This window comes from Aotus nancymaae, unplaced genomic scaffold (assembly GCF_030222135.1).
Source record: "Aotus nancymaae isolate 86718 unplaced genomic scaffold, 86718_ANA_hifiasm-v0.15.2.pri h1tg000488l, whole genome shotgun sequence".
Classification (NCBI taxonomy): domain Eukaryota; kingdom Metazoa; phylum Chordata; class Mammalia; order Primates; family Aotidae; genus Aotus; species Aotus nancymaae.
The window spans coordinates 1-68,958 of NW_026988903.1; the positions used below are offsets into that span (position 1 = coordinate 1).

The following is a 68,958-nucleotide window of genomic DNA, read 5'->3' on the forward strand; positions in this document are numbered from 1 at the left end:
ATCTGCTTGAAAGGAAAGTTAACCCCGATGGTTTCCTACCATTAATAGTGATTTATATGAGACATGACAGTTCTACAAACTTAAATTTCTGAGCTGTATCAGCTATGGTTTATTTACTTACTTAAAAAATGTTCAAGATGGCAAAAGAAAAATCTCCTCTATAAAACAAATCTCTTGACTCTTGAGTTAGGCTTCACTTTGACAGTAGTTTTCTTACAGTTACCTGACTTCCTCATGTAGTCTGATGAATTGTTTACTTTGAAAGTTGTATTCAGAAGTCTACATTGATCTAAAAATCTTTGTGGTAACTCATTCAACAAAGTTTGAGCATCTAGTTTGTGAACAGCCTTGTCCTAGACTATGCAGTTAGAATATAAAAAAGAAGTAAGACCTGCTGGCATCACCTCTTAGGCAAGACCTCACATCGGTACTCCAGTAAATACAGCCCCACAGATAGCGCAAGCTGGCCCACTAGACCATATTAGCGATGTTACACCATATACTTCAGTACCATTTTAGTTCTAAGTCTTTGCACAATGAGTACTCAAGATCTGAAGCTGATTTTCTTTTTTTCATGTTTTCCCCCTAACAATTTTCACTTTTAAAACTACCAAGAATCACCTGTCTTTTGTTTTTCCTTTGAATGTGTTTGCTTTGAGGGTACCCTCTTCTTGTCCCTTTCAGCTTTACCAGTAGTGAGCTGTTGACATATTTATGATTTTTCTACTGTCAGGAAGAAAAAAAGGCACCAAGGATGAGAAAAAGACAGTTTCTTGGGTTCCTACCAACTTTTTATCTATAATTCATTTTCATTGCTGAAGAAGACTTAGGCAATTTCTACAGTTATATCTGAAGTAACAACATCTTACAAAGTGAAACAACACTGTACTATATAAACATACTGCTGTGTGTGTGCTTAAGACTAAGGTACTATTTCAACCAGGTAAACTAAGAAATTAGTCCCTTCTAGTACTGAAAGTACTATTGAAAGTACTCAAAGTACTGAAAGTATATTGAAAGTATATTTCAGTACTCTAGTACTGAAAGTATATTGAAAGTATTCAATACTTTTAAAATATAACCATCTAGTAGGGATTCAGTACTTTAAAAATATAACCGGTTTTCACTAACTTATGACTCTGGTATCAAAGGATATCAATTTAACCCAGGGAAGTAGAGCCACAGGGTCTGGTCCAATAGCAGTGTGTGTGTATCTAAATTTATCAAAGATCCTGGGGGAAAGATTGCCCCATGGAGCTCCTGATGAGTATAAACATTCCTTCCATAAAAATCAATTATCTGGTCTTTGCTATCCACATGTGCAAAGGACAACATGAGACACTGAGGGGTACATAAAATTCTCCTTCTCTACCTGTCATCAAGACTTTAGACTATTACTGGGGGGAAAAAGTACATGTATTAAAATAGTGAATATCAATTGAGTGTCCCTCTACAATTTCTGGGTAGGAGAAATTACTGAGATGACTAAGTTGATTTAAGATTTTATGGAGAAGAACTGACTTGAAAAATTAAAAACATTCTAGAGGTGACCCAGAGTGAACAGTCTGAGCAAAAATCTGAGACAGGATTGTGGTTGATATGTTCACTGGATGAAACAGATGGCTAAAACAGAGAATTCACTTTAAGAAGGATGGAGGATAGACTGAGCCTCATTAGTGGGAGGCCCTGAATTATAATTAAGAATGTGGATGCTATGCTATAAACAATACTGTAAGCTGTTTTAATTGCAGAAAGGTAAGAGAAGGGGCTGCTTCTTTTCCCTGGTGGAGAATATTTTTACAAACTACTCCCCTCTAACATACAAAGTTGGAAATCACAGTAGAGTGAAATACTAACACAGATGATAATGTTTTATATGGATTACATTATTTATTACAGCTAAAAAAAAAAGGCTGATTGCTGCTACAAACACTGAGTAATAACTGTGGTATTTAGACAAGGAAAGAACATGGTGATGATCAGACTGGCAAGTAAGACCAATTAGGTAGTGCAATGGGCAGGATATGAAATATTAACTATAACAGCAGTGACAGCAGTAGAAAGAATGAAAAGATCAGATGCTATAAGGTAAAAAGCATCAAGGTGAAGGGAAAATTGGCCTGAAATGATTCCAGGGTTCATTATTTAATTCAACAAATATTTATCCAGTGCCTACCACGTGTCAGGTCCTACAGGCTGGGACTAAAGATAACAGGACAATCTGCCTTAAACACATTTTAGTCTAGAAGATGAGAAGGCCAGTGGCAGTGATGAAACTCAAGTGAGGTGGATTTCCAATGGACACATGGATTTTGTATGTAATCAACAAAGTTGGGAAGCACCCAACTAATGACTGGGGATTCTACTGATCAAAGACTACAACGTTTTATAGTACAATATGAAAGAATTGCCTTAATATAGGTTACTTGTTATTCACTCACTAGCATTTACCGAGGGCACATTATATAGAAAACACGTTGCTACAAGAGAAAACCTTGAGAGAATAAATTAAGTAATTACTGGTAACATGAGGTCTGATCTTCAGTGACCTAATTAGGCTACTGTCAACACCGCCAATGGTTCCGACGTAACAGGTAAAGCAAGTCTTATAATATCCCCCCTTTCTCACTGCACTTTTGAAAAGTAGTAAAGCTTGGACTGTGGCAATTATCTGATTAGGTTTCCCCAAAAGGTGCTGACCTGAAACCCACAGGTGCTGACCTGTGGTTTTTCCATTTCCCTGCGAGGGCAAGTTTGAATCTCCTGATCAGGAAAATTCTCTCGCAAATGCCCTGCCTTACAACTAACAAAAGTACAAGAACCTGGACTTGTACTCAGGGCGTATAAGACTTCCAACCCAGACCTCCCCAACGAAACCTACAGAGGCTCCTGGCCTGCAGGGCAGTTCTAACGCGTCCAGCCGCCGTCGCCGGGTTCGCACTGAGCCAGCGCCGCTGGGAGAAGCCCACGCGGGCCGCCCAGCCTACCCGGCGCTGCCGCTTACCTGATGCTCCCTTTTGGCGGAAGGCTCCTCTTTCACCTCCGTCGCAAACACACACGGCATTTTCCGCTGCACGGAGCCCAGGCGCTTCATGATGAGCCCAACAAGCAGTGCGAGTGGAGGGCGCGCTTTGGAACGGCGTCCTGTCCAGGCGGGGAGAAGCCCTGTAGGTGTCACCCGCGGCGCTCAGGCCACCCACACTCGGCGCCCGGCCACCGCCGCGGCGCCCCCACTATGCCAAGCCCCAGCTAGGGGCGGGAAGGCCCATCCAGAAGCGGCTTCCTGGCCGCGGCGCCTTCTGGGAGTTGTAGTGCAGAAGCTGATGCGTTCCTGGTGCGTTCCCACGTGCGTCCCCCACCTCGGTTTCAACCGATGATTTATTTGGAAGTTAAATGTAGGGACATGGATGAACCTGGAAACCATCATTCTCAGCAAACTGACACAAGAACAGAAAATCAAACACCACATGTTCTCACTCATAGGTGGGTGTTGAACAATGAGAACACATGGACACAGGGAGGGGAGCACTATACACTGGGGTCTGTTGGGGGGGAGAGGGGGGATAGAGGGGGGTGGGGAGTTGGGGAGGGATAGCATGGGGAGAAATGCCAGATATAGGTGAAGGGGAGGAAGGCAGCAAATCACACTGTCACATATGTACCTATGCAACAACCTTGCATGTTTTTCACATGTACCCCAAAACCTAAAATGCAATAAAAAAAAAAAGAAAAAAAGAAAAAAAAAAGATCAAATAATAAGCAGTGAACATTTCAGATGTCGATTTAATGCAGTTCCAATGAAACCTACTTACCTGTTATCTTTAGTTCATGCGGGAAGCACTCTAGAAGTTTAGAAATATTTAGACATCCCCAGATCCCCAAGCAGGATGAAAACTGCTTTTCCAGTAGACTGTCAGAAAACGCTATAATAAAAATACCTGGGATCAAAAAAAGTTACCGTTTGAACTACGCCTTATTGTGCAGCATAACATGGTCGAAATGGTTCTGATGTTCTTTCCAGAGTGAACGCAAAGTTTCAGTCTTAGACTAATGCAGAAGTACAGGAATAACTACAACCAGGATTTCATTCTCAAGTTTTTCATAGGAATCTTTTTTATTTTAATTAAAGGTGAGGTCCAACAGCTGAAATGGCTTGAGTACTGGTAGTCAATCAACTGCGAGCTAAAAACAGCTTTAACTTACTGCTCAAAAGAATATTTTGAGGGTAACTGATAAGATGGACAATGACTAAATCAAATAAATACTAAATATTTAGGAATAGTAGCCTTTCCATCTCACTGCATTTAGTGGTTCCTAGTCTGAAGTTGTAGGGGAATTCTGATTTTACTTCCATCCTTTTTGGGCTTGGACTAGGCCCAGGTCTCATTTCTTTGTCTTACCTGCATGTATTCAACTGTCCAGCATATTACTGACTTAGCCCTTGGAAAAATTAAGCAATGATATCTCACTTAGCAGTATCTAAACAGTAAGGGGGTTCCCAACAAATAAAACAGCTCCTTTAAAAAGTTCACAGTTATGCTGAATACTGACAATGAAAAAATTAAAATGTAAAAATTCACAATTTTTTGATTGCTGGATTCAGAGGGGAGGGAGGATGGAATAGATTTGCCATTTCAAAATGTTTACTTTCTTTTCTGCTTTCTTTTTTCTCATAGGAAAACACAAAAACCTCTCCCACATCACATCCCAGATTTACCAAAAAAGAAAACACCTGATGCTGGCTGTATAATGTTGGAACCAGAAACTTTTTAGCATTTTGCAGTCAAGTGCCAGTGACTTCTTTGTTCCTTCAGAGGCATTCAGAAAAGCGGCTCGTTTCATGAGTTTCGAAGAGACAACAACTTTCACAGCTATTAACTGTCACCTCCCAAACTGCCACAGAACCTTTTAGGTCCAACATTCTGTCATTTCTGGGAAATACTCATCTCCTAAAACCACACTACACTTACTATTTGTATAGTAGGAGCAAATCTAGTCATCTCTTAGCAAGCACTTTCTATTTCCAAAACTTTGGCTTCCTCAGTAGCTGGAGCAAAGCTTCTGGCAGAAACACAAGTCCACATCAGGGGAGAGTCACAAGATCAATTCACGGTCATAAACTGGACTCATGCTCTGATGGGTAGCAGCCATCAACTTTGCCCAATTCTCATAATTCTGAAGAGTTACCAAGGAGTTGCTACCAGCCACTGTACTAAAAGTGGTGTCACAGGATTACAAAATCGAAGAAAGTCTTTCTTCTCTGACTGATATGTTAGTGCTCTAGCATGCACCAAAGATGAAAGACACTCAGAGTGAGCCTGCTTTGGCCAACACAAAATACTTACAGAATTTTCAGGCCTACTCCCAGCCATGGAGACAAATTTCCCATCACTCTTCATTACAAGGAGGAAAGGAGGAATCATCCTCACAGGGTAGTAATAGCTTTTTTTTTTTTTTTTTTTTTTGAGACAGTCTTTCTCTGTCTCCAGGCTGGAGTGCAGTGGTGTGATCTCTGCTCACTGCAACCTCTGCCTCCCAGGTTCAAGCGATTTTCCTGCCTCAGCCTCCTGAGTAGCTGAGATTACAGGTGCATGCCACCAAGCCCAATTATTTTTTGTATTTTTTTTAGTAGAGACAGGGTTTCACTATGTTGGTCAGGCTATTCTTGAACTCCTGACCTTGTGAGCCACCTGCCTCGGCCTCCCAAAGTGCTGAGATTACAGGTATAAGCCACCAAGCCTGGCTGTAATAGTTTTTTTTTTTTTTTTTTTTTAAGACTAGAAAGACATTTACAACAGGAAAGAGTAGAATTGAAGTAGAAGAAAAAATTTGAGGAGAAGGAAAAAAAAAAGAAAAGTTTTTTGAGGAGAAATTTAAGCCAGCTACAGAAATTTGCATAAGTAGCCAGGAGCCTAATGTTAATCCCCAACACCATGGGGAAAATGTCTCCAGGGTATGTCAGAGACCTTCAAGGCAGACCATCCCATCACAGGCCCAGAGGCCCAGGAGGAAAGAGTGGTTTCGTGGGCTGGACCCAGGGTCCCCATGCTGTGTGTAGCCTAGGGACTTGGTGCCCTGTGACCCAGCAGCTCTAGCCATGGCTGAAAGGGACCAACGTAGAGCTCGCGCTGTGACTTCAGAGGGTGGAACCCCAAGCCTTGCCAGCTTCCAAGTGGTATTGAGCCTGTAGGACCACAGAAGGCAAGAATTGAGTCTGGGAACCTCCAGCTAGATTTCAGATGTATGGAAACACCTGGATGCCCAGGCAAAAGTTTGCTGCAGGGACGAGGCCCTCATGGAGAACCTCCACTAGGGCAGTGCAGAAGGGAAATGTGGAGTTAAAGCCCCCACACAGAGTCCCTCCTGGGGCACTGCCTAGTGGAGCTGTGAGAAGAGGGCCACCATCCTCCAATCTCCAGAATGGTAGATCCACTGACAGCTTGCAACATACACCTGGAAAAGCTGCAGACTTTCAATGCCAGCCTGTGAAAGCCAGGAGGAAGGCTGTACCCTGTAAAGCCACAGAGGCGGAGCTGCCCAAGACCATGGGAACCCATCTTTTCCATCCACATGGCCTGGATATGAAACCTGAAGTCAAAGGAGATCATTTCTGAGCTTTAAAATTTGACCGCCCTGCTGGATTTCGGACATGCATGGGGCCTGTAACCCCTATGTTTTGGCCAATTTCTCCCACTTGGAGTGGCTGCATTTACCCAATACCTGTACCCGTATTGTTTCTAGCTTGCTTTGGATTTTATAGGCTCAGGTGGAAGGGATTTGCCTTGTCTCAGATGAGACTTTGGACTGTGGACTTCTGGATTAATGCTGAAATGAGTTTAAGACTTTTGGAACTACTGGGAAGGCATGATTGGTTTTGAAATGTGAAGACATGAGATGTGGAGGGGCCAGTGGCAGAATGATATAGTTGGCTGTGCCACTACCCAAATCTCAACTTGAATTGTATCTCCTAAAATTCCCATGTGTTGTGGGACGGAGCCAGGGGGAGGTAATTGAATCATGGGGACAGGTCTTTCCCATGCCATTTTTGTGATCGTGAATAAGTCTCATGAGATCTGATGAGTTTATTGGGGGTTTCCACTTTTGCTTTTTCCTCGTCTTCTGTTGCCACCACTGTGTAAGAAGTGCCTTTCACCTCCTGCCATGATTCTGAGGCCTCTCCAGCCATGTGGAACTGTAAGTTCATTTAAACCTCTTTTTTCTCTCAGTCTTGGGTATGTTTTTATCAGCAGCATTAAAATGGACTAATACATTGATGATTTTTAAATTAATTTCTGCTAGGTTTTAATTTGTTGATGAAAGACACTAAGAGGAAGATATCAATAACTGCTGATTGAAATGTTTCCCTCTGGGAATCGTACTTCACTTATTTTCAACAGATTCTCAAAACCTTCAAGCACTCTGAAACCTTTCTGCTATAGGAAGAAGAGATTACTCTTTTTATGATGGATGAACAAATAAATGGAATATAGCTACAAGATGACTATGTAGCCTAATTTATTTTCAAGTACCTATTAATATATCATAATCTGAATATGATTTTTCCCAAATCAATGGATAGCAGAGATACATATTTAAATAATTGTTTTTATTGTCTTAGAATATGGATAGCTCATTTACCTATTTAGTGTTATTTTCAAACCTTCTATAAGTTGTTTACTTGTGAAATACTTACTACTTTCTATTATAAAAGTATCAACTAGTTTAGAGTCCATATTAAATCAGAACATTTAAAGATTAAAATATGCTATTTTATTTTTGCTAGTCCTCTTTAGTTAATGAGTAAGGGAAATACAGTGTTCTCTCAGGTAAACTAGCCTACAGTTACATGTGAGGTCATTTATGATGAGCAAACATTGGATGAGGTAACAGTGAGGAAAATTCTGAAAGTTTCAGTTTGTGTGCTTCCTAGCAACCACTTTCAACAAAAAGTGGTCTGCGAAGCTAGAGAGGGTATCCTCTAACTGAAATTTCTTTAAGAGTTATCTGTTGTGTAATATACTGTCAACAGGAGGTCAGTTTTAAAGGAATACTACTGATAGCCTGAAAGACTGTGAAAAAGATATTCTTTTTCTCTCTTACACACTGATAGTTCTTATATTTGCATTTCTGCAATTCTTATACATATATATTTTTCAAAATACATTGGATTAGCAGCAAGAGAGTTGAAAATGGCAGTATTTGGAAATGACTGCTATTTCTTTTATAATTCCACGTGCCTAAAGGTAAATATTGGACTATTTACAGTACTTCACATGCTTAATCTTTTTAGTAGAATGAAGGAAGATATGGCAGTAACTTGCATTGCTGAACCAAAATTTACTATTTTCTTGGAAGATATCTTATATACTTAAAATATGGAGTAAAAAAGCCTATCATGTATTTTTGACATCCTGAATTTATCTGAAGAAATCTGAAATAATTTAAAACTATTATTTGCTTGAAACTACTCTTATATATGTCAGTTACATGCCTATAGCTTTTGAATATTCATGTGGCACTTTTGCCTATATGATGGCACCTCGAGACATTAAATTCCTAATATTGAAATATTATATGATATAAGATTTTGTTTTAGTTAATATGATTCCAGTCATTATAAATTCAAATAGTTGAATTCAGGTAGCTGTCAAAGTTAGTGTAATAAATCTGTTTCCTTATTTGAATTTTTTTTAACCCAATTACTAAGTTTTCATTTGTCAAAAGTCTAAGTAACAACAAGTGTTTAAATATCATAAAAATAGAAAAGAAAATTAATGTAAGCCAATTGGCCACATACAAATTAAAGTTTATAAAGTTAAATGGGAAAAACTGGTAATTCCCCCAAAGAATGAGGATGAATGGATCTTAATAAAACCAGATAAAGGTAAAAACTCAGTATTTGAAGCTTTGTGCTCATGCCAGAAAGAATCCAGTGAAAAAAGATGACATGTCTGGTTTTAAGTGTTTCCTCTCTGTTAGGAAACCTGAATAGAGTCAGCCTCTCTGACTACAGGAATTAGATTCACTTCTATTACCTGTTAGATTAAATGCTAGGGTGATAAAGAGTAACAACAGAATCCATGTCCAGGTGGGCAGAGTGTCTTGTCTGTTTTATTGCTGTATCCCCAAGTATTTAGCACAGTGACTAATGAGTGATAAGTTATCAGTAAATAATTAAATGAATAAATAAAAATAATAATAGCTCACAACACCTTATCTCATGTCATTTTTATAGCTAACTTGTGAGGAAAGTATTTTTTATGTCCTGTTTACATATGAGGAAACTAAAGCACAGAGAGTATGAGTTAAGTATTAAGTTTGTGACAATGGGCAAGTAGTGGAGCCAGAGGTTCAAATACTAGTTTATTGACTTGATAGCCCCTGCCCACTAACCCATGCTATGAGAGTACATGGATCTACTTTAACAAGGGGAAGAGAATGAAGATAGAAGTAGGAGAGAGATAAAAGATAACTAACAACCATGGAACATGTGTCAAAAGAGGGAAGAATGTTATCCTCTCTGCCCACACAACAGGGGCTTATAGTTTTACCAAGTGTGTGTTTATGTGTAAAAGAACGCAGAAGTTTTAAGAATACCAGCCTATTGAAACAAACCACATCTACTTTTGTTGGCATATAAAGAAGTCAGTGAGTATAGGCAATTGTTTATCTTTCTAAGCCAAAGGCACAAAGCACATGTATTTAATATAGTATATCAAAACATCATAATTAAAATTCCACAATAACATACCTTTTAAGCTCCATAAAAACCTAACAGTATCTCCATAGACTGAGAAAACAGGTTATCTAATAAAAGGATTGATTCATAGAAATCGTTTTCACAATTAGAATATAGCTAGAAATTCTTAAAAATTTCATCTGGCTTTCTTCAGAAAGAGAAATTAAGTCGTTCTGTCATTGGATTGTGGTCAAAGTGCCACTGGAGTCTTGCACCTCTATTCCTAGTGGACCATATGGATTAACGGATAACAAAACGTAGCATTTTATCGGTCATTTGCGGCATGTTATACTGTTTAATCATTAGATTATCTTGCTGCTTTCTCACTAAAGTTAGACTAATTTGCTGAAATTTAGACTTACGGTCTAATATTGATAGAGTATATCTTCGTGATTCTAATTTAATCTACTCATATTTTCTTTTACTGATTAGAAGCCTATTGTTGTTGAACTCTAATGTCAACAAATTGAGTTTTCTACACTGTTTACTTTTTCTTTTAGGGTTCCCAGTGCCGATTTCGACACTGTGAAGAGGCCCTTGGCAGTGACACCGTGTGCTCATTATGGAGACAGAGGAAATGTTTTGTTCCACTCTGCAGGTTTAGACACATGGAAATGCAGGTATAATTACTTAGCATCATCGTTTTTGTTAAAGCATTTCCCTTCAATAACGCTGGATTATACTTTTACAAAACAATAGGGAAGAAATCTTTCTTCCTTCTACTATTTGATTTTAGGCATTTTGCGATTTTTTTCAACTTAATGGAGGAAAATGTTTTAGAAATACCCATTGCATCTTTTGAATAGCAGGGCTTAGAAACGCTGGAAAACACACATGATCCTAAATCAGTGAACTGTAATTGTTTTTGTCTCATTGTGCTGTATTGTAGCACATTGTATTTGTTGTGAATATGGCATCTAATCACTCCATTTCCCCCCATCTCCTTTTATTTAGCCAAACTGCATTCCATGCTTCTGGGAAACCCAACCTTTCGGTTGTCTGAGGATCAGTTGTATGTTTTATCACAGCAAACCTCGAAATATCAATGGATTATTTTTGTCACCAAGTAGCAGTGAGTACATTTTTTGAAAACATGGACATACCATAGTCTAATCTGGTTTTGGAGTGGCAGCGTAGAATGACACATTAAATACAGTATGACAAGATGAGCAATGCAATTTGATGGTCAATGGATAATTTGGAATGATTTTATCAGGACTCATGAGATGAGAGAAAGCTTAGAATGAACCATTAAGTAACTAACAAGATGATGTGAACAAAGAGGAAGTTAAACTTTCTCTATGTGTATCTAAAATAGATATTATTCATATGGAAAGTAAGACAGCTACTGACCTTACTAAACAGAAGGAGGCTGTGTCTCAGCAAAGTATCACACAACTGAAGCCAAGCTTAGAGATCATGCCTTCACTGGTGGTCTCGGTGAATGTGCAGAAAGCTGTCTCATAGGTGGAGAGAGCAAGGACATGACCTGGGTTACACACTTCTGCTTCTAGCAGAACAGGCATGTGTGATGGTTCTTTCTAACTCCTCAATTGTGGAGAAAATGCAATGCCATTGCTACGAAAGCCGTGGCTCAATTCAGTCTAACTAAATTGTACTGAGACTCTACTATGCGATGAACCTTAAAGTAGGTTCTGGAAAATGGATTCAGAAGACACCACAGTGTAAAGCAGTGAATGGTAAGAACCTTGCTGAAGAAGTGGGGACTATCATGTTTCCCTGATGCTTGTAACTACTCTACTTTCCTTCTATGGCCACCAAGTTTTTCTGATGGAATGGTTTTTGTTTGTTGTTTGTTTGAGACAGAGTCTCTCTCTGTCACCCCAGGCTGGAGTGCAGTGGCATGATCTTGGCTCATTGCAGCCTCTGTCTCCCAGGTTCAATATTTTCTCTCGTTCTGTAGGTTGTCTGTTTACTCTGTTGGTAGTTTCTTTGGCTGTGCAAAAGCTCTTTAGTTGAATTCAATCCTTTTTGTCAGTTTTTTTGTTGTTGTTGCAGTTGGCTTTTGGCATCTTCGTCATGTCCTATGTCCAGAATGGTATTTCCTAGGTTATCTTCCGGGGTTTTTATAGTTTTAGGTTTTACAATGAAGGCTTTAATTCATTTTGAGTTGATTTTTGTATGTGGTATAAGGTAGGGGTTCAGTTTCCATTTTCTACATATGGCAAGCCAGTTATCTCAGCATCATTTATTGAATGGAGAGTCCTTTCCCCGTTTCTTATTTTTGTCACCTTTGTCAAAGATCAGATGGTTTTAGGTGTGAGACATTATTTCTAGACTCTCTATTCTGTTCCATTGGCCTATGTGTCTTTTTTTGTGTGCCAGTACCACGCTTTTTTGGTTACTGTAGTCATATAGTATAGTTTGAAGTTGGGTAACATGATGCCTCCTTCTTTGTTCTTTTTGCTTAACATTGCCTTGGCAATTTGGGCTCCTTTTAGGTTCCACGTCAATTTTAAAATAGCTTTTTTCTAATTCTGTGAAGAATGTCATTGGTAGTTTGATAGAAATAGCATTGAATCTGTGAATTTCTTTGAGTAGCATTGCCATTTTAATGATGTTCATTCTTCCTATCTATGAGCAAGGAATGTTTTTCCATTTGTTTGCATCATTTCTGATTTCTTTAGGCAGTGTTTTGTAATTCTCATTGTAGACATCATTTGCCTCTCTGGTTAGCTGTATTCCTAGGTATATAATTCTTTTTGTGGTAATTATTAATGGGATTGCATTCTTGATTTGACTCTTGGCTTGGATATTGTTGGTGTATAGGAAAGCTACTGATATTTATATGTTAATTTTGTATCCCGAAACTTTGCTGAAGTTGTTTATCAGATCAAAGAACTTTTGAGCAGAGACTATGAGGTTTTCTAGATGAAGAATTATGTCATCTGCAAGCAAGGGTAATTTGACTTCCTGGATTCCTATTTAGATGCCTTTTATTTTTTTCTCTTGCCTGGTTCCTCTGGCCAGGACTTTCAATAGTATGTTGAGTAGGAGCAGTAAGAGAGGGTACACTTGTCTTCCATTTTTCAAGGGGATTGTTTCCAGCTTTTGCTTATTCAGTCTGATGTAGGCTGTGGGATTTTTATAGATGGCTCTTATTACTTTGAAGTATATTTCTTCAATTCCTAGTTTATTGAGTATTTTTAACATGAAGGGATGTTGAATTTTATTAAAAACCTTTTCTGCATCTATTGAGATAATAATGTGTTTTTTTTTTTTTATTTTTAGTTCTGTTTATGTAATCAGTCACATTTATTGATTTGTGTACCTTGAACCAAACTTGCATCCCAGGGATAAAACATACTTTATCATGATGGATTAGCTTTTTGTTGTGGTGCTGATCTGTGTTCATGGTGGATATTGGCCTGAAATTTTCTTTTTTGGTTGTGTTTCTGTCACATTTTGGTTTCAGGATGATGCTGGTCTCCTAGAATGAGTTAGGGATGAGTCTGTCCTCCTCAATTTTTTGAAATAGTCTCAGTAGGAATGGCACCAGCTCTTCTTTCTACATCTGGCATAACTCAGCTGTGAGTCTGTCTTGCCCTGGGCTTTTTTTGGTTGGTAGGTTTTTTTCTTACTTATACAGTTACAGAACACAGTATTGGTCTCTTCAGGGATTCAGTTTCTTCCTTGTTTAGTCTTGGGAGGTTGTATGTGTTTAGGAATATATTCATTTCTTCTAAATTTTCTAGTTTGTATGCATAGAGGTGTTTATAGTAATGTCTGATAGTTTTTGTGTTTCTGTAGGGTCAGTGGTAATGTCTCCTTTGTCATTTTTTAAAAAATTTATTTTGAGACAGATCTGTCCCCCAGGCTGGAGTGCAGTGGCACAATCTTGGCTCACTGCAAGCTCCACCTCTAGGGTTCAAGTGATTCTCCTGCTTCAGCATCCTAAGTAGTTGGGATTACAGGCATGTACCACCATGCACAGTGAAATTTTGCATTTTTAGTAGAGATAGGGTTTTGCCATGTTGGCCAGGCTTGTCTCAAACTCCTGACCTCAAGTGATCCACCTGCCTGGGCCTCCCAAAGTGCTGGGATTACAGGTGTGAGCCATTGCATCCGGCCTCCCTTTGTCATTTCTAATTGTGTTTACTTGGATCTTCTCTTTTCTTTTGTCTTTGTTAGTCTAGGTAGCAGTCTCTTTTTCTTATTAATTTGTTTCAAAAAATCAACTCCTGGATTTGCCAGTCTTCTGTATGGCTTTTTGTGTCTCAATTTCCTTCAGTTCAGCTCTGATTTGGGTAATTTCTTGTCTTCTGCTAGCTTTAGAGTTGGTTTTCTCTTGCTTCTCTAGTTCTTGTAGTTGTGATGTTAAGTTGTTAATTTGAGATTTTTGTTTTGATGCAGGCATTTAGTGCTATAAACGTTCCTCTTAACATTGAATTAGCTGTGTCTCAGAGAGTCTGGTATGTTGTATCTTTTCTCATAAGTTTCAAAGGATTTCTTGATTTCTGCCTTAATTTCAGTGTTTACCCAAAAGCCATTCAGGAGCAGGTTGTTTAATTTCCATGTAATTGTATGGTAGTGTGTGATTTTCTTAGTATTAATTTCTATTTTCATTGTGCTGTGGTCTGAGGACATGGTTGTTTATGATTTCATTTTTTTGAAATTTGCCGAGTATTGTTTTATGTCCAATTGTATGGTCAGTTTGAAGTATGTGTCATATGATAATGAGAAGAATGGATATTATGTTGTTTTGGGGTGGAGAGTTCTATAGACGTTTATTAAGTCCATTTGGTCAAGTTTTGAGTTTAGGTCCTGAATATCTTGCTTTTCTGCATTGACAAACTGTCTAATACTGTCAGTGGGGTGTTGAAGTCTCCCACTATTATAGTATGGGAATGTAAGTCTCTTTGTAGGTCTCTAAGAACTTATTTTATGTATCTGAGTGCACCTGTGTTGGATGTGTATACATTTAGGATAGTTAGGTCCTCTTGTTGAATTGAACCATTTACCATTGTATAATGTGTTTATTTTTTTAAATCTTGTTGGTTTGAAAGCTGCTTGGTATGAAATTAGGATTGCAACCCCTGATATTTTCTGTTTTCCATGTGCTTGGTAAACTTTTTTCAATTTTTTTATTTTGAGCCTATGGGTATCATTGTATAACATGTGCAATGGGTGTCTTGAAGACAGCATACTAGTGGATCTTGCTTCTTTATCCAGCTTGCTACTCTGTGGCTTTTAATTGGGGCATTTAGCAACTTTACATTCAAGATTAGATTGATATGTATGGATTTGATCCTGTCATCCTGTTCTTAGCTGGTTATTATGCAGACTTCTTTGTGTGGTTGCTTTATAGTTTCACTGGTCTGCATTTGTAAGTGTGTTTTTGTAGTGACTGGTAACTGTCTTTCCTTTCCATATTTAGTGTATCTTTCAGGACCTCTTGTAAGGCATGTCTGGTGGTAAAAGAAAAAAAAAAAATCCCTCAGCATTTGCTTATCTGTAAAGGATCTTATTTATCCTTCACTTATGCAACTTAGTTTACCTGGATGTGAAATTTTTGGTTGGAAATATTATTTCTTTCTTTTTTTTTTTTTAAATTGCATTTTAGGTTTTGGGGTACATGTGAAGAACATGTAAGATTGTTGCATAGGTACACACATAGCAGTGTGGTTTGCTACCTTCCTCCCCATCACCTATATCTGGCATTTCTCCCCATGTTATCCCTCCCCAACTCCCCAGGAAATATTTTTTCTTTAAGAAAGCTGAAGGTAGGCTTCCAATCTCTTCTGGCTTGTGGAATTTCTTCTGAAAGGTTCACTGTTAGCCTGATGGACTGCCCTTTGTAGATGACCTACCCTTCTCTCTAGCTGCCTTTAACATTTTTTTTCGTTTCAACCTTGTTCTCTTTTTCTTCTACCTTCCTAATGCTGTGTTATCAATCTCCCTGAATTGTTTGTCTTCTTTTCCCCAACCTCTTACATGTGCAATGTTTTAGGAGTTAGTTCTTGTTTTTTTTTTTCCTCTGTTTACTTTCTTGGTGGTCTCATCTAGCCTTATGATTTTGAATATGTTCCACATGTCAGTGATTCCCAAATATAATGAGAGACTCTATTTGATCTGGTGCCCTGTAAGCTCTCTGCATTTTTCTACCACACTGTACTGGTCCACTTTTACACTGCTGATAAAGACATGCCCGAGACTGGGCAATTTACAAAAGAAAGAAGATTAATAGACTTATAGTTCCACATGGAACTATATTAATAGATTTATAGTTCCATGTGGAACTATACCCATGATCAAATTACCTCCCATTGAGTTCCTCCCACAACATGTGGGCATTGTGGGAGTTGCAATTCAAGATGAGATGTGGGTGGAGACACAGCCAAACCATATCATTGAACCCCTGGCCCCTCCTGAATCTCATGTCCTCACATTTAAAACCAATAATGCCTTCCCAACAGTCCCCTAAAGGGGACTCATTTTATCATTAACTCAAAAGTCCACAGTCCAAAGTCTCATCTGAGACAAGGCAAGTTCCTTCCATCTATGATCTTGTAAAATCAAAAGCATGTTAGTTACTTCCTAGATACAATGGGGTACAGGCATTGGGTAAATGCAGCCATTCCAAGTGGGATGGCTTTGGGGTCTTTTGGGAAGGCGTCATTGGTTTTAAATGTGAGGACATGAGATTCAGGAGGGGCTGGGGTGGAATGATATGGTTTGGCTGTGTCTCCACCCATATCTCATCTTGAATTATGGGAGAAGTTGGCCAAAACAAAGGGGCTACGGGCCCCATGCAAATCCAAAATCCAGCAGGGTGGACAAATCTTAAAGCTCCAAAACGGTCACCTCTGACTCCATGTCTCACATCCAGATCACGTGGATGCGAAAGATGGGTTCCCATGGTCTTGGGCTGCTCCCCTCATGTGGCTGTGCAAGGTACAGAGCCCAGTCCTGGCTGCTTTCTTGGGCTGGTGCTCAGTGTCTGTGGCTTTTCCAGGCACATGGTGCAAGCTGACAGTGAATCTACCATTCTGGGGTCTAGAGGACAGTGGCCCTGTTCTCACAGCTCCACTAAGTGGTGCTCCTGAAGGGACTTTGTGTGGTGGCTCTACCCTCATATTTCCCTTTCACTTTGCCCTAGCAGAGATTTTTCATGAAATGCCCCTTCAACAAACTTTTGCCTGGGCATCCAGGCATTTTCATACATCCTTCCAAAGTGCTAGGATTACAGGCATGAATTCTAAGTCTGCAATCTAGGTGGAGGTTCCCAAATCCCAACTCTTGACTTCTGTGCTTTTGCAATCTCAATACCATGTGGAATCTGCCAAGGCTTGGGGCTTGCACCCTCTGAAGCCACAGCCTGAGCTGTACCTTGGCCCCTTTCAGCCATGGCTGGAGTGGCTGGGACACAGGACACCAAGTCCAAAGGCTGCACACAGTATGGGGACCCTGGGCCCAGCCCATGAAACCATTTTTTCCTGCTTGGTCTCTGGGTCTGTGTTAGGAGATGCTGCTGTGAATGTATCTGACATAAACTGGAGACATTTTCCCCATTATCTTGGGGATTAATATTTGGCTCCTTGTTAATTATGCAAATTTCTGTAGCCAGCTTTAATTTTTCCTCAGAAAATAGGATTTTCTATTGTATTGCATTGTCAGGCTGCACATTTTCCAAACTTTTATGCTCTGTTTCCCTTTTAGAACTGAATGCCTTTAACAGCACCCAAGTTACATGTTGAATGTTTTGCTGCTTAGAAATTTCTTCTGCCAGATACCTTAAATCATCTCTCTCAAAGTTCCACAAATCTGTAGGGAAGGGGCAAAGTGCTGCCAGTCTCTTTGCTAAAACGTAGTAAGAGTCACCTTTGCTCCAGTTCCCAAGAAGTTATTCATCTCCATCTGAGACCACCTCAGCCTGGATTTCCTTGTCCGTATCATTATCAGCATTTTGGTCAAAGCCATTCAACAAGTATCTAGGAGGTTCCAGCTTTCCCACTTTTTTTGTCTTCTAAGCCCTGCAAACTGTCCCAACCTCTGCCTATTACCCAGTTCCAAAGTTGCTTCCAAATTTTCAGGTATCTTTCCAGCAGTGCTCCACTCTACTGGTACCAATTTACTGTATTAGTCCATTTTTATGCCGCTGATAAAGACATATTTGAGACGGGGCAATTTACAAAAGAAAGAGGTTTAGTGGACTTACAGTTCCATATGGCTGGGGAAGCCTCACAATCATGGTGGAAGGCAAGGAGGAGCAAGTCACATCTTACATGTATAGCAGCAGGCAGAGAGAGAGAGAGAGCTTGTGCAGGGAAAGTCCCATTTTTAAAACCATGAGATCTCATGAGATTCATTCACTATCATGAGAACAGCATGGGAAAGACTCGCCCCCATGATTCAATTACCTCCCACCTGGTTCCTCCTATGATATGTGGGAATTTGGGGAGTTACAATTCAAGATGAGATTTGGGTGGGGAAACAGTCAAACTATATCACACACCCATATACTTGCTTGCTCTACTCCAATCACACTGTATACTTGCTTTTCCTGGCACATGTTAGCGTATTTCTTCACAGCCTTGTTAAAAGATTATGTTCTACACAAGACTATTCTGAACACTGTATTTGAAATGTAGTCAGCCTTTCCATGCATGCCTTACACACTTCCAAACTTCCTTGCCTTGTTCGACTTTCTTATTGCCATACTCCCAATGATTGCTCAGATACAATATAATTTACTTGTTTAATATATCTATTGTTTGTTGTCTAATTCCTCCCTATAGAATGAAAGTTCCATAAGAGCAAAAGTATTTTGTTCACTGATATATCTCAAACACCTAACACAACCACATAGTACTGTCTCTCATATAGTGGCCAGTTCTACCCCAGGAATCCCTGAACAGCATTTATTTGTGTTAAATCTGTAACTGCTTTCCCTCTGCCTGACACATTTCTGTACACTAGGGAAAAGGATTCAATTAGCAGACTGTAGATAAACTAACAAGTTCAGTTGAAATAGGCATTGAACTACTGCATAGCCTCTTTATTTGCAAATATTTCAATACCTCAGAAGGTATAATTTGATTCCTGCTAGACCTGATATTTCCTACAATATTTCCAGAATATCTATCTACCAAAGCCCAGGTTAACCAAAACTGAGGTCCTAAATCTTTACACCTTAGACAAAGACTAATTTATAAGGAATACCTTCATGAATATCCACCTTTATGAATGTCAGTAAATGCATATGATTAATTGATAAATGCAGGGTGGTATTATTACAAACCATTCATAGCAAACTGTAACTGGCTAAGTATAGGTTCATACAGAGCATTGTACAATGTGTGTAATTTTATTCTGGGTTAAAATATGACAAAATTTATGTATTTAAATGTGCAACCCGTGAAACTTTCCAGAGCTTCTGCTTGATGAATTGAGACCTGTCACATAGTCGATATTAAATAGGTGAGTTGGAGCCACAGCAGTGCTATCTAAATCACCAGCTGTCCTCTTCCAGTATGAGGCACTTGCCAAAAGCAATTTCTTATTAGATGATTTGCCATTGTATGTTATCTTTAAGCACTAAGTACAATTATCAGGAGTCCTACTCTTTTTGTCCGGGGGTATAAAACTGCCGGTTATTCTTTTTGCAATTTAAACTTCAACCTGCTAGTGAATTTTGAAAGGTTTTGGACTCTTTTAAAAGATATTTTATTTACATGTTTATAAACCATGGAATTTTAAAAGACAACATAATCATTCTGGTTATTATCTCTAAGTTTAAAAGCCAACAGCTGCTAAACCAATTGAGAATGCTAAGAAAACATAATTTTGTTAATATTTACCATGAGAATTCCCTAGACATTTTCTGAGTACAATCCATGTTTTCTTTGCAAGCCTGGTAGGCACTTCTTCTTTCTCCTATGGTATACATTAGAGGTTAGTGTACTCTCTTAGACAAACTGTTTTTTATTTGTTCTAAAATTTGCTGAAGAAAATTTTGTTCCAAACACAGTAGCTAGCTTGAACATGGAAATTGCTCATCTTTTCTTGACTAGTTGCCATTTTATTCTGTAGTGAACAATTGAATGGAATCATTTGATAATTATTTATTCTCAGTCAGTGTCCAGTGATGCCTTTGACAACTGATTTGGCCACTTTAAACGAAACTTTGGTCAGCTTTCTTTAGAATGTCTAGCCTATGTATTTATGACCTGCCTTTTATGTGAAGTCTTGAAAAGCCACTTGCTAATAAATTGTTTTTAAATAGTTTAATAAATATTTTACTTGAATATTTGAGTCAGTACACACAGGCTAATTTGCGTGTGTGTATATTTCAGAAAAGAAGAAGACAATTTATAATGGTTATAAGGGTAAAAGTTCTTCAACTTAGTTCTTTCCTCTCTGGGGAAGAAAGAGAGGGCTTAAGGAAATGCCACAGCACACCGAATGGTAGCCCCTGGGATAATTTGTGTTGGTTGGGAGATTCTTTATCCTGACTACATACTGCATCCATTCTCATCCAAGGACCAAAGAGTATCCAAACCTACAAAAAAATAAAAGCAAGAACTCAAATATTCGTTCTTCAGGCTTAACATTTGTCAGTCATGTTTAAGAGCTCCACAACTTGCTTTATAGGACCGTGTAAACTTGCAGTTTCATTATGGCTTTTAAAAAACGAAGTGGAGTTTTAAGAAATCAGAAAATCACATACCCAGTGTCAGGGCTAGAATAATCTGTTAAGCGTGCTCCATATGGCAGTGCTATACTGAGCACTTTTCATGCCTAATTTTATTTAATCATCATAAAAACTGGCCAAATAGGTATAGTCTCCTGGCTTTACAGATAAAGAAAATGAGGTGTAGAGGCCAAATATCTTAGGCAATATAAAACTTCTCATAAGTGGCAGTTTCTGACTTTAAACATAGTTCTGTCTGACTCTAAAAGTGTCTCACAAAAAAATTAGACATGACATTTAAAGTGTACTCCAGTGCTTTTTCTCATTTGAATGACCATGCATCAGACCTCCTGATCTGGCTTCTGCACTCTGAGGGGCTAATTCTATCCCATCCTACCCCATAGACTTCTTTTCAAAGCTATTAAAGTTCTTCATATTTAGTAGAAGACTCCCTTTCCCTTTTAATTTACAGTATAGAGTGAGATATTATAGCACTTCCGAGTTATGTGTACTTCCATTAAATAAGGTTTCTTTTCTCTTTCTCAATATATATTTCCCTCTTTTCTGAAACATGTTCCCTTACATTACATGAAGCTCAGAAGCCCAGGTACCCCATCTGATGTTTGTCTCAGCCCCATGCTCTCGATTCTGGCTCCACATTAGAATTAACTGGTGAGCTTAAAACAACAACCACCAAAAACCAAAACAGTTCTCAGTCACCACTTAGACCACCAGTGAAACTGATGCTTCATTATACTTTTGTTTCCTCCCCAACTTTCTGAGACATTTTTTAACTTACAAGATAGTTTACTATTCTTTAATTTACAAGAATAGTTCAGTGAACAGCCATGCGTTCTTCACCTATATTCACCAATTAACATTTTGTCACGTTTACTTTCTCTTTTTCCTTGATTGTATTTATATATCTGCATATAATGTACAAACACGTATTTCTTTATTTTTGTTTTTTGGAACCATTTGGGAGTTAGTTGCCAATATTCTCACACTTCATTGCTAAATACTTCAGCATGTACCTTCTAAGTTCAAGGGCATTCTCCGATATAATCACACATGACTATCATATATAGAGAATTCTATCAATGTTGATAGAATTGATAGAATCAACAATGTCTAATATTCAGTCTATATCAAAATTTTCTACTTGTCTGATAATGCTTGTAATAGCAATGTTTCCACAAAATGTAGTATGCACAGAAATCACCTGACAATCTTGTTTAAATTGTAGTCTAATTCGGTATATCTTGTTTAATTGTAGTCTAATTCAGTATAACCTACTTGTAGGTTCTTGGGACCAAACGTTGGGTACAACAGCCGTAAAATTGTTGGTTTTTTTTTCTCATCCAATTTCCAATTAAGCATCATTCATTGCAATTGGTTGTCATGTCTCTATTTAATCTCTTTTTAAAAATCTTATATCTCTTTAAAACTTTCACCAGGATATATTTCCTTCCTTGTCATATACATGTGTCTTTTTAGAGACAGAATCTTGCTCTGTTGCCCAGGCTGGAGTGCAGTGGTGTGAACACAGCTTACTGCATCCTTGACATCCTGGGTCCAAGTGACCCTCTCACCTCAGCCTCCTGAGTAACTGGGACCACAGGCTCATGCCACAATGACCAACTAATTTTGTAATTTTTGGTAGAGATGGGATCTCACCATGTTATCTAGGCTGGTCTCAAACTCCAGGGATCAAGCAATTCTCTCACCTTGGCCTCCTAAAGTGCTAGGATTACAGGCATGAACCACTGCACCTGCCCCATGTCATACAAATTTTAAGAGTTCAAGCCAGTTGTTTTGTAGGATATTTTCTAAGGTGATTTGTTCATTTGTTTCCTCCTAATTACATTTAGATTAAACTATTTTCTTTTTGCAAAAATACTACGAAGATCAATTAGTTATTTTAAAATCTACACAAGCATTGTATAGATTTGCCCTAATGCCCTAAGCAAACAATTCCATGGAGTGCCCTTAAAGAACTAGTGAAAAGGGGAAGAAAAATACTTTGTGAAGAACCTCCGCTCTGTGAATTTTACAGAAGATAGCATTTCTTGTACTCTTTGAAGGACAAGAGAAGGACAGTGCCCAATTCCTAGTGAATCTAAATAAAAACAACTTGTTTGGTTATAAATAATTTGTTTATACAAAAGTTTCTTTTAACCTACTTGTTTTGTATTGCATGTGTGTTCTAGCTATGGAAGTATTTATAGGAGTAGGAAATACTGCATTATGATGATAATGTTGATGACATCTGTTTTTAAAAAACGGAATTTGTTTTGAAAATTGAGAAAGCATGTAAAGTAGATGTTCATGAATGAAATGCCCTGGCATGATATGATGTGATATGATAGTCTATTGTAATTTCTTGTAGAGACTGTCTTGGTCATAAACGATGGAGTAGTGCTAAATGTTTTAACAACTGGCTCTTTTCCCCCACCTCGCTCCCCTCCCCCAGAAAAACCAACTGGAAAAAATCCAAAACAAAATCGCTCTGGTTTTTCACATTTGACAATTAGCGTAAAGCAAATAGTTTCTCTACAGCCAATTTCAAGCTATAAATGTGACATCAGTACACTTGCAAAATTCCTGAAAATTTCTCAGTTCTCACATGCTTATCTGAGCCCACTCCAGTACATTACTGGTTTTAAGGAGAGAAACCCAACTCAATTTTATTCATGGGAAAACTGGAATTCTTGGCTAATATAATTGAAGAGATTAGGGACAGAGCTGACCTCAGACCTGGCTGGATCCATATTTCCTTCACCAACTCTTGGCTCTTAGCCAGTTGTCCTTCTCTATATACTGCAGTTACTCCAGAAGCTCAGACCTAGATTTTGGAGCAGAATAGGCTTAGATTAAGAATAGTAGCTCTAGCTCAGATTAGCTTGAAACATCAACCTACCACATATTTGCCACTATAAACATGGACAACTTAATATCTCTGTGGGCCAATTTCTTCATCTGTATGGTAGAGATAGTAATAGTATCTGTCACTGGGTTTTAGACGTTTAACAGATAAATACTCAATAGTTTAGAATTCTTGGCAAAGAGTGAGTAATCAGTCTTTTCATTAGCATCATCATTCTCAATTAACATCAGAAGAAATAAGTCTTTCTCATTCAGCTAAAGCCTGAGTATTGAACCTCATCTAACGATGTAGAAATCATGCTCATCCTTAATAGTTGTTCAGGCTGCGGGATTAGCTAATCTTTGGGTCCCGGGGGTCGTCGTTACTCACATTAAGTAGATTGAAAATGGGAAAAAGGTGATTCCCTAAAAAATGCCCTGATATACTTGACCTAAAATGAGAGCAAAAAATATATGTTAAAGAACAAGCCAAAATAATAATTACTATACAATATTTGTTAAAAATATAGTTTTCAAAAGAGTTATATGAAATACATGTGATCACATCAAAGTTGATCTTAGTGACATGAAGCTATGCTTTGGGTAGAAAAATCAAGGTGACAAAAATTATCTATGTATAAATTCATGGAAAGTGCATTATAGTAGTTTCTTAAAATGCAAAGACCATTGGTATTTGTGATCTCATAGGAAAGTTACTCTAATTAACAAAGATATAATAATATCTGTCAAATTCAGCACATTTTTGTTTCAATCATTGCAGAGAGGTAAACTTACCAGTGTCTGAAGTTTTACTGCATTACTTGGTTACTTGAATGATTTATTCCATATTTCTAATTGGGTAGTTTCTGTTAACTAAATGTGCTCTTTCCCATCGTATCTCTTTCTCCCTCTGATGTGTATTTAAACACATGTAATAGAAAGGTGTGATGGACAATGGTCTTTATTTGTGATGAAATATCCACTAAGACGTTTTTCATTAAACTTTCAAATGATAAGTTTAAATAGTTGCAAAGGGTGTAATTTTCAACATTTTTTCAATTCTGACTTTAAAGGTAAAAGTTTTCTCATTCTTATTATGAATTTATCTAATGACATCTTATAATTACTTGATACTTATCATCTACTGTAAAAATACAAGAACGATAATCTTAATGAAAATTCAACAGATTCTGAGATGTATATGGAAGTGCAAAGAGCCGGAAAAAGTCAAGACATGGTTGAAGAATACCAAAATTATAGGACTTGTTCAACCATATATCAAGGCCTATGAAGTGCTAGAGATTAGGACAGTGTAGTATTAGCCACGGGCTAGACAGATTGGTAAATGGAACAGAGTAGCTGAAGCAGCCCTTTCCATAGATGGTCACTTGATTTGTTAGGAGAACTTGATAACCACTACACCACAGAAACAGACTGGACACTTGATTTGTAACAGGTAGCATGGATGAGCAATGGGTGGTCTTTTCACTTAATGAGGGAAAAATAGACTTCTCTTTCACACAATAGATAAAAATCAATTCTAGGTAAATTCTTGATCAAAGTGTAAAAGGCCAATATTTAAAGACTTCAAAATACAATAAGGACACAAAATATTGATCATTTCAGAGAATATGAATAAATCTGGCTGCACTAAAATTAAAATTTGTATTTATCAAAAACATCATATAAAAGATAAAAAGATAAACCAACAAATAAGAGGATATTTGCAGCATGTGTGCTTATGTGACTCCAAGGAAAGACCTGAACTCAATATATGAATATGAATAAACAAGAAAGGTCTGAGGACCTAATGAATAGGTTTCTCTGTTTCACCACTATTGAGATTTTGGACTGGATAGTTCTTTGTTGGAGTCTCTCTTATCTACTGTAGATTGTTTAGCAGCACCTTTAGCCTCTACCTACTAGATACTACTAGAACCTTCCTTGTTTTAACAACCAAAAATATATCCAGCCGTTGTCAAATATTTCATAGTAGGTAGGGAGTAAAAATATCTCTACTTGCGAACCGCTGTCATAGAACAATAAGCAGAAAGCATAAACAGGCATTGGAAAAGGAAGAAACTCAAATGTAAATAAACAAGATGATCAATCTTATTAATAGTTAGGAAAATCCAATGGAAAGCACTTTGAGATATGATATACCCATTATATTGGCAAATATTAAAAATTCTACCAATTGTTGGTGAAGACAAAGAACATTAGGAATTTCTGTGCACTTTAGGAGGATATGTAAACGGATACAAGCACTTTGGAAAACAGTCTACCATTATCTTGTCCAGTTAAAATTATGTATAACTTAGGACCAAGCAATTCCACTTTTGAAGCATATATCCTAATGAAATCCATTACCATGTACATCTGGGTACATGTATTAAATACAAGAATGCACATAACAGCATTGTTTGTAATGGCTAAAGGGTAGAAAGAGTCAAATGTGCAACAAAAGTGGAAGGCATAAATAAAGTGTGGTACATTCCTTCAATACTAGACAGTGACGAAAATAGGAGAAACAGGTGAGTAAGGAGGTATTTAACAGATAAAATATTAAATTAAAGAAGGCAAGAAAGAATAGATACTGCTTAATTCTATTTATAAAACGTTCAAAAACAAACAAAATTAAGCTTTATGTTTAGGGATGCACACTTAGTAGGGAGATAACAAGAAAAAACAAAAAATGATTTCAATAGGTTAGGTTGAAGGTACCTGTTGTGAGTATGGGGAAGGAAAGTTGTGTGAACTGAAGAGGATGTTTAGGAGGCTATTATAACATGACTTAGGTGTTGACTTTGCGATACTCATTATATTATATGTTTTATAATTTTCATATTTTTCTGTGTATGTGTTACATTTCACAGTTTTAAAAAGGTAAAAAATGCTTAAGCAAACAATTCTTTATTTAAGGAAATTTTTCTTTATCTTAAAATGATAGCCATAAACTATTCACAAGAGCAAAGACATGGGATCAAGCGACATGCCCAACAATGATAGACTGGATAAACAAAATATGGTCTTAACACATATATGCAATGGAATACATGTAGCCTCTAAAAAGAATGAGATCCTATCCTTTGAAGGGACATGGATGGAGCTGGAGGCCATTATCCTTAGCAAACTACTGCAGAAAATCAAATGGTGCATGTTCTAACTTACAAGAGGGAGCTAAAGATGAAAATGAATGGACACATAAAGGGCAACAACACACACTGGGGCCTACCAGAGGGTGGAGGATGGAAGGAGGGAGAGGATCAGGAACAATAACTAATGGGTACTAGGCTTAATACTTGGGTGATGAAACAATCTGTACAACAAACCCCCATGGTACAAGTTTACCTATAAAAGAAATGTGCACATGTGCCCCTGAACTTAAAAGAAAAGTAAAAATAAAGCTATTACTGTTTAACTTTCTTCACATATTTTTACCCTAACCTAATATATTTATGCTTGAGTTTATTGATCACCTATTAACATTGATATAACAAAAATATGTATAGATTTAAATTTTTGTTGTATGAAGTTTCCGTATTATGGAGACTTATGTTCTTTAACCGACTTTCTTAACACATGCCTTTAGGACTGAGTTTTTGTTACAATTATCACTGGCATTTAATTTATTAAAACAACATAACTACATTACAAATATTGATAATTATGGCACATCAAAGTATAATTATATTGAAAAATTGTCTTTTAATGAGATGAATGATGATCAATATTATTCTTATTTGTTTACAAGGCAAAAAAGTATATACTGCTGCTATGGCTTGTTTGTATCCCTCCAAAATCCATGTTGAATATGAATAAGATTAAGGCCTCAGAGGCTTCACACAGAGTTTGGTCTATTTTGCCCTTTTGCCCTTCTGCCTTCTTCTATGTGAGGGCACAGAATTTATCTCCTCTAGATGGCACAGTAACAAGGCACCATCTTGGAAGCAGAGAGTCCTCATAGAGACCAAACGTGCCAGCACCTTGACCTTGGGCCTCTCAGCCTCCAGAACCTTGATAAAAAAGTTTCTGTTGTTTATAAATTATCCAGATATTTTGTTACAGCGGCAAAAAAGGAGTAAGACACTTGCTAAAATCTAATGTCCAGAATGAGCATGTTGTTCTAATATTTGCTCAGTCAGTTATAATATAGTAAATATTTTGTAAACTGAAATAATATGAAGACTCACGTCAATTAGAAGATTTCACAAAATTATTTTATAAAAAAGGTTTTCACTATCTCCGTTGGAAGATTTTATTTGAAAATTTTATCTATGGGCTTCTTCTAAGATATTGTGAACAATGTGGCAAACTTGTAAATAATTCTACTTGCATTAAAAATTTTGTGATGACTAGATAACTTTCAGAATGATGCTGTGAAGAATTCCACAAACCTGTTCCTTAGTGAAATAATCATAGTTGATGAAACTTACATGTTAAAAATGTTTCCAAGTTTCAAGAAATTGTCTTAAGGGCATACAGCAAACGAACTCATAGTCATTCAAATAAAATCTATTAAAGCCAGTAGAAATGGTAAATCTGTTGTATTGGAACCACGACCCACTCCTTTCACCACCTCTCAGTTTAGTGTGACAGAAGCTCTACTCTGAATGGATGGAGCCAAGAACATAGAGCTCTTTCTATGTCTAGATTCTAGTCAAGAACTATAGTATGTGTCTGGGGGGGAAGAAAGCTGCTAACGTTTCTTATCCTCCCCAGTTCCCAACTCCATGTTGCTAGAGCTCTATTTTTCAGGCCTGAATCTTGTTTTCATTAAGCCCCTTGATAAAGCAAAAGTTCCAAGAGATTTGAATCTTGTTTTCACCAGCCCCATGCATAAAGCAAAAGTTCTATCTCACATGCAGCGGACTAGGAATCATTGGACCCCAATTACCTTTGCCTCAGATGGAGCATGGGTGGAGGTCCCATGCCAGGAGGCACAAGTCATAAAGACCAGAAATTAGCACCTCTGCTTCATGCCGCAATTGTAAAACAGGGGTGTCACTCCAAAAGAATTTAGTGACTATCCCTGCTCTTAGCATTAGCACTGAGATTTTGTGCAGGTAGAGAGTAGAAAACTCTGAAGCGCTCCAAAAAAAAAACCAAATTTATTTGAAATAGAACATAGTGTGGGGAAGTTTAAAATTATGGATGCTCTGAAAACAGTGGTGATTCGAGATAAGTAATTAAGAGGAGGCCAGTATCTCTGAGAGAGGAGCAAACTAAACTGCAAACCAGCTAGAAGTTTACCAAAGACAACCTGGTAAAGAGACAATTAAAAATAGCTCTTTTGGGATCGGAACAAACTTGGAAGATTGGCCTCCAAGCTTAGCTCTCTGAAGGAGTCAGAATTTGCTCAGGTTAAACCGTGGAGCAATTTATGCCCTATACACTGATGACACAACAGAGCATTAAGCCAGCAATGTATGGAAGCTAATATCTCAGTGTGATACCAGTAGAGGTGGACAACTTAGCGGAGAAAATAGGGAAAGGGGCAAAATGAATCCTGCTAAAGCCCTTGTTATCCCTGTTTACTGTGGACATGCCAAGGCTACATCCTCTGAGGAATGACAACAGAGGCTGCATATTGTGGGAGAAAATAGATTTTACTCAAGTATTTCAACAAAGTCACTCAAAAATTAAAAAGCAAACAGCAACAAGCTTCAGGTTAAGGCGGGAGATCAATATTCAGAGTTACTACAATATATTGTCACAAATGTTGAGTTTTCAGTAAAAGATTATGATACATGCAACAAAACAGAAATGTATAATTCACTTATAGAAACACAGGAGGCAATAGAATGCCTCCTGTGAGAGGAATGTGATGTTCAACTGTGCATCGATTTTTTTTTCAACTTTTATTTTGGCTTCAGGGGTACAGGTTTGTTTATACAGGTTTGTTCTAAAGATAAACTGCATGTCCTGGGGTTTGATGTATGTATTATTTTGTCACCTAGGTCATAAGCATAGTACTTGATAGGTAGTTTTCAATCTTTACCCTCCTCTCATCTTCCGCACTTGAATAGGCTCCAGTGGCCGTTCTTCCCTTCTTTGTGTCCATGTGTACTCAGTGTTTAGCTCCTACTTGTAAGTGAGAAGGTGCAATGTTGGTTTTCGATTCCTGTGTCAGTTCCCGTAGGAAAATGGCCTCCAGCTCCATTCGTGTTGCTGCCAAGGACATGATCTCATTCTTTTTTATGGTTGTGTAGTATTTCGTAGTGGATACATGCCTCATTTTCTTTATCCGGCCTACCATCGATGGGCCTTTAGGTTGACTCTGTGTCTTTGCTATTGTGAATAGCGCTTTGATGAACATACGCATGCATGTGTCTTCACAGTAGACCGTATATACCCAATAATGGAATTGCTGGGTCAAATTGTATTTCTGTTTTAAGTTCTTCGAGAAATTGCCAAACTGCTCTCCACAATGGCTGAACTGATTTACATTCTGACCAGTAGTGTATAAACATTGCCTTTTTTCTGCAGCCTTGCCAGCATCTGTTATTTTTTGGTTTTTAATAATAGCCATTCTGATTACTGTGAGATAGTATCTCATTGTGGCTTTGCGTTGCATTTCTCTAATGATTAGTGATGTTGAGCATGTTTTCATATGCTTGTTGCCTGTGTATATGTCTTCTTTGAAAAGCGTTCATGAGCAGACAATGCTTATTGAACATTTTAACAAGTAGAGACTATCAATGGGTAAAAACTATGAAAAAACCCTAACGAACTGAAATTTTGGCGTTGAGCACACAATAACTGAAATGGAAAAATATAGTATAAGGGCTCAAGGGTAGATTTGAGAACTGCAAGAGAAAGAACCAGTAAATATGAATATAAATCAACAGAAATTATGCAATCCGAAAAACCAAGAAAAAATGAAAAAAAGATGAACAGAGCCTAAGAGAAATATGAGGCATTTTACCAAAATTTAAGGAAGGAAAAACTAATGGCTGAAATTCCTCAAATTTAGTTAAAAGTTAATCTGCATATACAAGAAGCTCAACAAACTCTAAGTTGGATATACACAAATATATCTGCATCCAGACACATCATGTTAAAAATGATAAATACCGGTGATAAAGGCAAATTCTGGAAAACAACAAGATAAAAATATTTTGTTACATATAATAGAACCACAGTATGATTAACAGCTACCTTATCGTCAGAAACAATATAGGCAGTTTTCACTGTAGGCCGAAAGAAAAAACAGGGTCAACCAAGAATCTTTGTCCAGAAAACTAGTTTTAAATGCTGTATTTCAAAATTAAAGGCAAAATGAAAACATTTCCAGAAAACAAAAACAGAGAATTTGTTGTTGCCAGTATGCATACCTTAAATACTGAAGGAAAATTTTCAGGTGGAAAGCAAGTGACCTGAGTCAGTATTTCAAATCCACATGAAGAAACAAAGTATGCTGATCAAGGTAGTTGTGTAACTATAAAACCATCATAAGGGCATATTTCTCTTCCTTCTATAATCTGTTTTAAAAGTTTGTAAAACAATATATAAAATTATATTTTTTAAGCCAGTAATATTTAGAAATGTACTGTATTCAACAATAGCCACACAAAGGAGGCAGATGGAAGCAAAACTGTATGATGGCAAAGAAATGACACCAGATAGTAACACAAATCCATAGGAACAGATGAAGAGAATTAGAAATTATAAATAAAAATATGATTAGTCTCTGTTTATAGAACAAACTATAAAAACATACTTGATCTTTTTTCCCTCTCTTATCTCCTTAAAGTCATACAATTATCTTAAGTAATAAATATAACAATGTGTTATTGGGTTTGTCATGCATAGAAATGTGACGTATGTAACAATAATAGCACAGAAAGGAGGAAGAGGGAATAGACCTATATAGGAGAAACCTCTTATATATCACTGGAATTAAATTAGTATAAATGTGAAATAGATTTTGATGTTCAGAAATATTTAGTAAGCCATAGAGCAAATGAAAAAATACTATAAAAAATGCAGAATGATTAAAGAAATTAAATATTATACTAGAAAATATTCATCAGTGTAAAAGAAAGAGAAACAGCAGAACAACAAAGACATTAGACATATAGAAAACAAAGTAAAATCGTGTACCTGAATCCAACTATATCAATAACATTAATTGTGAATGGATTAAAAAATGTAATCAAAAGGCAGAGATTGTGAGAATAAAAATAAAGATAAAACTACATGCTGTCTACAGAAAACACTCTTTTAAATTCAACAGAAACAATTAGCTGAAACTAAAAGAATAGAAAATATATACCATGCAAACAACTGTAAACAAGATAATAAAAGATTTGGACAACTGTAAAGGAACTAGACCTAAGATACTTCAGCAAAACATTCCATTTAACAGTTGTGAAATAGACGTTTTTCTCTAGTGCACAAGAAATATTTTCCAGTATAGATCACAGTCTAGGTGATAAGACAAACCCAGATAAATTTAAAATGATGGAAATTGTGCAGTGTATGTTTTCTGAATATAATGATTTCAAATGTAGAGAGAAAAAAATTGCGAAAATCATCACATTACAAAAATTAACTCAAAATGGATCAAAGAACAATATTCCATTTTGGAACATTGGATCACTCCAAAAAAGAAATCCACACCCGTTAAGAGTTACTCCTCATTTCTTCCCAACTCCTGAAACCTACACGGTCACTAATTTCCTTCTTGTTTCTACAAATAGATTTTTGTTATTTTATATAAATGGAATCATACATTATTGTTTTGTGAATTACTTCTTTCACTTAGTGTGTTTTCAAAATTCATCCATGCTCTCACATGCAGCAGTACTTTATTCCTTTTTATAGCCTAATAGCACTCCATTGTCTGAATATGCCACATTTTATCTATCCATTTATCAGAGAATGGAAATTTAGGTTGTTTCCACTATTTGACTGTTATAAATAACGTTGATATAAACATTTGTGTACAAATGAACATTTTACAATATGGACATATATTTTTACACCCCTTTGTATGTAGCTGAAAATGGAATAGATGGGACTTATGATGACTCCATGTTCAGCCTTTTGAGGAACTGTCAAATTGTTTTCTAAAGTAGTTGCAACATTTTACATTCCCAACTGCAATGTATGAAGATTCCAGTTTCTTCACATCCTTGTCAACACTTGTTATTGTCTTTTTAATAAAAAAAAGTAATAATTGCAATCACTGTAGTATGAAGTGATATCTCATTTGGTTTTGGTTTTGTTTTGAAACAGAGTCTTGCTCTGTTGCTCAGGCTAGAGTGCAGTGGGATGATCTTGGCTAAGTGCAGCTTCAACCTCTGGGGTTCAAGTGATGCTTCCACCTCAGCCCTCTGAGTGGTTGGGACTACAGGTGTGCACCATCACACCTGACTAATTTTTTTTTTTTTGTAGAGATAGGGTTTTGCCATGTTGCCCAGGCTGGATCTTACTCATTCTTTCTGCATCACCTTGGGGTTCTGAGTGTCTCTTCACTCTCTGGCCGAGAGGGCTGGGAACTGCTTTTCTGCTTTTCAGCAAAATCTAGGCCTTGTTGACAGGTGCTGTCGTGGCTCACCTCCATGTGCCAGGGGGCTGGCTATTTTTCAATGATTGCTTATCCTTTTGATGTCATATCTAAGAAAGCTTTGTATAACCTAAGGATTCTTCCAAGAGGTTTATAGCTTCAGCTCCTGGATTTTGTTCTTAGATCCACTTTGCATTAATTTTTGTTTATAATGTGATGAAGTTGTGCAACTTAATTACTTTGCATGTGGCTATGTAGTTGTCCCAGCACCATTTGTTGAAAATACTATTCTTTCTCCATTGAATGGTCTATGTACCCTTGATGAAAACCAATTGAGCATAAATTGATTCATATAAAGGTTTATTTCTGGTCTTGCAATCCTATTCCAATGATACGTAGATCTATTTTTGTTTTTATGCTAGTTCGGATAGTCTTGATTACTTTAGTTTTGTAGTAATGTCCATATAAATTTTAGAATCAGCTTGTCAATTTTTGCAAAGAAGTCTGTTGGGATTTTGATAAGGGTTGTATTGAACCCATAGATTAATTTGGAAAATATTGCCATACCAACAACAAATCAATCCATACACAAGGATATTTTTCCATTTCAACACTTCTGTAACTTCCTTCAACAACATTTTTTTCTTCTTTCAGCAATATTTTCAGAATGTAAATTTTGCACATCTTAAAATTAATTCCTAAATATTTTTTCTCTTTGATGCTATTGTAAGTGGGATTATTTTTCATTTCATTTTCAGTTTGTTCATTGCTAATGCATAGAAACACAGTCTATTATTGCATTATTATTATACATGTTGTAAAATAATATATAGTTAATTAGGAGGGCAGTGATTGATTATCGAATATACTTATCATCACATTTATCTTTAATGGACTAAAATGTTGCATTTTCTCTGCAGATATGACACTACAGAAAGAAAGTCTGGAAGGAATTCCACTCCAGACCCAGAATCAGAAACCTTTGACACCTCAGGAAAATATATCACGACCCATCCACGGTCCTTTAGTTATAAAAACCAATTTTGAGGAAGAAGAGGAAATAGAAGAACAAAATGGTTAGTAGACCTTTTCTCAGGTTTATAATGCGCATTCACAAACCTCGCAACATTTTCTACATATATGTTTAACTATAGAGGTTTATGATGAAATACATAAGGCAGATTTTGCTGAGAACATTACTTGAATTGTATTAAACAAATTTAATTCGTTATGTTCTAATTTGTTCTATGTCTAACATATTTATGATCATTTGGATTGGAAATTTTTTGTTGTGTGATGGTTGGGAGACATATCTGATGCTTAAATATATACAGGTGTATATATTAGTATATAGAGAGATACTAATAAGTTCCATTTTTTATATAAATTGTTTCTAAAACACATTGATGCACATGTTTCTATTTATATACATATGTATTAATAATATATTAGCTTCACATTTAATCCTTGAGTTACAGAGGTCTATGTAATAGTTAATAATCTATAAAGCACTGTCATCTGCATTATTCTAGGTCATCCTCACAAGAGTATGAACAGGTTTAGAACCCAGGTTTTTGCAGTTTAGTCCATCCTTTGCCTCCCATATCAACCCAGAACAGTGGTGCCAGAAAGTGTGCATATACAAGATAAACATGAAGAAAAATAAACTCTCACTCTGTCTTTGTGCTGGAATGTGTCCTTCTGTGGGCCACAGGCCACCATAGTTTCTGTGCTTAGGAATACACAGAGCTACTTATTACTGTTTCTGTGTGCTGCAGCTCCATGTCTCTCATGCCTACATCAACCTCCAAATAAACATACATCATCTCAACATTGAGTCTATACATTCAGCATCTCATTTCAAAGTACATAATACATAGTCCTTTCTTTTCTCTTGACTAATTCTCTTTAATACTTAAAATGTAGCAACTTGAAACTATTACTAGTATGTAAAATTATTGACTTTAAACATATAAAAACATAATCTATCCATGAAAACAGTATTTGGGGTTTTTCTTTCTAGTTTATAAATTTTCACATTATTTGGCTTTGGGAAAATTTAACTAGAAAAATGTATCCTATAGATGCTTCTAGTTTATGGACAAGGACTCCTGAAGAAATTGAAGAAATAAGAGCAATTGAGGAGATTTGTCGTAAATCTGGTAAGAAATCAAACATTTTTTGTATTTTATAATACTTGATGTGATCAATATACTAACTATTACTTTTCTTATGGTCGATTAGGAGAAGACTATGGATTTCATACTCCTCCAGGTATTTCATCCTCGAAAAGTGTGGCCCGTATATCAGAGAAAGAGTCAGAAAAGACGTTGGAAAGTGGCAGTGAATTGCAAAAAGGTAAGAAATGAAAAGGCAGCATTCATAGTAATATATAAGAGATACTTGGTGTGATAGACTGAATTATTTAGTATGATGTACAGAAGAATAAAGTGATAAATAATACATTGTAATTGAGAGCTAGAAAAAAGTGTTTGTATTGGATGACCCAAAGCTGCTATTAATGGGATTATGTTATCCTAGAGAAATGACAGAATGAATAGACTTCATAACACACAATGACACTACACACTCCATGGGGTAATCCTGTAAATAATTTGCTTTTACCATTTTATTTGTCTTTGAGATAAATCACCCCTGTGAAAGAGGTCTAGATTTTTTTTTCTGAATAGAAAAGTAAGCCTAGCCCAAGAAGAAGAGATCACAGAATGACGCTAGCGGCAGGACAAAGATTATTTGGTCATTGAATGAGAGTCTTCTGTGGACAAGGCTATTTCAGGGTCTGTGCTGGAGGACAAATCAAAGGCTCTGTGTTTTATGGCGCTTACTTTTGGAGAATCTGATTTATTGTGGATGAACATCCACAAGATGCTGTGCAAGTCTGTTTGTAGCGAACTATTCAAACGTGTGGCGGTAGGTGGCAGCAACACACCATCAGATGGAGAAGAGTCTGCAAGACTTGGGAGCCATATAGGGAAGGACAGATTGCAAGGCTGCACTACTCAGAGGAGAAAAAACAAAAGGAAATAAAAACAAAAGAAAAAAATAAGTTAACAATGAACATTAAAGATGGCATATTGGCCGGGCGCAGTGGCTCAAGCCTGTAATCCCAGCACTTTGGGAGGCCAGGGGGGTGGACCACGAGGTCAAGAGATCAAGACCATCCTGGTCAACATGGTGAAACCCCGTCTCTACTAAAAATACAAAAAATTAGCTGGGCATAGTGGCGCGTGCCTGTAATCCCAGCTACTCAGGAGGCTGAGGCAGGAGAATTGCCTGAACCCAGGAGGCGGAGGTTGCGGTGAACCGAAATCGCGCCATTGCACTCCAGCCTGGGTAACAAGAGCGAAACTCTGTCTCAAAAAAAAAAAAAAAAAAAAAAAAAAAAAAAAAAAAAAAGATGGCATATTATGAAGACTATTGTATGTAGTTTTGCTTTGTATTATGCTTTCAAGGCTTTTATTTTTAAATAGCTTCAGTTAATTCCTATATAGCCTTCACCTAGATTTCCTTCAAATGTTAGCATTTTACCATATTTCAATTTTCACTCTCTCTAAATATACAATTATAATTTTCGGAGCTCTTTAAGAGAATAAGTTATAGAAATGATATCGCTTTGCTTTTACATAACTGTAGTATAAATATAAAAATCAGAAAATTACCAATGATAACTATCATTTACAACCTTCTTTTCCCATAAATTTTACCAATTATACCATTAATGTTCTTTATAGTAAAATTAATTTTTTCCCCTGGTCTAGGATTCAATCCATAATCACACATTGCATTAGGTTGTCATGTCTCTTTTATTCTGCTTTTGTTTATTTTAGAAGAAAATTATCTAGAAGTGCATGAGGAAAGCCGAGAGTGTTATTTAATTATCAGTGCAATTAGCATTTTGTAGTGTTAATACATTTTATCTGATTGTTCATGGTGAACAGATAAAATCAAAAGCAATATTACAAAATTCAGTATATGAGAAACATATCCATATGTTTAGTGTTGACTAAATACATACAATAGTGTTAGATAGCATAAATTTTTAAATTGCCATTGAATTAATAATCCAAATAGGAGAATATACTCGTTTACTTCTTTGTTGACAATTACAGAATTTAAAACTCATATATTTATTAATTTATTGTTTATTAGATCACTGTTCAAACAATACTCGCATTAACTTGAAAACTTTTTTACTTTCATCATGAATTCTACCATAGATTTCTTATTTAAGCATCTAATAATTTCTGGAGTCACTTTTTCTTCTTCTTATTTCTAGGAGATAGTCTTACAGTTCCGACAAAATTTAACCAATATGAAAGACAAGGTGAAATAAAAGCATCATTGCATAGGAAACCAGGGACTGACATTGCTGCTTCTGAAAATGGAGGTGAGTTAATTTATTACTGATTGACTGAATCTATCACCACATAACAAATGTCTGAATTTTATCTTTTACAACTAATTTTTCTTTTTTTGACCATGTCATGTTTAACACAGGGAGTTGGAGGTACGTTACAAAATCAGATGCTTTCAGAGACTAAAATGTCTACCAAATACCTTGCGCGAATTTGTGTTCAGTGTGTAAGACATTCCATTTTCCATATTTTAATGAGAAACCTGATGTGTGTGTGTGCCTGTGTGTGTGTGTGTGTGTGTGTGTACGCTCAACTCCAGACTGTAATGAATTTAGGTGTCATGTATGTGCTGTAATATAATGTAACAGAGCTGTAAATGAAAGAGGCACTTAATAAGTCATTTGAGTAAGTCTGCTTTAAAGCAGCTGTGTTCAAATATATATCATGTGTGCCAACACATCACATTCTAACTGTGTATTATAGCTTAAATATTTTGGAACTGCTTTTTAGCATAAACATGTTGGAAAATCAATCCTTTGACTGAAAATTCCAGGCATTCGTTTTAAAAATATATAGAGAGTGTGTGGGGAGATTGAAAGGTGTGGCTGGTGGGAACAATGTGCATGAAGATCAGGAAGGGAGTTGAGAGCAGGTGTCAGTAAGTACCAGTATATCTTAGGCATATTGGTGATACTTTCTGCTGTCCTGGTGTCAGTCATTTTCTTCTGTGTATGCTTTTTTTCTTTTTTCTTCTGGTGCTAAAGTAATTTGATTCTTTCTTCTTATATCTGCAGCATTTTAGTCTAGCTGGCATCATTTAGTTGCCTTGAAGTAATCAGTTTAGCTGCAAATTAGAAACACTGCTAGTTTCTCCCATCGGAGTTCCCTCTATCTATATAACCTGTATAAGTGGGATCCACTTAACCTGAGCAATTCTAATTGGACATTTTGTTGAAATATTATTAAATCCAATTGCCTTCTGGTTAATCAAAAGTTATTTTCAACCATTGATAAACTAATGATTTCATATAAAAGTAAACTTTCCTTCACATTGTGACATTAGTAATATATTCCCTACTTTGTTGGGTATTAGAAAATGTGAGAATGTCATTATACAGTCATTAGTCTATCTACCATCCTTTTGGTGTGGTTGTTCAACCAGTTTATTACTGTAATATCGTTATAAATTACTATCATAAACTGGTTGAACAACCATACCAAAAGGATGTTACAAGAATTCCATCATCTGGCATTCTAGATTCTGGCATAGTTAGGCTTATTGATTTTCCAGGCATCATACTGTTCTCTGTGTCACTAGATAAAAGAATCTTCTGGGTATATGTATATGATAGATATATCTAAACATATTCAGACCCCTGTATTCATAAGACATCTTTGAAATGAAGGTGATCAAAAATTGAAATTATAATTAATGAGTTAGTGTTCAATTTCAAGAAAAATACTTGAGGTATTGTCTTATCTTAATGTTATTTTAATGTGTTATACACTTTAAGAAAGTTCACAGATCTGGAGTGAATAGCTTGTTAAAATTTTACGTGTGTGTGTATCAATATAACCACATTTATGGTACTCCAGATGGCTCCTTCCCTCCAAGTCAGTAGTCTTCTCCCAATGGTAACCACTACTCTGCTCACTCTTACTATAGGCTAATTTTGCATTTTTTGGCATTTATATAACTGGAAATATGCAGTTTGAACTCTTTTAGTTTGGATTCTTTTACTTAATGCTCTTTTTATGAGACTGATCCATGCTGTTGATTGTAGCAGTAGCCTTTTTATATTGCTGTAAATATCTACAGACAGATAGATATATGCCACATATATACACACATATCTATATATAAGATGTATGCTATATATATGTATGTATATATGAAAACATGGGCATTTCTTCTCTGTATATAGTCTATACATATACACACAGTTGATACACACACAAGCCCACACACGATTGACTGTTGTTATTCCTGGTAGCTACGTTCTATAAAGCTGACCTGAACACTGAATTAGCAGACACTGAATCATTGCTCCTTGGGGAAATACGTACACACACACATATACATACATCGCACAGAGATTATAATCTTAAATCGTAGAAATTACTCATCCTGCTATATTCTGTTTTCTTTATTTTACAAAAGAGAAAACAAAGTTAAGAAGTGTTAAGTGACTCTCCTGAGGTTCCCGCACCGACAAGCCTCAGAACTTGGATTCAGATCCCTTTCACCTCTCCCCAGAGTCAGAGCTTCTTGCACTGTGCTGCGCTGCTCCCTCCTGTCTCCAGCCATTCTCTGGTCATCTCTGTATGAAATGAAATGAGAATGCTGAGCATTGCCATTGTTAGACCTCAGCTAGAAATGTGTGGGTCTAACAACTCAGACTTTTCACCACTCTTTATACGTTTGTAAACAAATAAACAAACAAAAAACAACACACGAAAGCACCATGAGTATCGAATACTGGGATTATGATGAACAATATTTCCAGTGTGGGACTATTGTTAACATTCTTTCTTGCACATGTCTTCTAAAGGCCATAAGCACTCCTTTTCTTTGAGATAAGCTTGCTCTGTATCCTAACCCACAATGAGAATTTTCAGTCCTTTAACTTTAGCCTTTCTGGTGGGGGGCTAGTGGCACATCTTTGTAGTTTTAATTTGTATTTCCCTGATGACTCATAATGTTGAGCAGCTTTTCATAAACTCATTGGCCATTTTGACTTTCTCTTTTGTCTGGTGCGTTTTTAAGACTCTAGTCCATCTTAAATGTTTTTTTTTTCCTTATTGATTTCTCTAGGTAAATCTGGATACTTTCTGCCAACCTACTGTCCTGTTCACTAATTCTCTTCCTCTCTGCTCTTCAATCCATATTTTAAATTCTAAATTTGTTTGACCTTTTTATTGATTTTCTACTTAAATTCTCTATCAGTTCTCTGTTTTGACAATGTGCCTGTTATTTTTTCCAACTTCTTGTTTGATAACACTGGGATATCTCTCATTTTCCTCAGGTTTTTGCTCATTTGTTCTGTCTTACTATGCCCTTCTGATATTTTATTTGCTACTGAACATTATAGATAAAAATTACATGGTGTATGAATGATGTTGTTTTTTAAGAAAGAAACTTTTCTTCTGGCATGCAGCTAGACTATCAGCTGGCCACCTTAATTCTGTGAAGGACTGGTTTTGGGCTTTACTAGGGATGATACATTATTTTTCATTTCTTTGAGGGTATAGTCCTCATTCCTAGGATATGACCCTCACCCCTACAGCATTGCTTTACTGGGTTATCAACTGAGACATGGGGTGTTCACCAAGATATCTCTACTCTGGTGAGGCTTCTGTGCCAAATTTTACCTCCCGAGCTGTATGTAGATGCTGAAATCTCTGACCAGTTTCTAACCTCCCAGATGCTGTTTTGCTTAATTCCTAGGGTTCCATTCTGTGCATGAAAAATGTGGGAGTCAGGTAATGACCTAAAGGGAGTTTTAGTTTTATGCCTATTTCAGGGGAACTTCTTTGTTGTTTTTCCTTTTTAGGAACATTTAGAACATTTTCATCATTGTGGAAAGCCCTACCAAGGAGTTCTGCTCCAAAGCATGTAACAAGAAGTTAGTTCTGCTTCAAAGCATATGACAAGTTAAAGTTGTTACATTTAAAATATGTTCAGAACCCCAACTTAAATGGGACCATTCAACATAAAAATTTAAAACCTTTTAAAAGTTTTATATGGAGATATTAAAAATATTGCCACATTTTTAAATTTACATATTGAAAATAATGGCTATAGTTTCAGAGTTTTATTTTGTTACTGATGACATTTGGAAATCCATGTGGCAACTAGGGAATGTTAATGATGCTTTCCTCACAATTAATAAACATATATATCATTTTAAAGAACTGTTCCCATCATGTAATGTTTGAATAGTGAAATACCAACTGAAAGTTTTTTTAAAACTAATATTGACGTTTTATGTTCTTAATTTCCTTTAAAAGATAACAAGGACAGTCCTCATCTAAAGCATTCCCTAACTACCCGACAAGTACTTACAACGCATGTATTAAATGCTACTGAGAATATCAGTATGAAGTGCAGAGAGGATCCCTCTTCAAGTAAGACATTAGCTCTATCACTTTTTGGCCTTAGATATATTTGTCTTGCCATGGATTTGTATTGGTTATTTAAAACAGAATTTTTAAAAAGAATGGAAAAAAAGGTTTCAAAATTATTCAGAACTAAGAATTAAAGACACGATATCCTCTACTAACTGACAATGAACTGTGATGTAGGTCCTAGTGCATTATATGCTTTCCCACTAGTTTAAATTTGGGTCTTAAAATTAATAATATACTACCTTTTTGGAAGATTCACTAGCATAACATTTTAAATTTCACCCATAGTGGAATAATGCATTGACAGCTTTTTATGACATTTTGGATTATTTTTTATTAGTTTGGCTTCTCCTTGACATTCAGCTCAATGAACTACTTCTCTTGATACAGTGAAGACTTGTGAATCTTCCTGATCCCTTCCCTTCTTTCTTTTGTTCCTTATTTTATGTATTGAACCCCTAAAATATTCTTGGATCGCAGCCTGACACTGATAGGAATAATTGTGATTTGCCTCCAAGAAGCCCAGTTTAGTAGCTCTTGTTAAAAATATGGATTCCAAATCATTGGACTGGCAGCTTGGGAGTAGGGCAGGGCCATGATGTTTGAGGAAGGGACAGTGAATCAGATCTTTATTGAGGGCTTAAAGCTTAAACTGAGAGAGCACAGAAAGATGTATTAGTCTACTGTAGAAAACTAGTATAATCTACACTGCACATTTGGTGATCAGTTTCTCTGTGCAGTGGTCACTTGTGATTTTTCAGAAGCCCCGCACAGTGAAGTGACAGAATGCCCCCTCTACAAAATTGTTTAAAAATTCTCTGGAGATATGTACCATAGAAATTCCTGAAAAACTGAGAATATCTATAAAATTTTGGATGTGAAAATATGCAAATAAAAAGTGAAAATTTAATATTCTTAGAACTTACAAATTCTGATTACTTAGTCTTGACCAAACTCTCTGTACACCCAACTTAAGACCTTAAAAGAATAAGGTAAAATTCACTGAAAGTATTTCATGTTAATCCAACTTCTTAAGAAGTAGTAGTTTTGGCTAAAAAGTACAAAAAGATTCATGTTGAAAGTAATGATTCTAAAACTACTTAATAATAGCATTATAATGATATTTATAATTATATTTTGAATGCAATTTTATGTTCCTTTAAAAGAATCCACACATTCGTTTGGAGAAAAGTATTTTTCTTTGAGGAAAGCTACTTATTGAAGGTTATCTCATCAATCTACTTCCAAGATAGATTTTTTTGGCACTTAAAAATAAATCACCTTTTTTTCTAAAAAGTAAAGTATTAGGGTAGTCCATTTATTTTTTACTCTTGCTTGACATGTGAATGCACAGATATGTAATTATCACCCACAGTAATTTCAAAGATAAAAGCATCTCTTAAAAAAACTGTAAAATTTGTATCTTTTCTAAGTGAACGATGTCCAGCCGAGGAACCCTCATTTTAAAGGTGTGAAAAAAACAAAATGGATTTATGACGAACCAAAGAACTTTCCTGGCTCTGGAATGCAGAGAGGTAAAGTGTCCATACATTTGATATTTCTAAATTGTAATTTTAAAAGGGAGTAAATATCAAATATCTTCTACCTGAAAAACAAATTAGTGTCATGTGACATAGATGTTACTTTAGGTGTCAACTCAACTCTAAACTTCATTATTTTGGCTTCCATTATGCCATCAAGCACCTACAGTGCAATATATTATTTATGGGTGTGAAACCAGCCTGTGTTTTATTCCTCACTCCCTCCTGCCTTTCTTTACAGCAGCACAGACCCCAGGTCCCCAAAATAAAATGAGTTACCATCGCAATAATAAAAATCGAAATACTGAGAACGCATCTTATGTTCACGTTGAAAGAGATGCCGTCAGGAGTGTCTCGTTGAATGCACCTCCCCGCAGCAGGCCCACACAGGGGTCCTACAATGAAGTCCATGTTAACAAGGAACCCAAACCCAACGTCAGTCCAGGTGAGAGGTCCTTTCTTGATGTGGTTTACTTTTGTCTGTGGTTGGCATTCCCATGGAATTTTCTGATGGCTTGGCTAATCTTCACTGCTACCTACTCCCCTCTTCTTTTTCCTGGCCATCACCACCATAGAAACTAGTGAGAAGATTTCTTCCACGTGCACTCCTGCACGTGATTTAAGGGATGTGGAAGAAAACTCACGTTGTGAGTGCAATGACTTCACATTGCACCTCCCTAGAGGGTTTTTCTTCTTCTTTTATCAGAGCACTGCACTTTGTTCCCCCTGGACAGCTTCATGCCACTCTGGAGGATTGTTTTTAAATGGCTGACATTTTCTTGTTCCATTAACTACATTGTTCAGTTATCACTGTCAGACTAGTGCCTTGCCATTTCTGTAGGCCTTCATGATTATTTTCTGAAAGGGTTAGTTTGGGGATTATCTGCCATATTTTTGACAACCTCTCATCCCTCTCACCATGTATAGATTGCTTCTAAGTCATTTCATCATGTAATAGGCAGAGTCATAGTATATGTCTGGAAGTACAAGGCTACCAGGGAGAAGAGAACCAAATCTCTTTTTCTTCCTGTTTCTCAGATGGATTTTGCTCTTTTGAAGTTGAGTTTCATTTCTTTCAACTTAACAAACTGCTGCTCAATTCTGTATGATTTCATGTTTGTATTTTTCCTTGTTCATGGTCTGATTAGTGGAGTTCTGAATATTTTGTACTTTCGGAAGCATAAGACTATATCTTTCTTAGTTTCTTTTATAATTTAAGAAATATATACACCTACCATGTACCCACAAACAAAATGTTTATATACACCTACTATGTACCCACACAAAATGTTTATATACACTTACTATGTACCCATAAACATTTTGTGTTTGTGGGTACGTAGTAGGTGTATATAAACATGTTGTTTATGGGTACATAGTAGGTGTTTCTTATACAATTTAAATAGACATTTGCATTATTTGAGTTATTTTTCTCTTTTCTTTAGAACGATATAGGAATGTGTATATGTAAATCAGGATATTCTTAGGTGAAACTGGCTTTTAATTTTATTTATTATTATTATTTTATTTATTGTTATTATTGTTTAACTGCAAGTGGATGGCTGTGAAGAATACAATGAGTACTAGAACAGTTGTCAATGTCTAGATTTGTATGAAGGTGCCAGAGTTTATACTCTGTATTTCTTTTGCACCATTAGCGCAAATGTCAACACAAGAGAAAAGCAAATTATTGGTATTGTGGATCATGTTTGAGAATACAGCTGCATAGTAATATTTGAAAACACAAATATAACATTGTTAGATAGTATTAGAAATGTAGCTATGTCAGAGAAAAATAAGTATTGAAGGACCAGGTCAGGATATAAATGCTTTGGCTGTCTGGGATAGTGAGTTCACTACTTCATCATGCTACTTAGTGCAACCATGGAAGTCACTTCATGGAAGGACACAGGACTTGGCCTGTACCTCAGAGTTTCACAGTTTTTAAATAAAAGCTCTAACAGACACTAGCAGAACGTATGTAAAACTATGATTAAGTCATGCAGTGAAAATTTTGATTACGTTTAGATATCATACTCTCCTGTATCTTACCTTTATTTGAAGCACTGAACAGCCAATTAATAATCTGTAACCATGTTCACTTATAACTTAAATTGTCTTAATAAACTCACTTGTATCCCTGATGCCTTAGCTTTGAAATGGTAAAATAAATTCCTTAGAGAATAGCTTCACCCCGAGATTATTTATAACTTTGAAACACCCTTGGAATATGATTTTAAAGTTCTAAAATATTTAATCCTGGATTTTTTTCCCTCAGACAAACATATATCAACATCATATAATGGTTCAGCCTGGCCAAAACGAATTCCTTCTTCAAAAACATATTCAAAAAGTGAGAAGATATATCCAGGTAACTATTTATAAGTGGTTTTAATGTATTATGCAATTCTGAAAATGAGTAAGTTTTTAAGTGCAAGGAATATTTTAGAAAACATGAAGATAAATAAAAATGTCAAGATATATATGCACATTTAATTACTTGGAGTTTAGTAGTTATCATGTCTACTAGTAATTTAATTCGACTGTTTTGCTGTGTTCCTCTTTGCCTATTTTTACGTTGTTACCAGAAAAGGTTTTTATACAGTTCTCTCCTGGGCAACAAACAGTAATTGCAGCAAGTATGTAATATGTTAGATGAATTTTTGGCTGTGCTACAAAGCAAATACATTAAACTGTGTCTTAACACAAGACATTAAGGCTCTGCTATATCTACCATAGACAAATAGGCTGGTACAGGCTGACAGGACATCCAAGATATTTTCTTTACATGTTTCTAAACCATGGAATTTTAAAAGACAACATAATCCCTCTGGTTATTATCTCTAAGTTTAAAAGCCAACAGCTACTAAACCAATTGAGAATGCTAAGAAAACATAATTTTGTTTATATTTACCATAAGAATTCCCTAGACATTTTCTGAGTACAATCCATGCTTTCTTTGCAAGCCTGGTAAGCACTTCTTCTTTCTCCTATGGTATACATTAGAGGTTAGTGTACTCTCTTAGACAAACTGTTTTTTATTTGTTCTTAAATTTGCTGAAGAAAATTTTGTTCCAAACACAGTAGCTAGCTTGAACATGGAAATTGCTCATCTTTTCTTGGCTAGTTGCCATTTTATTCTGTAGTGAACAATTGAATGGAATCATTTGATAATTATTTATTCTCAGTCAGTGTCCAGTGATGCCTTTGACAACTGATTTGGCCACTTTAAACGAAACTTTGGTCAGCTTTCTTTAGAATGTCTAGCCTATGTATTTATGACCTGCCTTTTATCTGAAGTCTTGAAAAGCCACTTGCTAATAAATTGTTTTTAAATAGCTTAATAAATATTTTACTTGAATATTTGAGTCAGTACACACAGGCTAATTTGCGTGTGTGTATATTTCAGAAAAGAAGAAGACAATTTATAATGGTTATAAGGGTAAAAGTTCTTCAACTTAGTTCTTTCCTCTCTGGGGAAGAAAGAGAGGACTTAAGGAAATGCCACAGCACACCGAATGGTAGCCCCTGGGATAATTTGTGTTGGTTGGGAGATTCTTTATCCTGACTACATACTGCATCCATTCTCATCCAAGGACCAACGAGTATCCAAACCTACAAAAAAATAAAAGCAGGAACTCAAATATTCGTTCTTCAGGCTTAACATTTGTTAGTCATGTTTAAGACCTCCACAACTTGCTTTATAGGACCGTGTAAACTTGCAGTTTCATTACGGCTTTTAAAAAACGAAGTGGAGTTATAAGAAATCAGAAAATCACATACCCAGTGTTAGGGCTAGAATAATCTGTTAAGCGTGCTCCATATGGCAGTGCTATACTGAGCACTTTTCATGCCTAATTTTATTTAATCATCATAAAAACTGGCCAAATAGGTATAGTCTCCTGGCTTAACAGATAAAGAAAATGAGGTGTAGAGGCCAAATATCTTAGGCAATATAAAACTTCTCATAAGTGGCAGTTTCTGACTTTAAACATAGTTCTGTGTGACTCTAAAAGCGTCTCACAAAAAAATTAGACATGACATTTAAAGTATACTCCAGTGCTTTTTGTCATTTGAATGACCATGCATCAGACCTCCTGATCTGGCTTCTGCCCTCTGAGGGGCTAATTCTATCCCATCCTACCCCATAGACTTCTTTTCAAAGCTATTAAAGTTCTTCATATTTAGTAGAAGACTCCCTTTCCCTTTTAATTTACAGTATAGAGTGAGATATTATAGCACTTCTGAGTTATGTGTACTTCCATTAAATAAGGTTTCTTTTCTCTTTCTCAATATATATTTCCCTCTTTTCTGAAACATGTTCCCTTATATTACATGAAGCTCAGAAGCCCAGGTACCCCATCTGATGTTTGTCTCAGCCCCATGCTCTCGATTCTGGCTCCACATTAGAATTAACTGGTGAGCTTAAAACAACCACCACCAAAAACCAAAACAGTTCTCAGTCACCACTTAGACCACCAGTGAAACTGATGCTTCATTATACTTTTGATTCCTCCCCAACTTTCTGAGACATTTTTTAACTTACAAGATAGTTTACTATTCTTTAATTTACAAGAATAGTTCAGTGAACAGCCATGCGTTCTTCACCTATATTCACCAATTAACATTTTGTCACGTTTACTTTCTCTTTTTCCTTGACTGTATTTATATATCTGCATAAAATGTACAAACACGTATTTCTTTATTTTTGTTTTTTGGAACCATTTGGGAGTTAGTTGCCAATATTCTCACACTTCATTGCTAAATACTTCAGCATGTACCTTCTAAGTTCAAGGGCATTCTCCGATATAATCACACATGACTATCATATATAGAGAATTCTATCAATGTTGATAGAATTGATAGAATCAACCATGTCTAATATTCAATCTGTATCAAAATTTTCTACTTGTCTGATAATGCTTGTAATAGCAATGCTTCCACAAAATGTAGTATGCACAGAAATCACCTGACAATCTTGTTTAAATTGTAGTCTAATTCGGTATATCTGGGTTGGAGGCTGAGGTTCTGAATTTATAATAAGCTCGTAGGTTCTTGGGACCAAACGTTGGGTACGACAGCCGTAAAATTGTTGGTTTTTTTTTCTCTTCCGATTTCCAATTAAGCATCATTCATTGCAATTGGTTGTCATGTCTCTATTTAATCTCTTTTTAAAAATCTTATATCTCTTTAAAAATTTCCCAGGATTTTTTTTCCATCCTTGTCCTATACATGTGTCTTTTTAGAGACAGAATCTTGCTCTGTTGCCCAGGCTGGAGTGCAGTGGTGTGAACACAGCTTACTGCATCCTTGACATCCTGGGCCCAGGTGACCCTCTCACCTCAGCCTCCTGAGTAACTGGGACCACAGGCTCATGCCACAATGACCAACTAATTTTGTCATTTTTGGTAGAGATGGGATCTCACCATGTTATCTAGGCTGGTCTCAAACTCCTGGGATCAAGCAATTCTCTCACCTTGGCCTCCTAAAGTGCTAGGATTACAGGCATGAACCACTGCACATGCCCCATGTCATATAAACTTTAAGAGTTCAAGCCAGTTGTTTTGTAGGATATCTTCTAAGGTGATTTGTTCATTTGTTTCCTCCTAATTACGTTTAGATTAAAATATTTTTTTTTTGCAAAAATACTACAAAGATCAATTAGTTATTGTAAAATCTACGCAAGCATTGTATAGATTTGCCCTAATGCCCTAAGCAAACAATTCCATGCGGGTGCCCTTAAAGAACTAGTGAAAGGGGAAGAAAAATGCTTTGTGAAGAACCTCCGCTCTGTGAATTTTACAAAAGTTAGCATTTCTTGTACTCTTTGAAGGACAAGAGAAGGACAGTGCCCAATTCCTAGTGAATCTAAATAAAAACAACTTGTTTGGTTATAAATAATTTGTTTATACAAAAGTTTCTTTTAACCTACTTGTCTTGTATTGCATGTGTGTTCTAGCTATGGAAGTATTTATAGGAGTAGGAAATACTGCATTATGATGATAATGTTGATGACATCTGTTTTCAAAAAACAGAATTTGTTTTGAAAATTGAGAAAGCGTGTAAAGTAGATGTTCATGAATGAAATGCCCTGGCATGATCTGATGTGATATGATAGTCTATTGTAAGTTCTTGTAGAGACTGTCTTGGTCATAAACGATGGAGTAGTGCTAAATGTTTTAACAACTGGCTCTTTTCCCCCACCTCGCTCCCCTCCCCCAGAAAAACCAACTGGAAAAAATCCAAAACAAAATCGCTCTGGTTTTTCACATTTGACAATTAGCGTAAAGCAAATAGTTTCTCTACAGCCAATTTCAAGCTATAAATGTGACATCAGTACACTTGCAAAATTCCTGAAAATTTCTCAGTTCTCACATGCTTATCTGAGCCCACTCCAGTACATTACTGGTTTTAAGGAGAGAAACCCAACTCAATTTTATTCATGGGAAAACTGGAATTCTTGGCTAATATAATTGAAGAGATTAGGGACAGAGCTGACCCCAGACCTGGCTGGATCCATATTTCCTTCACCAACTCTTGGCTCTTAGCCAGTTGTCCTTCTCTATATACTGCAGTTACTCCAGAAGCTCCAGACCTAGATTTTGGAGCAGAATAGGCTTAGATTAAGAATAGTAGCTCTAGCTCAGATTAGCTTGAAACATCAACCTACCACATGTTTGCCACTATAAACATGGACATCTTAATATCTCTGTGGGCCAATTTCTTCATCTGTATGGTAGAGATAGTAATAGTATCTGTCACTGGGTTTTAGACGTTTAACAGATAAATACTCAATAGTTTAGAATTCTTGGCAAAGAGTGAGTAATCAGTCTTTTCATTAGCATCATCATTCTCAATTAACATCAGAAGAAATAAGTCTTTCTCATTCAGCTAAAGCCTGAGTATTGAATCTCATCTAACGATGTAGAAAACATGCTCATCCTTAATAGTTGTTCAAGCTAGGGGATTAGCTAATCTTTGGGTCCCGGGGGTCATCGTTACTCACATTAAGTAGATTGAAAATGGGAAAAAGGTGATTCCCTAAAAAATGCCCTGATATACTTGACCTAAAATGAGAGCAAAAAATATATGTTAAAGAACAAGCCAAAATCATAATTACTATACAATATTTTTTAAAAATATAGTTTTCAAAAGAGTTATGTGAAATACATGTGATCACATCAAAGTTGATTTTAGTGACATGAAGCTATGCTTTGGGTAGAAAAATCAAGGTGACAAAAATTATCTATGTATAAATTCATGGAAAGTGCATTATAGTAGTTTCTTAAAATGCAAAGACCATTGGTATTTGTGATCTCATAGGAAAGTTACTCTAATTAACAAAGATATAATAATATCTGTCAAATTCAGCACATTTTTGTTTCAATCATTGCAGAGAGGTAAACTTACCAGTGTCTGAAGTTTTACTGCATTACTTGGTTACTTGAATTATTTGTTCCATATTTCTAATTGGTTTTTAGTTTCTGTTAACTAAATGTGCTCTTTCCCATCGTATCTCTTTCTCCCTCTGATGTGTATTTAAACACATGTAATAGAAAGGTGTGATGAACAATGGTCTTTATTTGTGATGAAATATCCACTAAGACGTTTTTCATTAAACTTTCAAATGATAAGTTTAAATAGTTGCAAAGGGTGTAATTTTCAACATTGTTTCAATACTGACGTTAAAGGTAAAAGTTTTCTCATTCTTATTATGAATTTATCTAATGACATCTTATAATTATTTGATACTTATCATCTACTGTAAAAATACAAGAACGATAATCTTAATTAAAGCCAGTAGAAATGGTAAGTCTGTTGTATTGGAACCACGACCCACTCCTTTCACCACCTCTCAGTTTAGTGTGACAGAAGCTCTACTCTGAATGGATGGAGCCAAGAACATAGAGCTCTTTCTATGTCTAGATTCTAGTCAAGAACTATAGTATGTGTCTGGGGGGGAAGAAAGCTGCTAACGTTTCTTATCCTCCCCAGTTCCCAACTCCATGTTGCTAGAGCTCTATTTTTCAGGCCTGAATCTTGTTTTCATTAAGCCCCTTGATAAAGCAAAAGTTCCAAGAGATTTGAATCTTGTTTTCACCAGCCCCATGCATAAAGCAAAAGTTCTATCTCACATGCAGCAGACTAGGAATCATTGGACCCCAATTACCTTTGCCTCAGATGGAGCATGGGTGGAGGTCCCATGCCAGGAGGCACAAGTCATAAAGACCAGAAATTAGAACCTCTGCTTCATGCCCCAATTGTAAAACAGGGGTGTCACTCCAAAAGAATTTAGTGACTATCCCTGCTCTTAGCATTAGCACTGAGATTTTGTGCAGGTAGAGAGTAGAAAACTCTGAAGCGCTCCAAAAAAAAACCAAATTTATTTGAAATAGAACATAGTGTGGGGAAGTTTAAAATTATGGATGCTCTGAAAACAGTGGTGATTCGAGATAAGTAATTAAGAGGAGGCTAGTCTCTCTGAGAGAGGAGCAAACTAAACTGCAAACCAGCTAGAAGTTTACCAAAGACAACCTGGTAAAGAGACAATTAAAAATAGTTCTTTTGGGATCGGAACAAACTTGGAAGATTGGCCTCCAAGCTTAGCTCTCCGAAGGAGTCAGAATTTGCTCAGGTTAAACCGTGGAGCAATTTATGCCCTATACATTGATGACACAACAGAGCATTAAGCCAGCAATATATGGAAGCTAATATCTCAGTGTGATACCAGTAGAGGTGGACAACTTAGCGGAGAAAATAGGGCAAGGGGCAAAATGAACCCTGCTAAAGCCCTTGTTATCCCTGTTTACTGTGGACATGCCAAGGCTACATCCTCTGAGGAATGACAACAGAGGCTGCATATTGTGGGAGAAAATAGATTTTACTCAAGTATTTCAACAAAGTCACTCAAAAATTAAAAAGCAAACAGCAACAAGCTTCAGGTTAAGGCGAGAGATCAATATTCAGAGTTACTACAATATATTGTCACAAATGTTGAGTTTTCAGTAAAAGATTATGATACATGCAAAAAAACAGAAATGTATAATTCACTTATAGAAACACAGAAGGCCATAGAATACCTCCTGTGAGAGGAATGTGATGTTCAACTGTGCATCGATTTTTTTTTCAACTTTTATTTTGGCTTCAGGGGTACAGGTTTGTTTATACAGGTTTGTTCTAAAGATAAACTGCATGTCCTGGGGTTTGATGTATGTATTATTTTGTCACCTAGGTCATAAGCATAGTACTTGATAGGTAGTTTTCAATCTTTACCCTCCTCTCATCTTCCGCACTTGAGTAGGCTCCAGTGGCCGTTCTTCCCTTCTTTGTGTCCATGTGTACTCAATGTTTAGCTCCTACTTGTAAGTGAGAAGGTGCAATGTTGGTTTTCGATTCCTGTGTCAGTTCCCTTAGGAAAATGGCCTCCAGCTCCATTCGTGTTGCTGCCAAGGACATGATCTCATTCTTTTTTATGGTTGTGTAGTATTTCATAGTGGATACATGCCTCATTTTCTTTATCCGGCCTACCATCGATGGGCCTTTAGGTTGACTCTGTGTCTTTGCTATTGTGAATAGCACTTTGATGAACATACGCATGCATGTGTCTTCACAGTAGACTGTATATACCCAATAATGGAATTGCTGGGTCAAATTGTATTTCTGTTTTAAGTTCTTCGAGAAATTGCCAAACTGCTCTCCACAATGGCTGAACTGATTTACATTCTGACCAGTAGTGTATAAACATTGCCTTTTTTCTGCAGCCTTGCCAGCATCTGTTATTTTTTGGTTTTTAATAGTAGCCATTCTGATTAGTGTGAGATAGTATCTCATTGTGGCTTTGCGTTGCATTTCTCTAATGATTAGTGATGTTGAGCATTTTTTCACATGCTTGTTGCCTGTGTATATGTCTTCTTTGAAAAGCGTTCATGAGCAGACAATGCTCATTGAACATTTTAACAAGTAGAGACTATTAATGGGTAAAAACCATGAAAAAACCCTAACGAACTGAAATTTTGGAGTTGAGCACACAATAACTGAAATGGAAAAATATAGTATAAGAGCTCAAGGGTAGATTTGAGAACTGCAAGAGAAAGAACCAGTAAATTTGAATATAAATCAACAGAAATTATGCAATCCGAAAAACCAAGAAAAAAAGAAAGAAAGATGAACAGAGCCTAAGAGAAATATGAGGCATTTTACCAAAATGTAAGGAAGGAAAAACTAATGGCTGAAATTCCTCAAATTTGGTTAAAAGTTAATGTGCATATACAAGAAGCTCAACAAACTCTAAGTTGGATATACACAAATATATCTGCATCCAGACACATCATGTTAAATATGATAAATACCAGTGATAAAGGCAAATTCTGGAAAACAACAAGATAAAAATGTTTTGTTACATAAAATAGAACCACAGTATGATTAACAGCTACCTTATCGTCAGAAACAATATAGGCAGTTTTCACTGTAGGCCAAAAGAAAAAAAAGGGTCAACCAAGAATCTTTGTCCAGAAAACTAGTTTTAAATGCTGTATTTCAAAATTAAAGGCAAAATGAAAACATTTCCAGAAAACAAAAACAGAGAATTTGTTGTTGCCAGTATGCATACCTTAAATACTAAAGTAGAATTTTCAGGTGGAAAGCAAGTGACCTGAGTCAGTATTTAAAATCCACATGAAGAAACAAAGTATGCTGATCAAGGTAGTTGTGTAACTATAAAACTATCATAAGGGCCTATTTCTCTTCCTTCTATACTCTGTTTTAAAAGTTTGTAAAACAATATATAAAATTATATTTTTTAAGCCAGTAATACTTAGAAATGTAATATATTCAACAATAGTCACACAAAGGAGGCAGATGGAAGCAAAACTGTATGATGGCAAAGAAATGACACCAGATAGTAACACAAATCCATAGGAACAGGTGAAAAGAATTAGAAATTATAAATAAAAATATGATTAGTCTCTATTTACAGAACAAACTATAGAAACATACTTTACCTTTTTTCCTCTCATCTCCTTAAAGACATACAATTATCTTAATTAATAAATATAACAATGTGTTATTGGGTTTGTCATGCATAGAAATGTGACGTATGTAACAATAATAGCACAGAAAGGAGGAAGTGGGAATAGACCTATATAGGAGAAACCTCTTATATATCACTGGAATTCAATTAGTATAAATATGAAATAGATTTTGATGTTCAGAAATATTTAGTAAGCCATAGAGCAAATGAAAAAATACTATGAAAAATGAGGAATGATTAAAGGAAGTAAATATTATACTAGAAAATATTCATCAGTGTAAAAGAAAGAGAAACAGCAGAACAACAAAGACATTAGACATATAGAAAACAAGGTAAAATCGTGTACCTGAATCCAACTATATCAATAACATTAATTGTGAATGGATTAAAAAATGTAATCAAAAGGCAGAGATTGTGAGAATAAAAATGAAGATAAAACTATATGCTGTCTACAGAAAACACTCTTTTAAATTCAACAGAAACAATTAGCTGAAACTAAAAGAATAGAAAATATATACCATGCAAACAATTGTAAACAAGAAAATAAAAGATTTGGACAACTGTAAAGGAACTAGACCTAAGATACTTCAGCAAAACATTCCATTTAACAGTTGTGAAATAGATGTTTTTCTCTAGTGCACTAGAAATATTTTCCAGTATAGATCACAGTCTAGGTGATAAGAGAAACCCAGATAAATTTAAAATGATGGAAATTGTGCAGTGTATGTTTTCTGAATATAATGGTTTCAAATGTAGAGAGAAAAAAATTGCGAAAATCATCAATATGTGGAAATTAAATAATACACATGTAAATAACCAAGATATCACAAAAAAATTACAAGGGCAATTAGTCAATACTTTGTGTTTAATAAAAGTAAAACAAAGCATACCAAAACTCATGGCAGGTAAGTAAAGCAGTGCTTAGGAGAATATTTATAAGTTGTAAATTCCTATATATTTAAAAAAAATCTCAAATCGATAACCTAGCCTTATACCTTAAGACACTGGAAAAGAAGAGCAAATTAAACCCAAAGCAAATAGAATGAAGCATATAATAAAAACTAAAGCAGAAATTAATGAACTAGAGAATATAAATAAAGAAAACCAATAGAGAAAGTCAGGGAAAGCAAAAGTTGGTTCTTTGATAAAATCAGGAAAATTAAAAATCTTTAACTTGACTGACCAAGAAAAGGAGAGATAGGCTGAAATGACTAAAATCAGGAATAAAAGATGAGACATCACTCCTAATACTATGAAAATAAAAAGAATTAAAAGGCAATACTGTGGACAACTATATTTCAACAAATTAGATAACTTAGATAAAATAGAAACCTTTCTAGAAGACACAAACTACCAACACTGACTCTAGAAAAAAGGAAAATATTTGAATACCTCTATAGGAATAAAGAGATTGATTAAGTATTTAAAAACATTGCCACAATTAAAATCGGGCTCAGATGGCTTCAATATTGAATTATAACAAAAATTTAAAGAAGAATTAGTACCAATTTGTCACAAATTCTTTCAAAAATGCAAAAGATGAAGGAATGCTTTCCAACTCATGTCTACGAGATGTTCGTAGACATTACAAGAAAACTACCGACCCAGCTTTTTCTATGAATACAGTCACTGAAAAATACTCAACAAAATTCAATTACACTAAATCTGACAGCTTTAAAATGGGATTATATTCCATAACCAAGTGAGATTAACCCAGAAACAAGGTTAATTTAACTTCCCAAAATAAATTTCCTTAATAATAATAATAATAATAAACCATGATAATATAATAAAGAGTAAAAGACACACGATCATCTTAACAGATGAATAAAAAGCAGTTGATAAAAGTTGACACACATACATTACACAAAATATTCCACAAACTAGAAACAGAAAAAAACTTAAAATCCACAGCTGACATCGTACTCGCTGAAATACTGAAAGCTTACCCCTAAGATCGGGAAAAAGACAAGGATGCTCATCATTATCATTTATAGTCAAGACAGGGAATTGTTGCAATATAATCAGTTAAAAGGCTTCCGGATTGGAAAGAAAGATGCAACATTGTCTCTATTTGGATACAGCATGATCTTTTATTTAAAAATTCTGCAAATCTAAAAATTATTAAAAATAAGTTTAGCAACTTTGCAGGGTGCAATAATAATATACAATAATGGATTGTGTCTCTTTACAGTAGCAATGGACAAACTGAAAATAAAATGAAAAAATCCCACTTATAATAGCTTCGAAAAGGAAAAAATACTGATAAATTAACTTAACATAAGATGTGCAAAGTTCGTATTCTGAAAACTACAAAAGATTGTTGAAAGAAATTAAAGAAAACCTTGAAAAATGGAGCTATGCTTGTTCATAGATTGACTTTGTAGTCGATATGCCAGTGTTCTCCAAATTGATCCATAGGTTCAATGCAGACCTTATCAAAATCCCAATGGACTTATTTTCAGAAACTGAGAAGCTGATTCTAAAATTTATATGGAAATTTAAGGGGTCCAGAATAGTGAAAAAAATGATGAAAATGGAAACCAAATTTGGAGGACTTACACTTCCTGATTTCAAAATCTACAAGTTACCACAAAACTGAAGTAATCAAGACTATTTTCACTGGCATAAAAATGGATCTATATGCCATTGGGACAGGATTATAAGACAAGAAATAAACTTTTATATGAATCAGTTTATGTTCAATTGATTTCCAACAGGAGTACATAGGCCATTCAATGGGGAAAATAATAGTATTTTCAACAAATGGTGCGAAGACAACTAGATAGCTACATGCAAAGTAATTAAGTAGCACAACTGCATCACATTACAAAAATTAACTCAAAATGGATCAGAGAACAATATTCCATTTTGGAACATTGGATCACTCCAAAAAAGAAATCCACACCCGTTAAGAGTTACTCCTCATTTCTTCCCAACTCCTGAAACCTACACGGTCACTAATTTCCTTCTTGTTTCTACAAATAGATTTTTGTTATGTTATATAAATGGAATCATACATTATTGTTTTGTGAATTACTTCTTTCACTTAGTGTGTTTTCAAAATTCATCCATGCTCTCACATGCAGCAGTACTCTATTACTTTTTATAGCCTAATAGCACTCCATTGTCTGAATATGCCACATTTTATCTATCCATTTATCAGAGAATGGAAATTTAGGTTGTTTCCACTTTTTGACTGTTATAAATAACGTTGATATAAACATTTGTGTACAAATGAACATTTGTACAATATGGACATATATTTTTACACCCCTTTGTATGTAGCTGAAAATGGAATAGATGGGACTTATGATGACTCCATGTTCAGCCTTTTGAGGAACTGTCAAATTGTTTTCTAAAGTAGTTGCAACATTTTACATTCCCAACTGCAATGTATGAAGATTCCAGTTTCTTCACATCCTTGTCAACACTTGTTATTGTCTTTTTAATTAAAAAAAAGTAATAATTGCAATCACTGTAGTATGAAGTGATATCTCATTTGGTTTTGGTTTTGTTTTGAAACAGAGTCTTGCTCTGTTGCTCAGGCTAGAGTGCAGTGGGATGATCTTGGCTAAGTGCAACTTCAACCTCTGGGGTTCAAGTGATGCTTCCACCTCAGCCTTCTGAGTGGTTGGGACTACAGGTGTGCACCATCACACCTGCCTAACTTTTGTATTTTTTGTAGAGATAGGGTTTTGCCATGTTGCCCAGGCTGGATCTTACTCATTCTTTCTGCATCACCTTGGGGTTCTGAGTGTCTCTTCACTCTCTGGCTGAGAGGGCTGGGAACTGCTTTTCTGCTTTTCAGCAAAATCTAGGCCTTGTTGACAGGTGCTGTCGTGGCTCACCTCCATGTGCCAGGGGGCTGGCTATTTTTCAATGATTGCTTATCCTTTTGATGTCATATCTAAGAAAGCTTTGTATAACCTAAGGATTCTTCCAAGAGTTTTATAGCTTCAGCTCCTGGATTTTGTTCTTAGATCCACTTTGCATTAATTTTTGTTTATAATGTGATGAAGTTGTGCAACTTAATTACTTTGCATGTGGCTATGTAGTTGTCCCAGCACCATTTGTTGAAAATACTATTCTTTCTCCATTGAATGGTCTATGTACCCTTGATGAAAACCAATTGAGCATAAATTGATTCATATAAAGGTTTATTGCTGGTCTTGCAATTCTATTCCAATGATACGTAGATCTATTTTTGTTTTTATGCTAGTTCGGATAGTCTTGATTACTTTAGTTTTGTAGTAATGTCCATATAAATTTTAGAATCAGCTTGTCAATTTTTGCAAAGAATTCTGTTGGGATTTTGATAAGGGTTGTATTGAACCCATAGATTAATTTGGAAAATATTGCCATACCAACAACAAATCAATCCATACACAAGGATATTTTTCCATTTCAACATTTCTGGAACTTCCTTCAACAACATTTTTTTCTTCTTTCAACAATCTTTTCAGAATATAAATTTTGCACATCTTAAAATTAATTCCTAAATATTTTTCCTCTTTGATGCTATTGTAAGTGGGATTATTTTTCATTTCATTTTCAGTTTGTTCATTGCTAATGCGTAGAAACACAATCTATTAATGCATTATTATTATACATGTTGTAAAATAATATATAGTTAATTAGGAGGGCAATGATTGATTATTGAATATACTTATCATCACATTTATCTTTAATGGACTAAAATGTTGCATTTTCTGTGCAGATATGACACTACAGAAAGAAAGTCTGGAAGGAATTCCACTCCAGACCCAGAATCAGAAACCTTTGAAACCTCAGGACAATATATCACGACCCATCCACGGTCCTTTAGTTTTAAAAACCAATTTTGAGGAAGAAGAGGAAATAGATAAACAAAATGGTTAGTAGACCTTTTCTCAGGTTTATAATGCGCATTCAGAAACCTCGCGACATTTTCTACATATATGTTTAAGTATAGAGATTTATGATGAAATATATAAGGCAGATTTTGCTGAGAACATTACTTGAATTGTATTAAACAAATTTAATTCGTTATGTTCTAATTTGTTCTATCTCTAACATATTTAAGAACATTTGGGTTGGAAATTTTTTGTTGTGTGATGGTTGGGAGACATATCTGATGCTTAAATATATACAGGTGTATATATTAGTATATAGAGAGAGATACTAATAAGTTCCATTTTTTATATAAATTGTTTCTAAAACACATTGATGCACATGTTTCTATTTATATACATATGTATTAATAATATATTAGCTTCACATTTAATCCTTGAGTTGCAGAGATCTATGTAATAGTTAATAATCTATAAAGCACTGTCATCTGCATTATTCTAGGTCATCTTCACAAGAGTATGAACAGGTTTAGAACCCAGGTTTTTGCAGTTTAGTTCATCCTTTGCCTCCCATATCAACCCAGAACAGTGGTGCCAGAAAGTGTGTATATACAAGATAAACATGAAGAAAAATAAACTCTCACTCTGTCTTTGTGCTGGAATGTGTCCTTCTGTGGGTCACAGGCCACCATAGTTTCTGTGCTTAGGAATACACAGAGCTACTTATTACTGTTTCTGTGTGCTGCAGCTCCATGTCTCTCATGCCTACATCAACCTCCAAATAAACATACACCATCTCAACATTGAGTCTATACATTCAGCATCTCATTTCAAAGTACATAATACATAGTCCTTTCTTTTCTCTTGACTCATCCTCTTTAATACTTAAAATGTAGCAACTTGAAACTATTACTAGTATGTAAAATTATTGACTTTAAACATATAAAAACATAATCTATCCATGAAAACAGTATTTGGGGTTTTTCTTTCTAGTTTATAAATTTTCACATTATTTGGCTTTGGGAAAATTTAACTAGAAAAATGTATCCTATAGATGCTTCTAGTTTATGGACAAGGACTCCTGAAGAAATTGAAGAAATAAGAGCAATTGTGGAGATGTGTCATAAATCTGCTAAGAAATCAAACATTTTTTGTACTTTATAATACTTGATGTGATCAATATACTATTACTTTTGTTATGGTCGATTAGGAGAATAATACAGATTTCATACTTCTCCAGGTATTTCATCCTCGAAAAGTGTGGCCCGTATATCAGAGAAAGAGTCAGAAAAGACGTTGGAAAATGGCAGTGAATTGCAAAACGGTAAGAAATGAAAAGGTAGCATTCATAGTGATATATAAGAGATACTTGGTGTGATAGACTGAATTATTTAGTATGATGTACAGAAGAATAAAGTGATAAATAATACATTGTAATTGAGAGCTAGAAAAAAGTGTTTGTATTGGATGACCCAAAGCTGCTATTAATGGGGTTATGTTATCCTAGAGAAATGACAGAATGAATAGACTTCATAACACACAATGACACTACACACTCCATGGGGTAATCCTGTAAATAATTTGCTTTTACCATTTTATTTGTCTTTGAGATAAATCACCCCTGTGAAAGAGGTCTAGATTTTTCTTTCTGAATAGAAAAGTAAGCCTAGCCCAAGAAGAAGAGATCACAGAATGACGCTAGCGGCAGGACAAAGATTATTTGGTCATTGAATGAGAGTCTTCTGTGGACAAGACTATTTCAGGGTCTGTGCTGGAGGACAAATCAACGTCTCTGTGTTTTATGGCGCTTACTTTTGGAGAATCTGATTTATTGTGGGTCAACATCCGCAAGATGCCGTGCAAGTCTGTTTGTAGCGAACTATTCAAACGTGTGGCCGTAGGTGGCAGCAACACACCATCAGATGGAGAAGAGTCTGCAAGACTTGGGAGCCATATAGGGAAGGACAGATTGCAAGGCTGCACTACTCAGAGGAGAAAAAACAGAAGGAAATAAAAACAAAAGAAAAAAATAAGTTAACAATGAACATTAAAGATGGCATATTGACCGGGCGCAGTGGCTCAAGCCTGTAATCCCAGCACTTTGGGAGGCCGAGGCGGGTGGACCACGAGGTCAAGAGATCAAGACCATCCTGGTCAACATGGTGAAACCCCGTCTCTACTAAAAATACAAAAAATTAGCTGGGCATAGTGGCGCGTGCCTGTAGTCCCAGCTACTCAGGAGGCTGAGGCAGGAGAATTGCCTGAACCCAGAAGACGGAGGTTGCGGTGAGCCGAGATCGTGCCATTGCACTCCAGCCTGGGTAACAAGAGCGAAACTCTGTCTCAAAAAAAAAAAAAAAAAAAAAGATGGCATATTATGAAGACTATTGTATGTACTTTTGCTTTGTATTATGCTTTCAAGGCTTTTATTTTTAAATAGCTTCAGTTAATTCCTATATAGCCTTCACCTAGATTTCCTTCAAATGTTAGCATTTTACCATATTTGAATTTTCACTCTCTCTAAATATACAATTATAATTTTCTGAACTGTTTAAGAGAATAAGTTATAGAAATGATATCGCTTTGCTTTTACATAACTGTAGTATGAATATAAAATCACAAAATTACCACTGATAACAATATCATTTACAACCTTCTTTTCCCATACATTTTACCAATTATACCATTAATGTTCTTTATAGTAAAATTATTTATTTCCCCTGGTCTAGGATTCAATCTATAATCACACATTGCATTAGGTTGTCATCTCTCTTTTATTCTGCTTTTGTTTATTTTAGAAGAAAATTATCTAGAAGTACATGAGGAAAGGCGAGAGTGTTATTTAATTATCAGTGTAATTATCATTTTGTAGTGTTAATACATTTTATCTGATTGTTCATGGTGAACAGATAAAATCAAAAGCAATATTACAAAATTCAGTATATGAGAAACATATCCATATGTTTAGTGTTGACTAAATACATACAATAGTGTTAGATAGCTTAAATTTTTTAATTGCCATTGAATAAATAATCCAAATAGGAGAATATACTCGCTTACTTCTTTGTTGACAATTACAGAATTTAAAACTCATATATTTATTAATTTATTGTTTATTAGATCACTGTTCAAACAACACTCGCATTAACTTGAAAGCTTTTTTACTTTCATCATGAATTCTACCATAAATTTCTTATTTAAGCATCTAATAATTTCTGGAGTGACTTTTTCTTCTTCTTATTTCTAGGAGATAGTCTTACAGTTCCGAAAAAATTTAACCAATATGAAAGACAAGGTGAAATAAAAGCATCATTGCATAGGAAACCAGGGACTGACATTGCTGCTTCTGAAAATGGAGGTGAGTTAATTTATTACTGATTGACTGAATCTATCACCACATAATAAATGTCTGAATTTTATCTTTTACAACTAATTTTTCTTTTTTTGACCATGTCATGTTTAACAGAGGGAGTTGGAGGTACGTTACAAAATCAGATGCTTTCAGAGACTAAAATCTCTACGAAATACCTTGTGTGAATTTGTGTTCAGTGTGTAAGACATTCCATTTTCCATATTTCAATGAGAAACCTGGTGTGTGTGTGTGCCTGTGTGTGTGTGTGTTTGTGTGTGTGTGTGTGTGTGGGCTCGACTCCAGACTGTAATGAATTTAGGTGTCATGTATGTGCTGTAATATACTGTAACAGAGCTGTAAATGAAAGAGGCACTTAATAAGTCATTTGAGTAAGTCTGCTTTAAAGCAGCTGTATTCAAATATATATCATGTGTGCCACCACATCACATTCTAACTGTGTATTATAGCTTAAATATTTTGGAACTGCTTTTTAGCATAAACATGTTGGAAAATCAATCCTTTGACTGAAAATTCCAGGCATTTGTTTTAAAAATATAGAGAGAGTTTGTGGGGAGATTGAAAGGTGTGGCTGGTGGGAACAATGTGCATGAAGATCAGGAAGGGAGTTGAGAGCAGGTGTCAGTAAGGACCAGTATATCTTAGGCATATTGGTGATACTTTCTGCTGTCCTGGTGTCAGCCATTTTCTTCTGTGTATGCTTTTTTCTTTTTTCTTCTGGTGCTAAAGTAATTTGATTCTTTCTTCTTATATCTGCAGCATTTTAGTCTAGCTGGCATTGTTTAGTTGCCTTGAAGTAATCAGTTTAGCTGCAAATTAGAAACACTGCTAGTTTCTCCCATCGGAGTTCCCACTGTCTATATAACCTGTATAAGTGGGATCCACGTAACCTGAGCAATTCTAATTGAACATTTTGTTGAAATATTATCAAATCCAATTGCCTTTTGGTTAATCAAAAGTTATTTTCAACAATTGATAAACTAATGATTTCATATAAAAGTAAACTTTCCTTCACATTGTGACATTAGTAATATATTCCCTACTTTGTTGGGTGTTAGAAAATGTGAGAATGTCATTATACAGTCATTAGTCTATCTACCATCCTTTTGGTGTGGTTGTTCAACCAGTTTATTACTGTAATATTGTTATAAATTACTATCATAAACTGGTTGAACAACCATACCAAAAGGATGTTACAAGAATTCCATCATCTGGCATTCTAGATTCTGGCATAGTTAGGCTTATTGATTTTCCAGGCATCATACTGTTCTCTGTGTCACTAGATAAAAGAATCTTCTGGGTATATGTATATGATAGATATATCTAAACATATTCAGACCCCTGTATTCATAAGACATCTTTGAAATGAAGGTGATCAAAAATTGAAATTATAATTAATGAGTTAGTGTTCAATTTCAAGAAAAATACTTGAGGTATTGTCTTAGTATTATTTTAATGTGTTATACACTTTAATAAAGTTCACAGATCTGGAGTGAATAGCTTGTTAAAATTTTACGTGTGTATGTATCAATATAACCACATTTATGGTACTCCAGATGGCTCCTTCCCTCCAAGTCAGTAGTCTTCTCCCAATGGTAACCACTACCCTGCTCACTCTTACTATAGGCTAATTTTGCACTTTTTGGCATTTATATAACTGGAAGTATACAGTTTGAACTCTTTTAGTTTGGATTCTTTTATTTAATGCTGTTTTTATGAGACTGATCCATTCTGTTGATTGTAGCAGTAGCCTTTTTATATTGCTGTAAATATCTACAGATAGATAGATATATGCCACATATATACACACATTTCTATATATAAGATGTATACTATATATATGTATGTATATATGAAAACATGGGCATTTCTTCTCTGTATATAGTCTATACATATACACACAGTTGATACACACACAAACCCACACACGATTGATTCTTGTTATTCCTGGTAGCTATGTTCCATAAAGCTGACATGAACCCTGAATTAGCAAACACTGAATCATTGCTCCTTGGGCAAATACGTACACACACACATATACATACATCTCACAGAGATTATAATCTTAAATCGTAGAAATTACTCATCCTGCTATATTCTGTTTTCTTTATTTTACAAAAGAGAAAACAAAGTTTAGAAGTGTTAAGTGACTCTCCTGAGGTTCCCCCACCGACAAGCCTCAGAACTTGGATTCAGATCCCTTCCACCTCTCCCCAGAGTCAGAGCTTCTTGCACGGTGCTGTGCTGCCCACTCCTGTCTCCAGCCGTTCTCTGGTCATCTCTGTATGAACTGAAATGAGAATGCTGAGCATTGCCATTGTTAGACCTCAGCTAGAAATGTGTGGGTCTAACAACTCAAACTTTTCACCGCTCTTTATACGTTTGTAAACAAATAAACAAACAAAAAACAACACACGAAAGCACCATGAGTATCGATACTGGGATTATGATGAACAATATTTCCAGTGTGGGACTATTGTTAACATTCCTTCTTGCACATGTCTTCTAAAGGCCATAAGCACTCTTTTTCTTTGAGATAAGCTTGCTCTGTATCCTAACCCACAATGAGAATTTTCAGTCCTTTAACTTTAGCCTTTCTGGTGGGGGGCTAGCGGCACATCTTTGTAGTTTTAATTTGTATTTCCCTGATGACTCATAATGTTGAGCACCTTTTCATAAACTCATTGGCCATTTTGACTTTCTCTTTTGTCTGGTGCGTTTTTATGTCTCTAGTCCATCTTAAATGTTTTTTTTTTTCTTATTGATTTCTCTAGGTAAATCTGGATACTTTCTGCCAACCTACTGTCCTGTTCACTAATTCTCTTCCTCTCTACTCTTCAATCCATATTTTAAATTCTAAATTTGTTTGACCTTTTTATTGATTTTCTACTTAAATTCTCTATCAGTTCTCTATTTTGACAATGTGCCTGTTATTTTTTCCAACTTCTTGTTTGATAACACTGGGATATCTCTCATTTTCCTCAGGTTTTTGCTCATTTGTTCTGTCTTACTATGCCCTTCTGATATTTTTTTTGCTACTGAACATTATAGATAAAAATTACATGGTGTATGAATGATGTTGTTTTTTAAGAAAGAAACTTTCCTTCTGGCAGGCAGCTAGACTATCAGCTGGCCACCTTAATTGTGTGAAGGACTGGTTTTGGGCTTTATTAGGGATGATACATTATTTTTCATTTCTTTGAAGGTATAGTCCTCATTGCTAGGATATGACCCTCACCCCTACAGCATTGCTTTACTGGGTTATCAACTGAGACATGGGGTGTTCACCAAGATATCTCTACTCTGGTGAGGCTTCTGTGCCAAATTTTACCTCCCGAGCTGTATGTAGATGCTGAAATCTCTGACCAGTTTTTAACCTCCCAGATGCTGTTTTGCTTAATTCCTAGGGTTCCATTCTGTGCATGAAAAATGTGGGAGTCGGGTAATGACCTAAAGGGAGTTTTAGTTTTATGCCTATTTCAGGGAAACTTCTTTGTTGTTTTTCCTTTTTCATTTCCCCCCTCAAGTTCAAGCCAATTAGACAGTCCCAGACTTTTGGCTGTTTTTTACCTCCTTGGTGTCACTTTCTGCCTGTTATTTCCTTACATGATGAACTAGACATGCTTTCAGTGAGAAATCTGTAGTGAGTGTGGAGTGTAACGCCTTCAGGGAAGAAAACCAGGGTGAATGTGAACGTACAATTGACTCTGTGTCCCTCCATTGCTCTCAGGGACGACACGAGCATGCGTTGGGTTGTTTTCCAATCAGTGTGTTTTGGCATTTCATAATTGATTTTGGGATGAAAGTTATTCTGATAAAAGCCATTTTTGTCATGGCAGAAACCAAATTTTTTTTTTTAACGTTTTCATCACTGGTTTTGTGTAAGCTCCTTGAGGCCAGGAACTGTGTATAATCAATCGCTATAGATAAATATCTGTAGTAGAATGCCTGGCACATTATGTGTACTCAGTAAATACTTGTAGAATAAATGATGATATGTTTAAATGCATTGAATGACTGGGTGAATGTAGACATATTTATAAAATTTACAGTTAATTGGAAGTTAATTTGTTGGAACAATTAACCATATCTTACAGGGTAACCTCAAACAATAAGAAGCATACCTTCTTACATTTAGTTACACAACATTAAATGGTGGCTTTTCTTTGAGTTGGGGAAACCCAACATGATGGAGTTTGTGAGGGGAAGATATAGTGGGTTTTTTGGCCAAATGTTTCACAACAATTTAGGAGTTTTCACTAGACGGTAAACTCACATTGGATTATTAGAAGTAGTATGGAAAGATAATTAAATGAGATTTAAAGTACTCAGTAGCGGGTCTGATACCTAGAAAATTACTCCATGAATGGCAAATATTATTATACTAGTTTCGCTGATTTCTCCACAACTTAGTTCACATTTGGGTGTCATTTTTAAATAAGGTTATTTGACATAAATATATATATATATATATTTATTTATATACATATATATTTACATTTATATATATATATATATATTTTTTTGAGATGGAGTTTCGCTCTTGTTACCCAGGCTGGACTGCAATGGCGCGATCTCGGCTCACCGCAACCTCGGCCTCCTGGGTTCAGGCAATTCTCCTGCCTCAGCCTCCTGAGTTGCTGGGATTACAGGCACGCGCCACCATGCCCAGTTAATTTTTTGTATTTTTAGTAGAGACGGGGTTTCACCATGTTGACCAGGATGGTCTCGATCTCTTGACCTCCTGATCTACCCGCCTTGGCCTCCCAAAGTGCTGGGATTATTGGCGTGAGCCACTGCGTCCGGCTGACATAAATATTTTATGCTAAGAAATGGTAACTTTTACGGTAAAGGAATTTGGAATTTTGTATGTAATATTTAAAGCAACTATGAATATTTATCCTGGAAAATAGAAGACCTTGGGGAAACATGAAAACTGCTTTAAGATATCTGAAGATTTTATATGGAAGATAAATTACATTTACTTTAAGTATCTCTAAAGGGTGGGACTAACGATTATTATAAATTAAGGAAAATTTTGTTGACTCTGTGAATTTTCTTGCAATTATTTATATGTAAGTTTACATACTGTGTATTCATATACATATATATTGATACACATATATTAATCTAAACATATAAATGTATGGAGACAGGTATGGTATCACTGAGAAGTGTCCAAACAAAGGTGGACAAAAGGGGTGTTGTAGAAAATATTCCTGTATTGAAAGGTAGTTTGTATCACTTTCTGCCATCATTGCCACTGACAGTAAGGTTTTGTCATAGGAGGTGACTGTTATGTTCCACAGAGGAACATGTTTCTTGGAAGGAAGAAAAAGGAAGCTTTCATGAAAGACAAAGAAATCACCATATCAAAATGTTCAAATACTAAAGGTAATGAATTATTATATAATTTTGATTCATTTGTAATTTGGCTAGACGAGTTAAAGATAAGGTTGCTCGTTATAAAAACCAGTATAAGAGGAATGGTAATAAATCCACATATACACTGAATAGGAATCAAGAGCTCTAAGGTTCCAGTCCTGGCTCTGTCCATAATTGTATGACCATGACAATTTTTCCTTATCTGAAAAATAGCCTGTTGAACTGTATAATTTCTAGGAGTATTGCTAGTTCTAAAGTTACTGGCTCTCTTAAATGGTAATACCAATTCCTTTAATGTATAATATCAGTGTAAATGAATTTTCTTAGAAAATATTTTGAAAATTTTAAAGAGTTTAATCTTGAAAAGACTTGTATATTTTATACTTGTTGCTAACCCTAGTCTGTGAATAATCAAGACATGTGATAAAATATATCCACTATAGTTTTACACTACCTTTAACTGTGCTTAGAATCCACCATGTGGTGTCTCTCTGCTGAGTGCCCCTCAGTCACAGACCAAAAATACAGCTGTCCTGTAATTAGGGAGCTTCACATACCCTCAATCAAAATGCAAACCCATTTTATCTACTATCTCTACCATTAAATATTCTCAAGCATAAGAAAGGGAACTAGTGATCCAATTATTTCTGCGGAAAATTGTAAATCTTTCTCTCATTTTATCACTCAAAGATGGAAAGGTTTTGCCCAATCCATCAAAGAAACTCTTAAAGCTATACTAATATAGTAGCTGCCAGCTATGTATGACTGTTTAAGTTAAAGTTGAATGAAATAAAAAATCAGTTTTTCATTGGCACTAGCCACATTCCATGTACTCAGTAGTCACAGGAGGCTAATGGCTGCCATATTGAACAGCACAGATTTAGAACATTTTCATCATTGTGGAAAGCCCTACCAAGGAGTTCTGCTCCAAAGCATGTAACAAGAAGTTAGTTCTGCTTCAAAGCATATGACAAGTTAAAGTTGTTACATTTAAAATATGTTCAGAACCCCAACTTAAATGGGACCATTCATCATAAAAATTTAAAACCTTTTAAAACTTTTGTATGGAGATATTAAAAATATTGCCACATTTTTAAATTTACATATTGAAAATAATGGCTATAGTTTCAGAGTTTTGTTTTGTTACTGATGACATTTGGAAATCCATGTGGCAACTAGGGAATGTTAATGATGCTTTCCTCACAATTAATAAACATATATATCATTTTAAAGAACTGTTCCCATCATGTAATGTTTGAATAGTGAAATACCAACTGAAATTTTTTTAAAAACTAATATTGACGTTTTATTTTCTTAATTTCCTTTAAAAGATAACAAGGACAGTGCTCATCCAAAGCATTCCCTAACTACCCGACCAGTACCTACAACGCATGTATTAAATGCTACTGAGAATATCAGTATGAAGTGCAGAGAGGATCCCTCTTCAAGTAAGACATTAGCTCTATCACTTTTTGGCCTTAGATATATTTGTCTTGCCATGGATTTGTATTGGTTATTTAAAACA

General features: G+C 35.7%; 1 protein-coding gene and 1 pseudogene across 1 annotated transcript; both read left to right on the forward strand.

Annotated features, from left to right (window-relative positions):
- Nucleotides 1-8,189: 8,189 nt before the first annotated feature.
- LOC135273225 (uncharacterized protein C12orf50 homolog) lies at nucleotides 8,190-46,580 on the forward strand. Its single transcript, XM_064372114.1, has 12 exons — nucleotides 8,190-8,243; nucleotides 10,240-10,359; nucleotides 10,694-10,811; nucleotides 33,693-33,848; nucleotides 34,857-34,934; nucleotides 35,017-35,130; nucleotides 37,070-37,180; nucleotides 41,160-41,276; nucleotides 42,710-42,811; nucleotides 43,059-43,262; nucleotides 45,096-45,188; nucleotides 46,525-46,580. The coding sequence occupies exons 1-12, from the start codon at nucleotides 8,190-8,192 to the stop codon at nucleotides 46,578-46,580; spliced, it is 1,323 nt and encodes a 440-aa protein (XP_064228184.1).
- An 11,988-nt stretch (nucleotides 46,581-58,568) lies between these two features.
- The window catches only part of LOC135273226 (uncharacterized protein C12orf50 homolog), a 17,754-nt pseudogene continuing 7,364 nt past the window's right edge, over nucleotides 58,569-68,958 (forward strand).

Bases quoted from the DNA above. Each gene is read 5' to 3' on its own strand.
- LOC135273225 (XM_064372114.1), top strand. From the start codon at position 8,190: ATGGCAGTATTTGGAAATGACTGCTATTTCTTTTATAATTCCACGTGC. The intron at 10,360-10,693 runs GTATAATTACTT...CCTTTTATTTAG, and splicing joins TTAGACACATGGAAATGCAG to CCAAACTGCATTCCATGCTT. The intron at 33,849-34,856 runs GTTAGTAGACCT...TGTATCCTATAG, and splicing joins GGAAATAGAAGAACAAAATG to ATGCTTCTAGTTTATGGACA.